The 72,089-nt window shown below is 42.1% G+C and overlaps 1 protein-coding gene across 3 annotated transcripts; it reads left to right on the top strand.

The window, feature by feature from the left end:
• Positions 1-15,093: 15,093 nt before the first annotated feature.
• On the top strand, positions 15,094-71,188 carry c18h10orf90 (chromosome 18 C10orf90 homolog). Of its 3 annotated transcripts, XM_034193902.1 has the most exons (11): positions 15,095-15,850; positions 22,220-22,286; positions 31,491-31,582; positions 37,953-39,195; positions 48,310-48,447; positions 50,339-50,457; positions 50,642-50,819; positions 56,227-56,290; positions 58,340-58,430; positions 70,285-70,368; positions 70,636-71,188. In XM_034193902.1, exons 1-10 carry the CDS (start codon positions 15,263-15,265, stop codon positions 70,321-70,323), a joined length of 2,619 nt encoding a protein of 872 aa, XP_034049793.1. In that variant the 5' UTR covers positions 15,095-15,262; the 3' UTR covers positions 70,324-70,368; positions 70,636-71,188. The 3 variants fall into 3 exon arrangements, 2 of the variants coding, with proteins under 2 accessions (XP_034049793.1, XP_034049792.1); XM_034193901.1 differs by having other exon boundaries at positions 70,285-71,188; XR_004566486.1 differs by lacking the exons at positions 70,285-70,368; positions 70,636-71,188 and having other exon boundaries at positions 15,094-15,850; positions 50,642-50,724; positions 58,340-58,384.
• Positions 71,189-72,089: the final 901 nt, after the last annotated feature.

Below are 72,089 nucleotides of genomic sequence, written 5' to 3'. Positions count from 1 at the left end.
GGTTGCACATGAGCACCACTCACAGGTGCTTTCCATGATGTTAATGAGGGTGAGAGACTCTTCAGCCAGCACCTTCTTCACAGACAAAACAGCCCTCATGCCACCTGGAGAGCAAAGAAAAGAAAAAAACACCAAAACATCCAGCCACACCCCCCCCAACACACAACAGTACCCCCCCATCAACGGGAAAGCCTCCCGGCGACTCGAACAGACCAGGCCCGAGAACAGCACCTCCCTCTGGGGTCCATGTCAGGAAGCAGGACGGCAAGAACGGCACCGCAGCTGGAAGGCCGGCTGGAATCAACAAAAGCCCCAAAACAGTCCCAGAACAATCCACTCACACAAAAAAAAACATAAAACCCACCCAAAACCTCCCAGGGGACCGTCCCATCAAACCCGGGAGGAAAAGAAAAAACTCCCAAACACAAAAACCCACACAGTACCCACAAACACAGTACAAACGTAAATGCATAAAGAAAAATAACAAACAACCCCCCCCAGAATGACCTGCAGAGCCCAACCCCCCCTCAGAAGGCCTTCATTGCCAGTTCCAGGAGGAACAGCCAAACCGTAATCCCACAAAGGTCACCAGGTCTACATGAGTAAAACGGTGCCCCCCAGGGGACCGTATCTCAACCCCATGAGGTACCATCCCCACAACACCCCCGGACCCCATGCCGATCACATTTGCCGGTCGAGTCCCAGCCAATTCCCCCCCAGAGGACCATCCCATCAACCCTGGAGGCGAACCCGGAAGGAAACAAAATAAAACCAAAAAACCAACCCCCGAGGACAACCAAAAACAACCCCGGGGGATATAAAATGACCATAAACCCGTTACCCTCCCCGCACCCCGGAAGACCCCAGGTCCCTCCCAGAGGCCCCTCCGGCGGCTCTATTTTGGGCGAAACGGCTCCAAAATATTAGCCGGAGAAGGAACAGGTAAAACTAGCCCACTCCACCCCAAGGCGCAGCGAGAACCGAAATACGTCCGGTGCCCCAACTCGACATACTCCAGCCACTCGGGAGGGGTGGGAACTACCGAAATGGCAAACGGCAACAGATCGGCCCACCCCTCCGACTGAGGCATGTCTGCCGCTGCACCACACCCCGGCAACACCCATGACAATCGGTACAAAGGCTCACCGAGGGCTGGAGTGGAACCGGGCCCTAACCAAACTAAAAAGAACGCCTCTAACACACCCCCCCCCCCCAGGGTGCAGGGAGGTCTTCTGAGAATGCCCAGCGTGACCAACCTTGCACCACCCCACAACCCACAAGACAACGGTCTAAGGGCAAGGTGAGTTGGGTTAGGAATGTAGAGAATAAAAAGCAACAAAACAAAACGACCCAACAACCCAAACAGAAAATACCTAAAAAACACATACAAAATTGCAAGTAGTGAGCCCAGGCGGGCTTCTAACCGCCTATCACTCCACCAGATACGCCCCTACCTCCCCAAACAAGTATAACCCCTGATTAAAGAAAACAAAAACATTTACTTGTGCTAGAATTGTTTTTTTTTTTTTTTTTATGTGGGTTCTTTTGCCTGTCCCAGAACACTTGGAGTTACGTCACCGTTATTTCTCTTGACGCTTACGTGTCGGGGCAATACAGAATCTCGACTCGTCCGAGCTGCATGGGCTCGTCAATAGGAGGAAGCCTTAGGTCCCGTCGGAGGAGCCTCAGGGGGTGAAGAAGAGGCGGCCCAGCTTTGTGTCGGGGAAAGCCCCGAGACAAAAAAAAAAAAAACGCTCTGATGGTCGTCCTCTCTCGCGTCCACGCTTCTTCATCCCGATCATCTAGACGAATCACCAACGATATTAGCTCGTCTAAATCGTTTGGCTCCACACGGACCGTGACAGCTCGTCTATTTAATGACTCATTAACCCGGTCTACAAACACGCCCGCATGCTGCTGCATTCCAACTAATTGAGCCAGAAAAAATCCGTAAGGTCCACGGATATTTCGCCAGCCGCACCTCCTTCCGCCTCCCCTGCCTGAGATCAGCAACCGTTGTACGCAACGGTATCGTTTCAACCGGATGGGTCAAAAAACCGTCGGAACACTCCGGGAGAAATCCCTAAAGGACCCTACACAATGGCGAGTTGTTACTGACTCCACACGCGTGGACCCAAGCTAAGGCGTCACCTTGGGAGACAAATTATGTCACATACGAAACACGGCTTCCCATCAGAAGAGGAAGGAAGCCGGTCGCTGAGCAAAACAACCAGAGAACATTGCATCAGAAACGAAGCACAAAAGCTTCGACGTACTCCCGCATAAGGCATCGGATGACAAATGGAGCTGTTCAAACACCGAATCTCTGGGTGACGGAGTTATCTGCCCTGGTATCGATGATGCCGCAGCTGGCGCTGCAGGAGCGGAACGGCTTGAGCTGCAAGCTCCGTAACACGGGCGTCTGTTTGTTTAATTTGATTTGCGAGATGCTGTAATTGCTCCCATATTTTCTCCAAGTGTTCTTGAATCTTTTCGGCAAAAGGAACCGCCTCTGCCGCTGGGTCCATTATGGAATGGCCGGGAACTACTGTTATGTGTCGACGCGGGTTGAGGAGCGGACCTGCGTCAGACAGGACCCAGCGCTAAAAATAACCAGAGAGCGGTTCCAAACAGAAACTATTTATTATTCACCTGTGCTTAAAAGTGTAAAAACATAAAAACAACGTCCCTCTGGTGGAGTGATTCGTGGCTCGCTCTCCAGCGCCCGCAAGGATTAAAGCCGGCGCTCCTGGACTTCCTCCCCCGCCAAACACCCCCCAGGTGGACACGACAAACGATTCTCTGTGAAGCAAAGAGAAGGTGAGGTAAGCAACAGATACAACTATATCTTCCAATAAACACACACTATCAGCAACACACTCAGGTCAGTGTCCTTTTTTTACTTATGCAAATGAGCAGCTTCTCACAACAAGTGGAGGATCACTTATCTTCACGCCACAGCAGTGAGAAGCAAACTGCACAATTCTCTTCACAATTCAGTATACTGTGCAACAAAACACCAAGCCACTATCAACAACTACTCAAACACTCAATTACCTTTCGTGTGTGCTGACAGCATGTGTCCTCACCCCTCCCCGCTTCACGGGCTCGATGTGTCAAACGCAGGCGCGGTCCTCAGCGTCTCACAAACGAACGTCACAAGGTCGAGTTCCCGGCAGTTCTGCTTGAATCACACATGACTTTAAATGCAGAACGCCATCCAATTATCTGCTTCAGCTGCAAGTCGTCCAGGTTGCACGTGAGCACCACTCACAGGTGCTTTCCATGATGTTAATGAGGGTGAAGACTCTTCAGCCAGCACCTTCTTCACAGACAAAACAGCCCTCATGCCACCTGGAGAGCAAAGAAAAGAAAAGAACACCAAAACATCCAGCCACGCCCCCCCCCCCCAACACACAACAAATGGTTTTATGATTTCAGTAATTATTCGCTTTTTTAAGGACATATGTACCTCATTAATGATCCATTGACTTTTTACTTTACATGTACTAACTATGTTAATAATTTCCCTTTCATCTACTGGGCTGAGAAACATTGTGTGCGGATTTCTGGCGATTAGTTGCTGATTTTTCCCATATATTGTGTGGGATTTCAGCTGCCAGATCTGGCCCAACATTAGCAAAAAATTTATTGAAACTATTCACTACTTGGCTCATGTTATACGTATTCATCTTTGTTGTCATAAGTAAAGTATGTTGGATAGTTATTTGATTAGGTTTATTTGCTATAATACTATTCAGTATTTTCCATGTTTCCTTTATATTGTTTTATTATTGTTTAGTATTTTCCAAAGTATGATTTTTTTACAGTTCTGCATAGTAGTTGTTAGTTTATTTTTATAGTCCTTATATTTAACCTCTGCCTCCCTTGATTTACTTTTAATGAATTCTCTGTATAGCCTATTTTTCTTTTTACATGCCTTTTGAAGGCCTTTTGTTATCCATGGGTTAGCTTTATAGTTATTAGTTTTTATTATACTGTGTAATTGGACCAATTTTTGTTATATATATTGAGAAATATGTTTTCAAATCGGAACATGCTAAATTCACATCTTGCCTATTGTAAATGGGATTCCAATCCTGTAAAAGTAAATCATTTTTAAGGCAGTGATAGCTTCTTCAGATTGCAGGCGCTTGCAATATTGTTTTTTTCTCAGTACTTTTTATTAAACTTCAAATCAGTTACTATAAAAAATTGTTAAAATGGTCACTAATATCATTAATTAATAAGCAACTTAGTGTTTTGGTATCGATATCATTTATAAATATTATTCAATGAGAGTAGCTGAATGTGAAGTGATTCTTGAAGGCCTAGTAATTTTTGGATATAGATTTAGACTGTACATAGTGTTAATGAAATCCTCAGTTACTATTTGCTGCTACGGGTTTAAGAGATTAATGTTTATATCTCCAGAAACAAATACTCGCTTATTACCCATCTGTGAAAACAATTTCTCTGTCCAATTTTGAAATTCTTCAATTTTAGAGCCAGAAGCTCTATATACAATAGCTCTATATATAGAGCTCTATATATACTCGTATGCAGCTAATAATTAGATTTTTGCCTTTTCCATACCTATTTCAATTGTGATGGATTCCAAAAGATTTTCCACAGCCACAGTCATTTCATCTTTAATTTTGTAGTTAATCCTTTTGTCAACATACAAAGCCACTCCTCCTCCTCTATTTCGTCTGTTCAGATGATTAAATTCATTCTGTCATCACCCTCTGCAGCCATGTTTCCGTTATGGCAATTATACTGAATGGTTGACAAAATTGTTTTAAATAGTCTTTGATACCCCAAGATTTTTGTACAGATTCCTGCTATTAAAGTGATTATTGACAATTTCCCATCATTTGAAATGCAGTTATTGTATTGTTCCTCTGTGTATACTGACAGTTACTATCTATGAAGGAATAGAAATGATTGTCCGGATCTAGCTCATATATTCCAGATCCTGTATATGATGCTCAGTATACTTAAAAGGTTGTAATTCCACATTCTCATAACCATGTATGATCTCAGTTATACTATTACTGTTCAGAAGCAGTTTAATGTTTAGACACACATGCTGCAGTGCATTATGGGTAAAGTTTCACGACAGGAGAAATGCATTGTGACGCTCTGATCAGGGTGCACTTTAACTGCTGCACACAGACAACAGCTTTAAACTCTTTGTATCATGTGCCAAAAACTCTAAATATATTCTCTGGGTTTATAGATGTTATTGTGTTTGTTTTATGTAAACATGCCAGAAGTTCACTTTTCCCTCCATTCTGGGGGGAAAGTGAAGTTTGTTCTTTAACATCCTGCTTATTGTCCTTTAATTACAACACTGTTTGTCGTCTTTGTTCCAGAGTAATATACATAAGGTGTCTGAAATTCGGTTTGCTTAATGTACTGCAGCATGTGTGTCCTTCCATATTAGTGCATTACTTTAAAACTAAAACAGATAGCTGATATTTTCACTTTATAAAACTCCAGACGTGACATTAATTTAAATAACTTGTCCGGAATTAGTTTGGTTAAAATTTTAACCATAAGTTAAAACTGTATGCCACTTGATGACTTGCGTGATATGCCCGCGAGTCAGTATGGTATGCTGACGAAACACATAATGTCTCCAACAAGCACAACCTGCTTATTTGATCCTATACCAACTAAACTGTTTAAGGGCCTGTGGCCCATTGTTGGGCCAACTGTGCTGGAAATTATTAAGCCGTCATTAACTTCTGGATCTGTTCCTAAATGCTTCAAATCTGCAGTGATTACACCATTACTTAAGAAATCTAATCCTGACCCTAGTGTATTGAAAAATTATAGGCCGATATCAAATCTATACTTTTGCTCTAAAATTCTGGAAAAAAAAATGGTTTCACGACAGCTTGTGGACTATCTTACTGAGAATAATCTTTTTGAGCCTCTGCAGTCTCCCTTTAGAAAATGTCACTCCACAGAGACGGCTCTCACTAAAGTGGTGAATGACCTTCTGCTTGCAATGGACTTGTACACCACTATGGTTCTGGTGCTATTAGATCTCAGTGTTGTGTTTGATACCATGGATCATCATATTTTACTTGATAGGCTGGAGAATCATTTGGGATTATTTGAAGTGCCCTTGCGTGGTTGACGTCATACCTGTCCAGTCGTTCTCACGGTGTTTTGTACATTAACACTACCTCAAACTTCAGTGACATGAATCCGCCTTGGGCCCCCTGCTTTTCTCCCTTTATATATCACCCCTTGGGCATATACTGTGGCATTATGGGATTGCCTTTCACTGCTATGCTGATGATATTCAATTGCACATGCCGATAATTGCTGGTAATCTCATCACCATAAAATCCTTAGAAGACTGCCTTGCATCAGTGAGAAGTTGGATATCTAGTAACTTCCTACTTTTAAACCCTGATAAGACTGAAATGATGGTTCTTGGTCCAGTGAGACATCGGCATCAATTTGACCAGCTAGTGCTTAGCCTAGGCTCGTGTGTCATACATCATACTGACAAAGTGAGGAACCTTGGGGTAATTTTTGATCATACGTTGTCCTTTGACATCCACATTAGAGATATTATGAGGACTGCTTTCCTTCATCTGCATAATATAGCGAAGATTCATCGTATCCTGTCTATGGCTGATGCTGAGACCCTGATTCATGCATTTGTCTCTTCTAGATTGGATTATTGCAATTTTGTGTTTTCTGGTTTACTGCAGTCCAGCATTAGGGCTCTCCAATTGGTTCAAAATGCTACTGCCAGACATTTGACACAAAGCAGAAAGTTTGACAACATTACACCCATTTTGGTATCCCTTCACTAGCTTCCTGTCTCTGTGAGATCGGATTTTAAGGTTCTGTTGCTAACCTATAAAATTGTTCATGGACTCTCACCTCCCTACCTAGCTGATCTAATTAAACCCTACGTACCGGCCCAGGCTTCGCAGGATGCAGGACTATTTTGTGTCCCTAGGGTGAATAAAAACTCTGTGAGTCACAGAGCTTTCTCTTACTGTGCCCCTGTTCTGTGGAATGATCGCCCTGCGTCAAAAAAGCCGTCAGTTTCTGTGGAGACTTTCAAGTCCAGACTTAAGACGCACTTATTTTCCCTTTCGTATGGCTAGCATATTGGCAGATTATGTTACTATGCTTTTTACTTTTTTACTCTTTTACAGTGTTTTTTTTTTATCTTTTAATTCATTTTTTGTTTTTTGAATTGTTTTGTGTGACGTGCCTTGAGGCGACTCTGTTGTGGTTTGGTGCTATATAAAATTAATAAATTGAAATTGAATTGATCTGCATGTTGAATTGGTACATGATTTGCACCAGATGCTCTTCCCCACGCAACTTCACATTATATGGAGAAATGTGGCAGGGGTGGGGGTTTGAACCGGGAATGTTCTGCATTGAAACCAAGTGCACTAACCACCTAGCCACCACTCCTGCTTGCTGTGTAAACAGTGAACAGTTGTAAATAAAAAAAAAAACAATACTGTAACATTGTTACTCACCATTTGCATCAACTTTCCCTTTTCTCTTTTGCAGTTGGCCAGAGATTCTCATCGACATCACAGTGGATATTTTTTTCTTTGCCAGGCAAATAGGATCTACAAGCCCTGGCAAAAATTATGGAATCACTGGCCTCGGAGGATGTTCTGTTGTGTGGGCCGCCGAAGAGGAGGTACTGCTGGCTCACCACCACCGGATGGCGCCCTGCTTGGAGTGCGGGCTTCAAGCACAAGAGGGCGCCAGAACCACTGGGAGTGACAGCCGTCAATCATCCTCAACACCAGCTGTCACTCATCATCTCATCATCACCATCACCATAAAAGCCGGGCGGCGACTCCACCTCCTCGCCGAGAAATCTCTTACGATACAAGGTAATCTCTCTGCTGACTTATACGTCGAATAATAATCTGATCTGTTTTGCATCTGTTTTTTCCTGGTGGTATTCCTTGACTGGATTTTCGGAGCTGCACGTGTGTATGATTGGAGGTGGAGGCTCTCCCTCCACAAGAATCAGTAATCAAGGTTGCTGGGTGTGAGGATTCACACTCACTACCTTCTGTTTTTTCTGCCAGCAGTACCAGGGCCGACAACGGAGGACAGAGACCACCTGGGGACTCGGGGCTTGGCGGCTTCGGTGTTCTTCAGGCCGTTGGTGGTAGAAGCGGTGTGGGTCCCGGCTCTTCGTTCATCTGAGGTCTCCTATCTTCGAGCCTGCCCGCAATCCTCTTGTGTGTGATTGGCAGTACCTTTGTTTATTTTACGTTGTGTTCTTGTGCAACATTAAATTGTTACTACTTCCCTTATCCATTGTCCGTTCATTAGCGCCCCCTGTTGTGGGTCCGTGTTACGACACCTTCCCAACATGTTCATTCAGTTGTTTAATTTTGTAGAAAAAAAGCAGATCACAGACATGACACAAAACTAAAGTCATTTCAAATGGCAACTTTCTGGCTTTAAGAAACACTATAAGAAATCAAGAAAAAAAGATTGTGGCAGTCAGTAACGGTTACTTTTTTAGACCAAGCAGAGGAAAAAAATATGGAATCACTCAATTCTGAGGAATAAATTATGGAATCACCCTGTAAATTTTCATCCCCCAAATTAACACCTGCATCACATCAGATCTGCTCGTTAGTCTGCATCTAAAAAGGAGTGAACACACCTTGGAGAGCTGTTGCACCAAGTGGACTGACATGAATCATGGCTCCAACACGAGAGATGTCAATTGAAACAAAGGAGAGGATTATCAAACTCTTAAAAGAGAGTAAATCATCACGTAATGTTGCAAAAGATGTTGGTTGTTCACAGTCAGCTGTGTCTAAACTCTGGACCAAATACAAACAACATGGGAAGGTTGTTAAAGGCAAACACACTGGTAGACCAAGGAAGACATCAAAGCATCAAGACAGAAAACTTAAAGCAATATGTCTCAAAAAATCGAAAAATGTACAACAAAACAATGAGGAACGAATGGGAGGAAACTGGAGTCAACGTCTGTGACCGAACTGTAAGAAACCACCTAAAGGAAATGGGATTTACATACAGAAAAGCTAAACGAAAGGCATCATTAACACCTAAACAGAAAAAAACAAGGTTACAATGGGCTAAGGAAAAGCAATTGTGGACTGTGGATGACTGGATGAAAGTCATATTCAGTGATGAATCTCGAATCTGCATTGGGCAAGGTGATGATGCTGGAACTTTTGTTTGGTGCCGTTCCAGTGAGATTTATAAAGATGACTGCCTGAAGAGAACATGTAAATTTCCACAGTCATTGATGATATGGGGCCTGCATGTCAGGTAAAGGCACTGGGGAGATGGCTGTCATTACATCATCAATAAATGCACAAGTTTACGTTGATATTTTGGACAATTGAAAGGATGTTTGGGGATGATGAAATCATTTTTCAAGATGATAATGCATCTTGCCATAGAGCAAAAACTGCAAAAACATTCCTTGCAAAAAGACACATAGGGTCAATGTCATGGCATAGGGTCAATGTCAATGAGCAGATCTGATTTGATGCAAGTGTTAATTTGGAGGATGAAAATTTACAGGGTGATTCCATAATTTTTTCCTCAGAATTGAGTGATTCCATATTTTTTTTTTCCCTCTGCTTGGTCTAAAAAAGTAACCGTTACTGACTGCCACAATCTTTTTTTCTTGATTTCTTATAGTGTTTCTTAAAGCCAGAAAGTTGCCATTTGAAATGACTTTAGTTTTGTGTCATGTCTGTGATCTGCTTTTTTTCTACAAAATTAAACAACTGAATGAACATCCTCTGAGGCCGGTGATTCCATAATTTTTGCCAGGGGTTGTATTTGCATGCACTATACAGTGGTCCAATGGTGAGACACTGTAAGACACGGGCTGTATTACAGGACTGTAAATCGTTACCCACTATACAGCAATTTGATCATTTACTGTAGTTTACGTAATGCATAGTCCATGCCAAAGACTGGTTGTCATTGCTGAATGTTCTGATGATCGAGGCCACTGCTGATCTTCTTAACTGGATCGTGGCAGCGGCCTCATTCATCTTCATGCCCCGATTGATGATATGATCCACAGTTATTGCTCTGATTTCATTTGACACCCATTGCTGTGACTGTCACTGTCTTGGTCCATGACCCTGTCCTCTACCATCCAACTCCTCTGACGAGGCTCACGGCCACCTCTATGAAGGGGTCCTTGTCCTCTACCAAATCTCTCAACTTCTGAAATTATGCGCATTCACTATGATTGAAATTCCAATATGGTCTGGGTCTACTTCTTGAAGTGGACCAATTACAGTTTTGCACAGAATAAATCTACCAGACAAAGACCTGTGATATTCTCATATGAGCTCATTTGGGTGTTACCCAGACTCTGAAGTGGGGGTGGGGGTGGGGGGTGGAGTGGGGGGTGAGGGGCGGTTGACAGGTTAAAGTTTGTTTAATGTCACATCCATTGAATTCACACATTTTCATTTTCACATACAGGTCCTCAGGTGGAGTATGCTCAAGAGGTCCACTGGGATTCTAGCTAGGGATTAAACTAAAGGGGTTCGGATTTCCGGTTACAATTCGGATTAGCGACGAGGGCTACAGTTAGGGTTCATGTTTGAGTTGAGGGGTTGGAATTAGAGATTGGGTGTTGTGTGGGCCGCTGAAGAGGAGGTACTGCTGGCCCACCACCACAAGATGGCGCCCTGCTTGAAGTGCGAGCTTCAAGCATGAGAGGGCGTCGGAGCGACCGGGAGTGACAGCTGTCACTCATCATCAGCACCAGCTGTCACTCATCCACTACTCATCACCATCACCATAAAGGCCGGACTGCAACTCCACCTCCCCGCTGAGAAATCAGCTACCATAAAGGTAATTCTCTGCTGAATCTAAACCGAACAATAGTCTGATCTCTTTTGCAGTCGTTTTCCTGTGATGGTTCCCTTGTCTGCTGTATTGGCGTTTGGTGTGGATTGCGACGGCTTCGCCTCACACCCCAACCAGATAAGTGGTTTCACAGGAGCTGCACGAGTGTGTTATTGGAGGTGGAGGTTCTCCCTCCTTACGGAACACAGACTGAGGGATTACTGAGTGTGCGAACACACACTCATCTGTACTGTTTCTGTTTTCTCTGCCAGCAGTACCAGGTCTGACAGCTGGAGACGGTGGCCACCTGGGGACCCAGGGCTTGGCGGCTCAGGTGTTCTTCAGATCCGTTGGTGGTGGAAGCCGTGTGGGATCCGGCTTGTTTCTGAACGGACATCTCCTATCCTCGAGCCTGCCCACACGTCACTCAATGTATAATTGACTGTTTTTCCAAACCTGTTTTGTCTGTATTCCGTTGTGCATGTCATAACATTAAATTGTTACTGTTTTGGCTTATCCATTGTCCGTTCATTTACGCCCCCTGTTGTGGGTCCGTGTTCCTACACTTTCACAACATTGGGATTAGATGTTAGGGTGAGCATAAAGGATGGAGATTTAGGTTTAAGGTCAAAAAGGATTTGGGGTCAAAATTTGGATTAGGGATTATGGTGAAGGTGAGAGTTAGTGTTAAGGGTTAGAATTGGGGTTTGAGTTTGGTTTTTCTACTGAAATCCAGTTGATTCTCTAACTACTGGGCATTCTGAAAATAATTATGTCATTCGTCTGGGTAAAGTTGTGACAAGCTTAACGTGGCAGGTTTGTTTTTTTTTTTTGTGAAAGAGACTGTAGTTGCAGCTTTAATTTCCATCTAAAAAATATTTCGAACCTTAGGAAGACTGTCGCCGAGTCAAAGATGGAATTGCTTGTGCATGCCTCGATGTCATCCCTCACTGAGTACCATAATTCACCGCTTGTATCTCTCAACAAATCTGTCCCGGTCCGCCGTCACACCATACAATATGTCAGCCTTTGAACCTGCATGTAACGCCTCCCTGGCTTCAGGCTGAAGAGCTGTTTATGGACACGCCCCCTCAGTACATCAGTCACCTTCTGCAACCTTTATCCCATTGGATGGGTTTTTAGATCTTCACAACAGTCTTCTTGCATTTTAACTCTCAAGAATGAAGTTTCGGTGTTGGTGCATTTCCTAGTTGTTGTTGAGGAATATTCTCGCCTAAGGGATGTATCAGACTTTGAGGAACCAGCCTGTTTCAGCAAGCCTTTGGGAAGTCCTGCTCTTAGGATTTTTATTATAGTTTTATTTGTTATTCTGTGTTTACTGAAGTAGCTCCCTATATTTTCCAGTGAATGGCATTTTATTTATGTATTATTGTTATGCTTATGATGTCGTAGTTCTTCTCTTTCTACTATACAGCACTTTGTGGCCTTTGCCCGTCAAAGGTGCTCACTCACTCACTCACTCATCTTCAATTACTTTCTCCAATTACGGGTCATGGGGAGGCTGGAGCCTGTCCCAGCAGTCTGTCAAAGGTGCTATAAAATAAAATTTACTATCTTTAAACAGAACCAGGACTCCGTAGATGACAGACATGATTAAATGGATCTGTACAAACTCATCAACTCTTGTGCTCCTGATCACACGTCATTTTAAGACCAACATGTCAGTTTGATGACGTAAGGTTTCGAAGTTGTATTCTGTGGCTAAGGATGACAGTATACCATTTTTTCATGTCCAGTATCAAACTGATACTGGAACCTTCAGCATCTGCCAAGTCAGTACAAATCAGACACCATTCTGTTTTAACAATCTGGGAATAAATGCATTTGTCTGGATGTACTTTGCTAACCTAGCCATCTAACAACAACAATAAAAAAAAAATCTATGAATTCTGCTCCCCTAATGGAAAGCATATAACATGACTTATTTGTGTAGTTGAAGACTCAGAAAAGATGGGATTTTATTTTTTTTGTGTTGAAATCTAGGCATTTTGGCCAATATTGGACTGATCCTGATATAAAGTATCGGATCGACTCATCCCTACTTGTGCCGTGTGCAAAGCAACCATAGTACCCACCAAGTATAACTTTAACATAAACTTGGTGCTTCCAGAAAATGTTCTGTTGATGCTACGTTTTGTCAGCTCAACATTATGGGAACCACGGAAAGTATTTCAAAGTTCAAAGAAACAAGGAATTTTGGAACATCTTTAAAATCTTGCCTCAGTTTAAAAAAACAAAACAAACAAAAAAAACAGTATTTTTGTATAATCTGTATATTTGTTTTGTCAAGTGTGTCGGTAGCTAACCCTAACCCTAACCCAAGCAGAGGGTCGCCCCTTTGAGTCTGGTCTGCTTAAGATTTCTTCCTCAAATCATCAGAGGGAGTTTTTCCTTACCACTGTCGCCTGTGTGCTTACTCTAGGGGTTAGTAAGGTTAGATGTTACTTGTGTGAAGCACCTTGAGGCAGCTTTGTTGTGATTTGGCGCTATATAAATGAAATAAATTAAATGAAATTAATAGAATATGCCGGTTCATCATTCTCCTGTACCTGATAAGGTTTTTAAGGTGAGGCCATAGTTTAAAACTTTAATCTTCTGGGTCTTCTAGGATGCATAGCCACTGAAATGGGAATGCTGCATTCATGTTCCCAGAACTCCAGAGTTTAGTGTTTTCTCTGGCTTCATATAACACTGAAAAACACTAGCAAAACTTTAGGACTGCAGTAATATATAACTGAATCATGCAAGAACACTTGCAATACATAAGTCCAAAGTTAGCAGTTTCACTGACGTTTTCAGAAGTTGTCACCTCCACAGATCAAATATGCAGTTTGTTATGGATTTTGGTGTGCTGAATTCAAATATGACAATTAAAACTGCTGACTGGTTACTGTTTCCAAGATATTTAAGCTTTTATATTTGATGCAATGTATATTGTGTGGAGACACTGTTTAAAGACTAAATTATACACACACACATTAAATTTTAGAGCAAAAATAAATAAATAAAATAAAATTTACAGGACTATGGCCTGATGGGGGCTATAAGTAGCCATCTTGGATTATGACGTCGTACGGCTGAACTGACCCTGAGTCAGCTTGTATCTCTTTAGAATTCAAATCTATATACATTGAACCTTTGTGCCAAATGGCACGTTAGTATCACATTTTGTACAACTGTTAAACTGATTTATAAAATTAGTTCCCTTTGAAACTCTTTTATCTGCCGCCATTCCATGGTCAAGTGTCATATATACTGAGCCAATAGCAGCATATCTTGAACTCTAGACCCAATGAACAATTTCAAGCACCATTTCCATCGATCCAGGATTAATAAAGTTGGACTACGTTTATGTTTTAAGCATTCTGGATGTAAACCAATGAAATATAAACGGGAATCTTGCTTGTAGCCAAAAGCAATTCAGTCTGTCTTGTAAATAAGCCTTTGCTCATGCTTCTGACACGTCATGTGGGTCACACTTACTTATCTGAGAGGACAGTGGACCATGTTAGAGACTGTCTTGTTTGTGTCACATGGCTCAGATCGAGGCCTAAGGGTAGAAACGCCTCATCAGCCACCGACCACGAGATCAGAGGGAAGAACAGAAACAGGGGAAATTCAACAAAGAGGATTTGTGAATCAGCAAATAACACCAATAATCTGCTCATTAGTGACGCTCTGCGATTTGCAAGGACTTTTGAATTTCACAAAGTTGGATTTGCCATTTTTAGTCACTGTGCTTGAACTTGAATAAGCTTGACATATGTATATTTAGACCATTTTATATTTGGAATGATATTGTTGAATGTCAATGGCGTTCTTTGTTAAAAGTGGACTGATAGCATCAAATCTAAAAGTGTTTAGATTTCTTCTGCCAGCCCATCCACCCCGCTGATTGTCCCTCCCCGTCTTGTGCTCACTAACGCTTTTGTTTCGCCAGAGCATCCCTCACATCACTGCATGCCTGACTGGAGACAGTACCCACTGGCACCTCGTTGATATCAAGACATAATGTTTGAATCTCAAGCTCAGGCCTAAAGAGAGTTGGAGGTAAGAAATAAAGGCAGGATTTCATCACTAAAAGCTTTATTTCCGGAAAGTATCGCACAGGAATAAAATTGGGAGTCTGTTTTGTTATTGTTGTTGTATTTGTAATTAGACCTGTCATTCTTCACAGGTTTCTGAGGCCTTTTTCTCCTAACAGATGATGAACATCAATAACGTAGCAGATCCGTACCCCTGGCACATCTCAGGCTAAGAAGTCAAGTTTCAGGAAAGCATTCTCTTTCAAAGAGTTGCTGTACCGGGCTTTTATTGTGGGCTGAGGCTGAAACCCGAGAGTGGTTACTTGAGCGCCACAGGGATGACTCTCCGACAGCCAGCTGTCCACTTACGAAGGGCTCAGAGCTGGAGGAGATCAGGAGATGACTCCTGCTGGGAGAGACTCATATCAAAGGACGAGGACTTGACTTGTGCTGTTCGCCTACCGCATATATCTCGGCCCCTGAGCACCACTGAAGGGGGCCGGTTGGATGACTGGGTGCAGGAGCTACATCAGATGCAGAGCAACCATTTGAGAAGCCCGGTTCCTGGTCAGGTTCAACCTTTGAGTGATCGGACAGCATCCATGCCATCCCTTGACAAAGACCAGCTCGGAACTTGGAGACAATGCAAGTCTCAATGTTTCAGCAGGGGGTCAACCCCATGCGGGACTCTCAACCTGTGTGAGGGTACAGTGGGGAGCCAAGAGTCTCTCCAGGTGGGAATAACTGCTCCTGCCCAACGCAGAGGGAGTTGGGAAAGAGTTCATATCATGCAGACACCACAGAAGGAGCAGACTAAACTCAGCTATCTGGATCCCGTCAAAGTAGGGTGGCTGCCTGTCCAAAGTGTATTAATGATGGCGGCAGATGATTGCAACCAAAGTCATTTGTCTCAATCTTGTCACCAGGTAAGATACAAAACACATGATACAGATACTCTAGGAATCACTTGGGCAGTTGTTTAATTTGTGACTAATCCATTTTTTAATAAAATTAGTTCAGAAGAAATGACTGAATGGAACGGCCAAATCCTACTTTAGAACTGTTGCTACATTCGTGGTACAATGATGATTGAAGAAATATGACCAGCTATTTTTTTATATATATATATTGGTTTAATATCAACACTGCATCAATTTGCAGCGTTACCTTCAGTCAGGCTGGTTACCATGAATGGTGCAACTGATTCCAGAACTACCGAAAAGCCATTTCAGTGAAGGTCAAGGACATTGGGGTGATGTGTCAGATTGCTGTAGCTATTACTGTCTTCATAACCTCAAGGTACTATTACCTAGTAAATATAAAACAAGTTATTTCAGGCCTAAATTGTGCTTGTAGCACATGAATATCTCTATGTATAATCTGAGACTCGTAGGATCTTGAGGATGTCAAACAAGCAATGGGATTCCGATTCCAGTGGGCACTGTGGGAATCAAACCCAGGTCTACATCCACTCCTTATTCCACTGATCCACCTGATCTTGATATAATTTGCCATATTTTGAACATATGGTAAATTTATAAAAGTCCTGTGGCAACTGCCCTGTTCAGCTTCATTTAGGAATATTTTAAAAAAGGATATTTTTTGCAAATGAAGCAATCGTCGAAAGTGAGTCAAGCCCTCAGAGGTTGAAACATTAAGAATATTCAATTATTACTAAGTCATGAAAGAAAATTTTATTTTTTTCCTCAGAGAAAATTGGTACGGTTTCACCCATTTGAGTATTTGTACATATTGCTGGCACAGCTGTGGAAGGCCATGAGTAAGTACTGTGTGATGGAGATGATGGTGTATCGTGCCAGGGAGGCTCACACACACACACACACACACACACACACACACACACCACACACACACACACACACACACACACACACACACACACACACACACACACACACACACACACACACACACACACACACACACACACACACACACACAGAGTGCAACAGAGAGCCATTTGTAGTCAAGTCTCAGTTACCCAGGGCTCCAGCATCCTTTGAAAACAGCTTACTCTGCAGGACCCTCACACATTCTAGAAAGGTTTATGGCTTATTTGGAGCTGTGGTAGTAGAGATGGAGGTCCATGCCCTGAGAGGATGCAAGTCAGTGTGCAGAGCAAATTCAACGGCAGTATACCCAGTGAACTGATAATATGACTTCAAAATCAATAGGCTGCTGAGCTGTACCTGAGATTTCACTGCACTCACACAGCACACGTGATTTTATTACTGCTTTTTAATACAGCTGCTAGAAGATCTACAATATATGGTTGGCTTTATAACCATTTATGGTTCAGAAAGTCAGTCTCTTGCTTGTCTGTGGATATAACAACTCAGAAAGTTAAGGATGGAATTTGATTGCCAGGTTTGTTGAGATAAACATAGGCACCAGGATGAAGGCATTGGCTCGATACACCATCGCTTCCAGGTAAAACTCATTTTATGAGTATTTTGGCGGAACACCAATCCAAGAGCATGATCTGGATGTGGAGTCAATCATTTCGAGGCATTGCACCATGCGTCAATGTTTTTATGACTGCATGCCTACCAAAAGAGCAAGTTACAAAGAAGTAGAAGAAAGTCCTATCCGGGCCTATTGATGCCCGTGGTTATATTGATTCCACAGCAGGAAGCCGAAAAGAATCTATATATGACTATCCCTGGACAGGATTCCACTCCGATGCAGGCCACTTCCCCTGTCAAGGCCCGTACCCATTTATACCCTGTAAAACTCAATGAGTTAGTTGAACTCAAACCACTTGAGGAAACCGACTGCCTTAAAGCATTTGAGTTTGCCATCTTAAATAAAATAATTTTCAAAAATGTCATTGTTAAAGTTTTAGTCACTTAATTTTATAGTTAATTAAACTTATGTAAATCTTGTTTATGTTTTTCAATAAAAAAGTGACAAAGTTCTTCCTAAAAAAATTTTGGATTAGATTTTTTGATTCATTCTTTGGTTTACTTGTTGACTCTGTGTTGTTGTTATGACTCCGCCCATTCACTCCCCTTGGGACATAAACTCACAATCTCCAGCATGGAAGTCGGACTCTCTAAACCAGAAGGCTAAAACCCAGGGCTCTGCCCTTGTGACCAGAGAATTCTTTTGAGCTGTTGAGAGTGAGGTTTACTAACTACATATGCACAGCAACACCTGCTGGCCTCCGTTACATAAACTCAATTAAAATGAGTGAATGGAATGCACTGGAAATACATCACCAACACTTAAATGCCCCAAAACTTTAAATGCATTTAAAGGAACTGAGTTGTTATGACAAGAATTCATTTTTGAGTTAGTTTAATTAATGGAAATGAGTGACTATAACTTTTTTCAAAGTTTGAGTTACATTAACTTAATTATTGTATTAAAATGGAGCGTTCGGTTTAACAGTGTAGTTGCGTGGATTGTGAAATGCAGATGAATTGTCTTGTCTAAGACAAGTAGTGTGGCCAGGAATAAAACCCTGATCTACTACATACTGGCAGCCCATCTTCGTTTCCCACTGAGCTGTCTGCTCTGTGCGACATTAAATTAGATTAAATAACATTCGATTACAAGATTACATAGATAGAACTTTATTAATTCCTTAGGAAGACTCCCTCATGGAAACTGAGGTTCCAGCAGCATTGTATAGCAGCACACAGGGTCAGAAGCATACAGAGTATAAAAAGTGAAAGTAAAAAAAAAAAGAGTTTGTAAATACGATATAAGTATAAATACATAATATAAATGCAAGATATACTGATCAATACTGGTTTACTGGCTACTACTGTTCCTCTCATTCCCGACCTCTGTCTTCCTGTTACAGATGAAGTGCTTCAGGGTTGCACAGTTTTGCATTAGTTTATGCTGTCAGCTACAGCAAGAAGGTCCTGGGTTTGAACCCATCCTACCTGAATGGTTAGAATTTTCTTTACAAAGTAGGGGTCACCATAACTTAGTCTTCTCCCTCACTCATCTCCTTCTTACATGGTCATTCGGTTGTAGGGAAATGTATATTCCACACTGTTTTGCAGTGAAATGAAAACGTCCTTGTGTCTAGCCTCCGACTTGTCTAAAGAAAAATGGCTGTAAAAATAGTGATTTTGTTTTTTAAAATGGAGGGAATTCTTGGATGTTTTTGGTAAACCCGTAGAATTAAAGCTGATTGTGTACATTATAAACACATATTGTTTCATTTCATCGCCATTGTGTTTCTGTCCCAGCTGACTGTATGTGAAGCTATCAAAAAAAAAAAAACCTTGTTTGGGATGAGCTTTGTTTCATCAGAAAGAGTGGTTTCTATGACTGTGGTTTCAAGTTAACTATCCACCTACCATACTTTCCGGATTTTGCATCATCTGACTTCCACCTGTTTGCGAATAGATGCCAAAATCAATCAATTCACCCATCCTCTACACCCGATTTTTTTTTCTGTTGAGGGTTTGCAGAGGACATATGAGTATAATCTGATCCCAAATATGGTACACTACTCAACAGCCCATCACAGGGTTGTCATATGGTCAAATGGTTTGAGAGAGGGGTGAAGGAGGCATTCTATGTGAAACAGTTGAAACCCAGCCTTAACCGGGGAGGGGGTCTGAGACACGTCTGGGGTCTGTTTACAATGAGGTACTCAGATCAAAGCAGTTTCAGTCTTTTGTTCATGGTAATGAGTCATTCACGTCATCAGGAGAGGCGTCAGTCCCATCGTTAGGAGGGACAACTACCATGTCATTAGGAGGGTGCTAACAAGAGCACAATAGGTGCTAATTAAAGCACTTGTTTAGTCACTAGCCTACAGCAGTCTACCTCTCGGTAGGAGAGGTCTGGTTAGGTTTAAAACTCCAGCTTTTGTGGCTTCTTTTTGTTCTTCTCTACAAGGGTCAGACAGAAGTCAGACTACCAAAGCAAGAACTTTAGCTGAGGAAGCTTCTGCGATTTGAAGCGAAACATCCTCGCGTCAAGCAACCCAGTCCAGTCGAAGATTCAAGCTTCTCTACTATGGAAACCACCTGGACAACTGAGAGCCTACACAGAAACATATTGCCAAACACGTATTCATACTCACATTCACACGTGTGGGCAATTTAGAGCCCCTAATTCCTTGAGCTTTTATGTCTTTGGATGACAGGAGGAAGCCAGAGTACCAAGCAGGTATGTTAACTCTACACATGAATTTAAAACAACAACAACAACAACAACAACAACAAAACAAACAAAAACAGGCTGAGTTTGAACCAAGCCCCAAATCTGCCAAATCTTGGAGTTCCTTGAGTGGCTGCTTGAAGCTGGCTCCAAGTGTGAGTCACTCTCCAGTGAGCCACATGTTAAAATCCTGAACTTCTCAGCAGAAATAAACATGTTTACAGTTTGGCACAAAAACGGTTTTGGTCTGTATAGCAGTTTCTCAGTTCATGACAGCTGCATGGTATGTGGATCTATCCATCCATTTTCTATACCCACTTACTCCAATTAAGGGTTGGTCACGGGGGGCTGGAGCCTATCCCAGCAGTCATAGGGCATGAGGCGGGGTACACCGTGGATAGGATGGCAGTCTATCGCAAGGCCACACATAGACAGACAAACACATTCACCCAATTTATTACAACTATCTGAGATAATATGGCTTGGCTTGGTTCATTTTAGTCTAATGGATGAACTAAGAAGGCTGTGCTTCAGTATTTCTGATCAGTGAAAATTAAAATATTTTAAGTTGTATATTAGCAGTGCTAACCCTGCGACAGACTGGAGTCCTGTCCAGGGTGTACCCCACCTCACACCTGATGAGGTGGTGAGATAGGCTCCAGCCCCCCTGTAACCCTTAATTGGAGTAAGCGGGTGTAGAAAATGGATGGATATTAAAGTGTTAGTGCTAATTTGCAGGTATTGCAAATTTGGTGACTTTATCGCCACTGTTACTGTAACTCTGGTTACTGAGGGAATATGCTGGTCATAGTTTTCAATAGCGGCACCCCAAGCCACCTGTTCCGAAAACCACCACCCATAAAATACCTGAAGCAAGGTTGGCACTGTTAGCTTTAGCTTTAGCTTATTTGGTAACAATGAGTTCAGGGGCATGTTTGGACTGGTGGCAATCCGTTGATGGCGAGGAAGATGGCCTCTTAGTCAATACCCGGGTGATGATGGTACCTGGAGATGACTGAACAGGCCCAATCTTGAAGGGCACTGTTTCTGATATACGCTGTGCATGATTGCTTGAAGTTGTGCTTTAGGAGGTCCCTGTGGCATTTTTTTCTGCTATCCTTTGGATTGTTTTCCTCCACTCAGCTGGGACTAGAAGATCTGCAGATTTGGGAGTTATCTACCATAACAACGTAAAAAACCCACCAAAGCTGGTTCTTGATGATGACACACTCAATGCTCTGGAACTTGGCTTCAGCCAGGACGCTGACATTGTTACAGTTGTCTTTCCACCTTATACTCCACAGGCAACATTAGTGGAATTGCTCAAGGCACTCCTGGTGGTAGGTGGTCAGGTCTCAGATACATACAGCAGGGTTGGCATAATGATGGTTTCGTAGACAAGGATTTTCATCTCTCGTCAAAGATCTATGTTGTTAAAAACGTGGGTTTGATGCCAGGTGAAGGAAGTTCCTGCACGCTTGAGTAAGCATTAGATCTCTTTGTCGATGACAGTGGTTGATAACACATGGCTGCCTAGGCCTGGAAAGTGGGTCACATTCTCTGGGACCTGTCTGTGCAGTGTTACAGCAGGAAGCTTTGGGTTGACCATGTTAGGTGGAGGCTGGCACAGGAATTGTATCTTCTTTAGGTTGACGTGAAGGCCATGCTTGGTGTAGACATCATCAAGGGTTTCATGAATTTTCTCAAGACCTTCTTCCTAAAAGGATGATACGCTGTTGACATACTGGAAGTCCAGGAGTGAGGTGGTGGTGATTTTATTTGGTTCTCAGGTTCATTTGTCATGCCCATGTTATGCCATCTTGCCAATGCTCCACCTCTTTACCCATTTATGGTTTGGCCAGTTAGGAGGAGAAAGACAATGCCAAGATAGTGACATTTGGAATTGCCCACTTTGAACTTCAAATCTTTTCTTCAGAAAACCTACAGGTAATGTTATTGCCAAAGGGAATTGGATGGGGAGAGGGGGTTCCAGTATCTATACAGTCTATAACTTCAACCCATGGCCTTTTCGCTATAAGATATTAAACACCACAATACTGTGTTGCCCTGAAAACATCATTAAAAATGTTTTAATCTTCTGATGCTAATCTTTATTATCTCTTTTAATTGGAATTCTTTTGCAGGTGAAACTGAAACAGCCCATCACTCCAACATTTACGAAGAACCCAGCAACAACCAACAAGTTCCAGGGTCTGTACTTTGATGCAATTGATTGTGTCAGTATTATGTTCTTTTCTTTTGTAACTGCAGGGCACTGATCTGGGCCCCTCTCCTATTTCCAAAAAACTGGAGAATGGTGCACATCGCATCACTCAGAGCTAAGATCAATTCATGACATTGTAATTCAAAGAAATGAAGAAAATGTAACAACTACAACAGCGTAATACCTTAAACACACAAAGGCTGCATTTCAGTGGACCTTTACTGGTTGATTAGTGCTAAAACAAATATGACCACAGGGTTCGCCAAAGGATGAACAAGAGCTTATTTCAGGGCTGACTTGCTGCACTTTTACCTGCATCTAATCAGCTCATAGCAGTACTATTTATTGTGACAGGACTGAAAGGATAGTGGCTGAATGGCTCTTACTAAAAAAAGGGACAGGCAAAAGAGGAGCGGGACAGTGAGGAGAGATGCAGAAGGAGCTCTGTTAATCTTTGATCATGGCAGGGTTACACTCTCAAGGTTTGATCTTTCAACCTTGTCCTAGTTTGTCCTTGTATTATCTTGGAAATGCTCAGGCTGCTTACAGAAATTAAAGCGATCCGTCCTTTGCAAACATATGATAGAACGTACAGGTGCCCTGTTAGTTTAGGGCTGCATGTTCTGACTGTGGTGACAAGAAAACTGAACTCATACTTAGCGTGCATTAGACATTAAAGGTGCAAAGGCGCTCAAAGTCTAATGCAAGCATCATTCCTTGTTTCCACCTGATGCCGTTGTGGTTTTTACCCCCAGCACCCACACGTGCAAACTGCAAGTACTACAAGTACTGCACTCCTCTGTGTGTGTGCCCAAGGGTGCATTGGTTTGAAACTGAGGTTTTGTCAGGCGTAGTACTTGGCCATTAATATTAGAAAACAATTGCACCATAGACCAGCAAAACCCTGGTCTAAAGCCGAGCACAGTGTATTTGTTGTATTTAAAGGGTGCAACATTCAGTTGTGCCTTACAAAAGCAGGTTCATGATGCACCCTGGTTGTGCACACAATGAAACTGAATTGAAAATATCTATTATTAATAATAAAAGCATTCATTTTATTTATATAGCATGTTTTAGTTGTACATTTTGTACATTTTGACTTTAAATTGTACAATTCAAAGGCATTTAGCGTTTACAGTTAACTAAAACCAAACACGTCCCCAAGATTTTTGCATGACAGAGATGATTTGCTTTTATGAGCATGCAAATCTGAGTGTCATAAGTATAACAGTGAAAATTAATTGCATAGCTTTGCAGCATCTGTCCAAGAGGTGCAATGTGAAGTGGAAACAACAAAGGGCCCAAAACACAACCCTGTGGTACAACATATTTCACCACAGAATTGGTATCACTGTGCAAAGCACATTATGATCTGTCAGACAAGTACAATGCCCACCACGTATATGTACCTACTGTACATCAAAAGAAAAGAAAACAAAACAAAAAACATACATGCTAGTGCACTTACAGAACCCCTTTTTTTTCCAAAAACAGTGAGATCCTACTTCATTACCTCCGCCAAGGAGGTTATGTTTTCGGTCGAGTTTGTTTGATTGTTTGTCTGTCTTTTTGTCAGCAGGATAACTCAAAACGTTTTGAACGGATTTTGGTGAGATTTTGTGGAGTGGTTGGAAATGACAAGAGGAACAAGCGATTAAATTTTAGTGGTGATCCGGATCACGATCCGGATCCAGGAATGTTTTAAAGGATTCTTCCCCATTGCGGGATAGGGGAATTTTGACATTCTAGTTTATAACTCCACAAAAACAAGGCAGAAAGGCTTGAAAAAAATTAGGGTGTAACATAGTCAAATGTTCTATGAAACAACAAAGTTTGGTGATGATCGGATCCAGATTCCGGATCTGGTGATCCAGAATATGCAAAAATATAGGGAAAATAGAAAATGTGTCAGTGTGAGGTGACAAATGAAGCTAGAGATGCACAACTAACACCAAATTGTAGCTGAATCTGTAATTATTCAGTAAGGTGTCATCAGATTTGATGTAGCTTCAAATGTTATGGCGCTAGATCCAGAAGAAAACCGCCATTACCGAAAAATTGTTTTTATACAATAACTTTTGAACTAATAAAGACATAAAAGTGATTCCAAGTTCTAGTGGTATGTTTTCATGGTCAAGGATGTCAAATATAAAGGAAAGAAAAGTGTATGTATCATAGTTTTGGTTGTAACACTAAATTGTTGAATAGATCACTGTGCCAAGGAGGGAATCTCTTTAGGGTCAGTGACCCTATGGCCTTGTTAGTAAACGATATCAAATACAACACACTGCAAAGAGGAAATCCCTCATGACAAACTATGCAGGGCTGGGGAGCACAATGAATTTATTAGATGAAGGACTATCATTTGGCATTATTATATTTTAGTGGCAATGAATATCACTATCCAGATTACTTCACTTAGCAAAAGCAAAGTGATGAGTCAGCAGAATACTCAGCAGTGGTTAAGTTCTGGTTCAGTGCACATCACTGAACAAAGTACACAAGGTGCAAAACCCACTCCCAGGTGTTGATGAATCACGCCTAGTATCCAGAATACCCAGAGGCTGACATCAGCACCTTACTGTCGCATATATTCTGCTTCGGTGCACTTCACTGAATATATAGAAGGTGCACTTCATTATGTAGCACATGCAACACTTAAAAAAATAGTTCTATTTCAGAATTTACTGTTATTTATTTAGAGAAGTGTTTCATAAATGTTAAGAAATTCATATATTTGCAGTTTAGTTGAATAATAAATTGAATTTTGTCTCTTATTTGTTTTTGTCTATAAGCACATGCAATATCAATATCAGTGCTCAGATGACAGTAGCTTCTGGGAAAGGTGCAAGTTGCAATAAACTGTGATGCCAAGCGCTAAGGATACATGCTATCCAGTCACAGCTGATGAAACTTGTTTTACTACTGAGCAAACACCATTGTTACACTTTTTTAGGTTCAATGATTCCACTGCGTGTAGATGTTATGGTGTCAGTGACCCCATGGCCTTGGTGGAGGTTTGCACTCTCTGAGTGCTTCTAGTTAACATTTTATCATGTACCAACACCAGAGGGCGCAAATTCTCTAGAACATTTCAAACTGTTTGTTTTTAAAGAGTTGGTGGTATATTGATGCCCCATTTACACCAACACAAAATGTCTTCCTTTTGACACAGTCTGAAACAATTTTTCGATACATGGATGTTGCAAAAGTTTTGATCCGTGTTTCAAGTTGAACAAAAGGAAGTGTCTGTCTGGTGTGCTTAATTCCAGTGTCTTATTAAAAAAAAAGCTCAAGACATCCTCATGGATTATATTTCATAAAGTATGAGCAGTGTCCGAGGTGGGTATTGGGCTCCACCAGGGCTGCTCCTTGTCACCAATCCTGTTCATGATGTTTATGGACGGGATTTTATGGTGCAGTCAGGGACTTGAGGTTATCCAATTTGGTGACCTCAGAGAAGATGTGGTTCTGTTGGCTTCATCAGGCAGTGACCTCCAATGTGCACTGAGCAGGTTTGAGGCTGTAAGCGACTGGGATGAGAATCACCACCTCCAAATCTGAGACCATGGTCTCAATCCATAGATTATCCATCTATGGATTGGTCGATAGATGGATTGGTGTCTGATGTTTTATGAGCATTGTCTGGACCATCATGGTGAAGAAGGAGCTGAGCCAGAAGGCGAGATTCTTGATTTACCGGTTAATTTCCGGTCCTATCCTTTTCTGTGGACATGAACTTTGGTTAATGACTGAAAGAAAAAGGTCACTACAAGCAGCTGAAATGAGATTTGTCTGTTGGGTATCTGGACTTACACTCCGGGACAGGGTGAGAAGCTCGACTATCTGGGAGGGACTCTGAGTAGAGCTGCTGTTTCTTTGCACTGAAAGTAGCCAGCTGAGGTGGTTTGGACATCTGTGAGTATACCACCTGGTCCTCTCCCTCAGGAGGTCTTCCAGGCATGTCCAACTGGGAGGAGGCCCCGGAGAAGACAGAGGACATGCTGGACGTTGTGTGGGAGATAAATCCCCCTGCCAGCTGGGCCTTTATCTCCCACCTGGCTTGGGAAAACCTCAGGATCTCCCAGGAAGAGTTAAAGGACTTGGCTGAGGGTCGGGAAGTGTGGGTTGAGCTGCTTGTCTACTCCCACTGCCACCACCACGACGTGGACCCTGATAAGCGGCAGTTCATGAATGAATATCACCCATGCAAATACAAGAAAAAATGTCCAATATTCAAACTAATTGTGAGTTCAACCACAGGTGTTTGCAATTTTGCATAATTCATCCAGCATCCACTAACATCCAGCAGGATGTTCGCACATCTACGGTTGTTTTTTTTTCTCCATTGAGCTGGTGGATCAAACTTAACCAGATGCAGTAGGATTCGTCCAATTGATGTGTTCTTTTTAATTTGGTGTCACAAGATGATAGCATTTATTGTTTCTGAGATAATGTCTATCCAAGCTGGCTGGGATGTACTAACCTACTCACTCATTTACATTTACTTGTGGAATTTTGTATTGCGATAAACATTATTGCACCTTTATATCCTTATTTTCCCTCTATACTCTAAGTTTATTAATGTCATTGATGTCTGACTGAAAGCATATAACAATGTGGGATTCTCACGGTTCTCCATTAAACTTCACATCCCTAGTTACGTATGATTGATACATTTTATCAACATCGAGTGAGGTTTCATAAAATACAGCAAAATGTGAAAAAATTATTGGTCCATCCCATGGTCATGGCACGATCCAGAATCTACATTTAGATTTCAAGCAAGAACAAAATTGATCAAGTTCTAAGAGGAAAGTGGTGGCCTGAAGGGCAGAGAAGCAGGCTGGTGACCAGAGGGCTATAGGTCTGATCCCCTAAAAGACATGTTATAGAACAGCACATGTTGATATATGGTCCTCTTGAGGAAGGTCCTTAATCTCCCATTTGCCTTGTATGGCCTGTAAGTAATCATTATAAAGTGCTTTGAGCATCTGCTCTCACACTGGAAGTTTGCTATAAAATGCAAAGTGTTTACGATTAACAGAACTGATCATTCCAACTAAAGTCAAACAAACTCCAGCAATCACATTGCTTGTTTGACAGAGGTAATAATATAATATAATATCGATACCAACGCTGGTATTGATATTGGACGTTCCTCATGTAAAAAGACTGATACCCAAGTTTTTTTCTGTCCCGCACGCACTGACTGGCAGATTCATCAAAGTCTACTCTCTGTCTGTAAGAGCAGCGCTGCGCTGTGTCACACAACACGGAGCAGCGCACCCTTGTATTGTGGTTTGTTAGCCCTCTACCTCAGGAGATTTTGTTTTAAGTTGTGTTGAGTGATTTTTTTTTTTTAAACAAAAATGTTGACTGTGATAATAAAGTATTTTGTTGTCACGTACAATGTTTGGCGAAATTCTATCCTAGGTCTTTTGGATCCTTTGGATCTATGAAGCTTAAATATGAAAAAGTATCGCTATCGGTATTGATATCGGGCCTGTATTTACTTGGTATCGGATCAATACCAAAATTCTCAGTATCGCCCACCTCTAGTAATAATACTAATGTGCACATGAATGAGTGCATCAATGACTGAAATGTCAAATATAACACAATGCTAAAATACCCTCAGCCTTATGAGCATTTTGTTCTTTATAATCTGTAGTTGTTTAATTAATTATTAAGATCCTATTCACCCTATTGATGTATCCCATAATCCCTTGTTCACCAGAGAGTCGCTGCAGTCAGAACAACAGAGAGAATCCACATGATGACAACTGTAAATGAATATTATACCACAAAAATTTAATTTTTTATGCTTTTCATCACGTTAATAAGAGACTGCATGCATGAAACCCTGACAACTTGCTAAAACAATTATAACTAATAATGCGTGTCTGCTACGTTTAATCTGCGTGGAATTTAATAAACGCAAACCGAATTACAGACATATTATATATATTAGTCTGGAACAAAGAGGACAAACAGTGTTGTAAAGAACAATAATCAAGACGTTAAAGAGCAAACTTCACTTTCCCCCAGAACGACATGATCAGGAAGCGAGCGGAGCTCACAGCAGCTCCCATTAAAAATAACGGAGAGACAGTCTGTGATTTTCGCATGTTTACATAAAACAAACACAATAACAACGTCTAAAAACCCAGAGAATATATTCACGAGAGTTTTAGGCACAATATAAAAATAGTTTTATGCTGTGATGTTAATGCTGTTGTCCGTGTGCAGCGGTTAAAGTGCAGCCTGATCAGAGTGTCTCAATGCAGTTCTCAATGTTACTGAGATCTCGCAGCGCGGCAACCTCTCCAAAGTTTTGCGGGATTTGAAACCTTAATAGGGCGAATTGTCTTATGTACAATTTGTACATGTTCAAATCAAATCATCATTTGTTAATGTTGTACAAATCAAGGAATACTTGTCAATCACCCTCTGTGCATTTGCAGTTATTAATGGCACAAATTTAACTCCATAGGAAATTAGCTTTGACTTAGCAAAAGTTAGCGTGCAAGCTAATGTCCACAAAATGTCTCCAGAGGTGTTATCAGGTTACAAAAACAGCATTTTCAGTTTTAGAAGTGTTTATTTCTCACTAGCTTTTACATAATATACCAGAAACAAAGCTGTTAGCAAGTAGCTACACCAACGTCACCATGCTTTGCTAAATGTCTTATAAATAAGTTCACAGGTGGTGTTAGGTTCCAAAAACAGCATTTTCAGTTTTAGAAGTGTTTATTTCCCACTAGCTTTTACAAAATATATGAGGAACATGTATATAAAACACACAAAACCAAGTGGTTTTGAAGAGACCAGCGACTGATGTCATGGAGCAGCTCTACTCTGACTGGCTGTCATCCGCATCACTCAAAAACAAAACAGATCAGATTGAAACATGACTTTTTTAACCTCTTAAAATACATCGTTAACCATCTTTGAAGTTGTCCTTTTGAAAAATTTAAAAATGCTATACCACATTGTTTGTCTGATCAGAAAGATTCCTAAAAGGTATAGTTTGAACCATCTGTGACTGAATTCTATAGAGTCATGGGGTAAAAAAAAGCAATTCATTAGCAAATAATTAAATTAATTAAATTAAATTAATTACATTAATTAAAATTAAGAATGGTGACAAAGGTCAATTTCAGTTTGTACACTGAATAAAAGTTAAAGCTACTCTAATTTTGGTGAAAGGTGGTGCAAATTATTGGTTGAGCTAATAGGCTCAATCGTTTATCACCCTAACCTGCTGCAACATCTTCATGGTCAGTTGGTACAAATCTGCTTCTACCTTCTTCTTTAGTGCCAAAGAAATTGAAATGACAAAAAATAAAATAAAAAATGCTGAATGAATTCTTATAAACCCAGTGCACTGAGAGCTAACTCAAGAATAAGAAACACAATATCGAGCAAGTTCTTCATCCTTTTTCACATCCCTTTTTTGTTCTTTTTTTGCCACTTGTTTTTTGCAGCACACTCATGCAGAAATAGTTTTTTATCAGCACTGCTGTCTCTTAACAGACTCTTACTGTACTTTTCCTGTCCATAAAACTAACACAAACAGACGAACGCTAATGAACAAATGATCATAAAATTCCACCTTTGTGTTTGGAAGGTCTGTATCCTTGGAAACAATTATTTGTGTCCTTTCACACTTATAATTATGCAAATAAAACTGAACAAGAGGAGGAATAAAGTGGGAGGGTGGGGACTTTAGAAGCTGGTTGCCATATGGCCTTGGTTCTTCATTTTCTCGTGGGATCGTGCAGAAAATCCTGTTATGTGAGCTCCGGCTTGTAGGAAGACAGACTTCTAGTGGAGGTAAGGGGAGAATGATCTTCAAGTTAAGGGACATAGTGCAGCAGATAACTGAAACAATTGCTCAAATGGTGAAACAAGCACCAAATTTGGCACAAGTACTCCTTAGACATTACTCTTTTCAAAAAAACAAAACAAAAAAAAAAACGACTTGCCACTTGAATTTTCAATAGGCAGCCAGGTAGGGGTCAATTGAGGAATTACACATGGGTCAAAATTAAAAATGCTCCAATCATATTGAAAACTATACGACATTATTTGTCTGATCATACAGAGTCCAAAAAGGTATAGTTTGGACTATGTACAACTGAATGTTCTGGAGTTAGGGGTAAAAACAGCAAGAATGGTGACAAAGGTCAATTTCAGTTTGTTCAGGGGTCAAAAGTTAAAGTTACTCCAATTTTGGTAAAAAGTGGTGCAAATTATTGGTTGAGCTAATAGGATTAATAAATGGAATAGTTTTGACTGTGTTGAATGCTTGGTCTCCAAAGTAAAGGTCAAACAATGTCGACATCCATTGGATTCTACAACATGTGACATATGTTACCCCATAACATGATAACTAAGGAGAACACAAGGTGTAAACTATTTCTTTTTGAAGCCCTATTAACTCAACCAATAACTGGAGTAACTTTAACTTTTGACCCCTGTACAAACTGAAATTGACCTTTGTCACCATTTTTGCTGTTTTTACCCCATAACTCCAGAACATTCAGTCACAGATTGTCCAAACTATACCTTTTTGGAATCTTTATGATCAGTCAAATAACGTGGTATTGTTTTCAATTTGATTTGAGCATTTTTAATTTTTGACCCCTGTGTAATTCCTCAATTGACCCCTACCTGGCTGCCTATTGAACATTCAAGTTTTCAGTCTTTTTTTTATCAAAAGAGTATAAGGAGTATTTCTGCCAAATTTGGTGGTTGCATCACTATTTGAACAATTCCACTGTCAATATTCTGTTATCTGCTGCACAAACAAGGTGATTTTAGGATGTGGTGAGTGTCCTCTCTTATTAGGAGATGCATCATTGCTTAAAACTGAACTTTTTTGTTGTAAGTGATAGAATCATTACTGTCTGACGTGTTTCTCCTTTAAAGCGAAAACTCCACAATATTCAGGGGTTATCCCAAAGTGAGAGCCTGTAACTATGGTAACAGCAGCAGGTGGAAATGCAGCCAGTCAGGGAGGCAACAGAGATACAGTAGTGCGGAGCCGTGGCTCCGGGTGGTGCCGGGTTCACATCACTTATTGACTGTACAAACACCAGAGAACAGTCACAATGAGTGACACACAAGTGCATGTGCATGTGTTTATGACAACACTGGATCATTTGTTTTGCCTTGACACACAGATGTGGAGGTGGAGAGAAGCCATACCAGTCCGAGTGCTCTGGGCGTGAGGTCGTGGCAGGGACCTGATCGAGGCTCTCCCATTATTAAACAGGTAACAGAATACAAGTCTTTCGCTGTTTCACATGAGCTGATCCACAACGGTTAAAAGGTTTTCCTCTGTCAAGATTTCATACAAGTCTTGACATATCCTTTTTTTCTGTTTGCCTGTTGCTTTAAATGGAAAATAGCTGCTGCTGGGGGTACAAGCAGTAATAATGTTGATGCTCAATTTACAATTTTGTCACTGATAATATTACTGCGTTACATTTATAATGGCAATATTCAAATTTCTCACAAGATATCTGTTGCTGTAACAGTAATATGTGGCAATAATACTGGCACCTCTGTTGGGGAAAGTGTAATGCACGGACCCACAACAGGGGGCGCAAATGAACGGTCAATAGATAATCCAATAAATACAATTTATTGTGGCAAATGTGCACAACAGGTCGAATACTGCTTTTAGACAGTCAATTACAAAATACAATAGGTGATGTGTGGGCAGGCCCGAGGGTAGGAGACGCCTATCCAGAGAAGAGCCGGGGCCCACAAGGTTCCGCCGCCAACGAAGACCCGCAGTACACTGAAGCTGCCAAGTCCCGAGTCCCCAGGTGGCCTCTGCTTCAGCTGTCAGATCCGTTACTGCTGGCAGGAACAAAAACAGGTTAATGGTGGGTGTGTGGACACCCAGTAAGCAGTCAGCAACTCACAATTTTTATCCACTTGGAGGGAACACCTCCACCTCCAACTCTGGAACAAGTTTAACGGCAGAGCCTGAACTACTACTTATCGTAAGTGGAACGAGGAGTGAAGAACGTCACTCCTCACCCGTCCACAAACCCAGCTCCAGCTGCGAGTAGAGTTCCAGGTACTCCTGCAAAAGGTTCAGAACAAACAAGGTATGTGCGTTCGGCACAGAAAAACGGCTGAGAGAATTACCTGAGTGGTAACCTGATATCTCGGCAGAGATGTGGTGTCTCCTCCAGGCTTTTATAGTGATGATGATGGTGATTGCTGACAGCTGTCAGTCCTGGCTAATGGGTAGTAACTGCGCCCTCTGGTGCCTGAAACCCGACTACAGGCAGAGCGCCCTCTGGCGTAGGCCAGCAGTACCTCCTCTTCGGGCGGCCCACACAACAGGACCCCCCCCCCCCCCCCCCCTCGCCCGACCAGGCTTGTCGGGGTGCCGCTGGTAGAACTCGGCCAGGAGGGCCGGATCCAGGATGAAGCTCCTTTTCACGCAGGAGCGTTCTTCAGGTCCATAACCTTCCCAGTCCACCAGATACTGGAGACCCCGACCCCTCCGGCGAACATCCAAGAGCCTGCGGACTGTCCACGCAGGCTCACCGTCAATGATGCGGGCAGGAGGCGGCGCCGGTCCGGGGGTGCAGAGGTCCGAGGTGTGGTAAAAATCAATAAGCCCATCTAAATCCCGCGGCTCATCTCTACCCACCAGGTGCTCCTTCAGGGCCGAAGACAGTCCATTTACGAAGGCGGCGTGGAGCGCTACCGTATTCCAGCCGGCCCTCGCGGCCACGACACGGAAGTCGACTGCATACTCTGCAGCGCTCCGTCGCCCCTGTTGAATGGACAGCAGCAGCGTGGAAGCAGATTTGCCTCGATTAGGGTGATCAAACACTTGTCTGAATTCCCGTACGAACCCAGTGTAAGTAAGGCCAGCAGTACCTCCTCTTCGGGCGGCCCACACAACAACCTCATTTTCATTTATTTATGTTAATTTCTTCCCCACACATTCCCGAATTATAGATGCTGTAAACATTTTTTGGTAAAAACTAAGCAATTGAATAGAACAGGGGTAGGCAACCTGTTCCAGAAAGAGCCATGAGGGTGCAGGTTTTCTTTGCAGCCACTGACTCCACCAGGTGATTTCACTGATTAACTGATTCCATCTGCTCAAAGTGATATTAATCAGTAAAATCACCTGGTGGAGTCAGTGGCTGCAAAGAAAACCTGCACCCTCATGGCTCTTTCTGGAACAGGTTGCCTACCCCTGGAATAGAACCTACTTTTGGTTGAGAAAATAGACTTTTGTTCAAGGTTTACAGTATCAGTATTACTACAGCATAGCAACGTTCCTTTAGAGAAGATTGCATTTGTGACATACACATAAAGGTATAGCAAAAGCAGACGGTCACTCCATTGAGTCTGGTTTGCTTTAGGTTTCTTCCTGTTCTCAAAGAAGTCCTAAAGGACACTTTCCTTACCACTTCCACAATGTGCTTGCACCTGAGGTGGATACAGTTTAAGCATCACTTGTGTATAATGAATGCCTTGGGGCACCTTTTGTTATGACTTGGCACTTCATCCATTCATTCATTCATTCATTGTCTACATCCGCTTCCTCCAGTCAAAGGTCACGGGGGTGCTGGAGCCTATTCCAGCAGTCATGGGGTGAGAGGTGGGGTACACCCTGGACAGGACGCCAGTCTATCACAGGGTCATATATAGATGGACAAACATATTCACACAGACACCATTTCAATTTCAATTTATTTTCATTTATATAGCGCCAAATCACAACAAAGTTGCCTCAAGGCGCTTCACACAAGTAAGGTCTAACCTTACCAACCCCCAGAGCAAGCACACAGGCAGCAGTGGTAAGGAAAAACTCCATCTGATGGTTTGAGGAAGAAACCTCAAGCAGACCAGATTCAAAGGGGCGACCTTCTGCTTGGGCCATACTACCGACACAGTTGACAGAACAATTCACAAAAGGAATATACAGGAAATGTTGCCAGTGCGTACTTATGGTCAATGTAAGAGCCTCCAATTCACCTAACCTGCATGTCTTTGGATGTGGGAGTAAGCCAGAGCCCCTTCTAGCAGTGATTTTCAAACTGTGAGGTGAGCTCCCACCTTGGGGGTACCAGAGTTCTTCAGGGAGGGCACAACTGATGGGTATCAAGAACCATCAAGAAATGATTCAATCCACCGACATAAATAGCCTTTTTGTTTAGGACCCCTTCACACATAGTACAAATAAGTACAACCCAGGGCGACTCACGGTGGAACAGCTCATATGAGTGAACCACGAAAACATCGAGCCAACGGGCAGGTGTGCACAATGCCGCTGCGACGGTTCATGCACATGGGAACACAGTGCGAGCAGCTGCGCGATGTGTAACCACATCGCGCCCACATAGTGCGAATTTGGTTGAATTGCGCATGAAGTGTGCATAAAGCAGGAATTGTATGCAATATGTTTAAAATTGCAGCTACCTCTAATGCCTCGTACACCTGTTGCTACAACTATTTGTCCACACCAGTGGCTGAAAGACAGTGTGCGTTGTGAGAGCCCTCGAACCCTCTTGCGGCAGGTGTCGGTCAAATTCCAGGTGACACACACAAACATCTAACACTGCTTGCTTGGCACTTATAAAATGTGTAGCCATTTGCGCTGTTAACATGACAACAGTCAGCAGACAATCACTGTCGAGCTGGGTGTGAAATTTGTCTAAGTGCCCCACAAGCGTGGCTTTGCAAACAGACACAGTGACACATTGGTTTCTGACTGGCAATGAGAGCTTTTGTAAAGTGCAGATTCGAATCCTGTAACCACATCGCACAGCTGCTGTGAAAAAAAAATTAAAAATACATGCCACCCACAGGATTCGAATCTGCACTTTACAAAAGCTCTCATTGCCAGTCAGAAACCACTGAGCTACCATCGCTGTCCTATAAATGGTGCAGGAAAATGTCTGATATCAAGAAGGACATGGACAGATTAAAAAAAATTTTAAATGACACACTGTATAAAACACAGCATTTTATTGAATACCTCTTATCAAGCAGACAATACAAATATGATCCGTCTGTTACTCTGTAGATGACCCATGGTCACAGACATACAGTCACGAAATGACATGAATGAGAAGCAGGGCACTCTTATCATGTCCACATCTGCTAGCGGCGTGTGCAGCCGGCCCCACGCAGGTGTCCTGCCCAATACGCATGTCTTGTGGACGGCGCGCCGCAGGACAGACACTGTGTCATGTGGAACAGAGCTCACGTGGGTGGCGTGACATTCAGATCACCTGCTGCGTGTTATGATCTGATGATCCAGATCACCTGGGGTAGCCTGTCGCTGTGCACGGTGTGCGCGCACTCACTGCAGCCCATTGCAACAGCAATGGCAGCACGATAGCTTAGTGGTTAGCACTGTTGCCTCACAGCGAGAAGGTCATGGGTTCAATTCCTGCCTGTGGCCTTCCTGTGTGGAGTTTGCATGTTCTCCCCGTGTTTGCGTGGGTTTCCTTCAGGTTCTCCGGTTTCCTCCCACATCCATTGACATACAGGTTAGGTGGATTGGAATCTTTAAATTGTCCGTAGGTGTGCGTGTGGGTGTGACTGTGTTTATTTATCTGTTTGTGGCCCTGTGACAGACTGGCGTCCTGTCCTGGGTGTACCCCACCTCGCACTCTATGACTGCTGGGATAGGCTCGCGACCCTTAATTGGACTAAGCGGTTGAAGATGAGTATGTGTGAGTGTGTGTGTATGTCCACATGATGACAGCAAGCAGATACACGCGTCACAGTGGGCAGTTGTTAGTTCATGTTCGTCTAAACATGGCACATGTTCTCCAGCCGTGATGTCCAGAACCACAGATCTCTGCAGCCACTCCTGTCAGCGGACACACCCCCTGGCAGTTCACCACACACACCAATGTGTCACTGTGTCTGTTTGCAAAGCCACGCTTGTGGGGCACTTAGACAAATTTCACACCCAGCTCGACAGTGATTGTCTGCTGACTGTTGTCATGTTAACAGCGCAAATGGCTACACATTTTATAAGTGCCAAGCAAGCAGTGTTAGATGTTTGTGTGTGTCACCTGGAATTTGACCGACACCTGCCGCAAGAGGGTTCGAGGGCTCTCACAACGCACACTGTCTTTCAGCCACTGGTGTGGACAAATAGTTGTAGCAACAGGTGTACAAGGCATTAGAGGTAGCTGCAATTTTAAACATATTGCATACAATTCCTGCTTTATGCACACTTCATGCGCAATTCAACCAAATTCGCACTATGTGTGAAGGGGCCCTTAACGATTCCCTTATTGGTCCTTCTGAGCGGCCATTATTTTTGAGGGTGTTTTATCAGAAAATGATCATTTCTTTACGTTGATTGCAGACCCTGTGGGTCTGTAATCAATCCCTTATGCAGCGGCTGTTTTTGAAGCTTGAAGCAACGAAGCAGTGCTCCGACCCACTGCCTCGTTGGGTCATTGCTTTGCTGCTTTTCAGAAGCGGCATGTCAATCATGAGTCACTTTTGTGCGGATTAAAGTCACTAACTGGGACTCTTGTCTTGTTGCGGGCAAGAAATGAGAATCGTCATCTGTTCCGTTTGAACAGCTCCAAATGCTGCGCCACTCACTACCAAGTCAAGTTAGAGTCCAGCCAGAATTAATAATTTTAAAGCAAATCAGCATTTTAAATCAAATGACACCTCTTTCCAAATGGGGAAGGGGGGGGAGCAGCTATTCGTTTGTTCTTGGGGGGGGGGGCTCACTCAACAGCCAAGTGGCCAAGTGGGGGTTAATGAAGAATTACAGGGGTCAAAATTTACAAATACTTCAATACTCCAACCATATTGAAAAGTATAAAACATTTTTTGTCTGATCACAAAGATTCCAAAAAGGTATTTTTGGAAGACTGAATGTTATTATGTTATGGGGTAAAAACAGCAAAATGGTGACAAAGGTCAATTTCAGTTTGTACAGAGGGCCAAAGTTACTACAATTTTAGTGAAAAGTGATGCAAATTATTGGTTATCTGTATCAGTACCCACCCACCAACAAGCCAACACAGCCCAAAAGGAATGAAAAGTATTATACTTGTACATATGATAAAAAAAAATGGATTGATTGAAAACTGCAGGTGAAGCAGCAATAAAATACATTTACTTTTTTGTCTTTGGTATATTGTTTTTTATGCAAAATCTGAAAATATTTTCTAAAATAAGCACAGAATCCTTTACTGTTTTTGGCTTTGGTTCCATTTCTGTTGAGGGTTGTGTGTTGTTATTCCGGTTGTGACAAGTCACGGTTTTGTGACACCTGTTTCTTGCTGCTGTGGCGTTCAGTGTGTCATCTTACCACAGCACAAACACGACTAGCCTGTACAAAAAAACAAAAAAACAAAACAAAACACTGGTTCAACATAACATTAGCGGTATTTTATACTGTCAATATCACCGCAGTATTGTGTGTAAACTGAGCTAAGGCTCTGTTTTGTGAAGGGGGCTCCTTAAAACAGTGTCTCAAATTGGCAAGATGAATGTTCAACATCTGCTTTATGGTAATGACAAACTGTTTAGTGAGGGACATTAGCAATAACAGGATGATAGGATTGCTCTGCATAATTAAGCATTTTTATATCGTTGAATGTCATTTATCCACATAGGTACCAGAAAAACAAAGCGCCACTGCCAAGAATGGGAACAGACCAATCAGCTTGCAGGCTCTGAGAAGAGGCTGGAATATCAACAGGTTCTCCGCACTCCCTGGAGACAGTCAGTCCAATGATCTTCCCACAGGGACCAGCTCCAACCTCAGTGAGAACGCTCCTCTTGGGAAAACAACGGGCTTTGAGTCCAACAACTTCCCCATGCATCAAACCACTTCTGCTGAATCCTCCAGTGCACATATTCTTTTGCAAAGAACAACTGGTATTCAGCCTCTGAGGGCAACAGTCAACTCACAACCCATTTCACAGACAACCTCTTCTGTGACTATGATTGTTCCTCAGAACAAAGCTGGCTTTTCCTCCATCACAATCTCCTCCAGGAAAGTCACCAGATCAACCAGTCTGCCAGACTTTGAAAGCCCCATCTGTAGCAACTCCACTCCGATGAGGAAATCCCCTTCTCCACCCCGATCCCCCCAGTCCATGGACCCAAACTCCAGGCAGATCTCAGCACAAAAGAAGGCCACCATAGTCAAAGTAACAGAGCAAAAGATGACACGCAGCACCAGCTCAAAGGTGAAAGACACAGTACAACCAACTAGCCATGCTTTGGACACGGGAGTCCACAGAAGAAACGCAGCAATTATCAAAGTAACAGAGCACAGGAAGCACTACAGTTCACCAAAAACAGGTTCTAACAGTGGACACCCAGAGCATCAAGAAAGCTACACTAAGGGAGCTTACCCTTCAGACAATACCCCACCTTCACATAACCATCTTGCTCCAGAGAGGACAAACCCTGTTTCACCCTTACCTAAAGATCCAGAAAAGAACGGTGGAACATTACACCGGTCAATGCTGAACCTTTTTGTCAGCAATCCACCAGCTGTAGCAACACGGTCTCCCCCTGAATTTTCTTCAAAGGCCGTTGGACAGAGACTGGACAGGCCACTCAGGCCACTGAGCTGCAACGCCAATGTGTTTGGACGCACTGAGCAAAGTGTAGAGAAAGTGTCTCAGGCATCTGTCAGGAAATGGAGCTTTGAGCTTCCACCAGAGACCAATGTCAATTCTGTGAACCCTGAGAATAGTTTCATCAGCTCTGAGTCAGCGGTGGAAGAAGCAGGTCAGCCAAAGGCAGAGACTCTCAAGCCGAATGAAAACAAAAAAGAAAGATTGCTGCTGTCAGAGGAGGCGGTGAAGAGGGCATCTACCTCTCTTACCCTCATCAAGTCCCCCGGTAGGTTTGCCTGTCCTAGTCTGACGGTCTTCTTGTCAGCACATAGACTCCCTGTATCTCTGATCTCTATTTTCAAAACAAGTGTCTAAATATACTCTTTCTTTGTGCTGTACGTGTATGTATGACTTGGATGTACTATAGGCAGATCTGGGGCCAAACTATCAGGTTTGATGTTTGATATCTGATATTTCATCGACATGCATCATGTTTAGATGATTGTTTATATGATGGTGCAAATGCAATTTCCAGATCTTTTCAGCATCAAAGGGCAGAGGTTCTGTCAACACCTAGCAGGAGTTGTCTCTTTTACCTTCTTTCATTTTCTCCACGCATTCCCCTGCATGTGTAATCTACTGTATTTCTTGTCACAACTGTCATTGGCATCACAGGAAACGAAGGGGAATTACAGGCTGCTAAAATAAAGTATCACATGTTAGAATCAGTGTTGGACAGTGCAGATATCATAAAGTTGCTCCCCTCAGGTTGGGATTATGGCTAAGGTTCTAAGCATGCAGGTTTTTTGGTTAAAGTTCATGCAAGTCTTCAGGGCATAAACCAAAGTGGATTGCAATGTTCTCACAAGAAAAGCACCAAATATTCAATTGCAGATTAAGGAGAAAGGAAAAAAGTACATGGACAGGAAGGTAGTCCACCACATTGTAATTTCCCAGCCAAGTACACATTTGCAGCTGGGGGGACTGGGACATCACAGATGAAATGTCTTGTCTGAGTACACAAAGTTGTGTGATTAGGAATCAAACCGAGGTTAAAACATTGGTAGCCCAACTCCTTATCCCACTGAGCTACCATCTCTACACATATTAATCCCTTAACGCCTATTGTCGCATATACGAGGTCTGTCAATAAAGTATAGGTCCTTTTTATTTTTTTCAAAAACTATATGGATTTCATTCATATGTTTTTACGTCAGACATGCTTGAACCCTCGTGCGCATGCGTGAGTTTTTGCACGCCTGCCGGTGACGTCATTCGCCTGTGAGCACTCCTTGTGGGAGGAGTCGTCCAGCCCCTCGTCAGAATTCCTTTGTCTGAGAAGTTGCTGAGAGACTGGCGCTTTGTTTGATCAAAATTTTTTCTAAACCTGTGAGGCACATAAGTGGACACTGTTCGAAAAATTAAGCTGGTTTTCGGTGAAAATTTTAACGGCTGATGAGAGATTTTGAGGTGATACTGTCGCTTTAAGGACTTCCCACGGTGCGGGACGTCGCGCAGCGCTCTCAGGCGCCGTCGTCAGCCTGTTTCAAGCTGAAAACCTCCACATTTCAGGCTCTATTGATCCAGGACATCGTGAGAGAACAGAGAAGTTTCAGAAGAAGTCGGTTTCAGCATTTTATCCGGATATTCCACTGTTAAAGGAGATTTTTTTAATGCAATACGTGCCGCAACGCAGCGCCACAGGAAAAACACCTCTGTTGGAAGCCTTAAGGACAAGTTGGAACATGCCCAGCTGTTAAACAATTTTTCATATACTCACTCCACTGAAAGCCATCAAAAGCCGCCTGGATTTTACAAATGGTTATCAACACGGAGATGTTTTTCCTGTGCCGCCGCACCGCGCCGGCTGCGTCCCGATGCGCGGACCCGTCCGCACGTCTTTCATTAAAAAAAATCTCCTTTAACAGTGGAATATCCGGATAAAATGCTGAAACCGACTTCTTCTGAAACTTCTCTGTTCTCTCACGACGTCCTGGATCAATAGAGCCTGAAATGTGGAGGTTTTCAGCTTGAAACAGGCTGACGACGGCGCCTGGGAGTGCTGCACGACGTCTCGCTCCGTGGGAAGTCCTTAAAGCGACAGTATCACCTCAAAATCTCTCATCAGCCGTTAAAATTTTCACCGAAAACCATCTTAATTTTTCGAACCATGTCCACTTCGATGTGCCTCACAGGTTTAGAAAAAAATTTTGATCAAACAAAGCGCCAGTCTCTCAGCAACTTCTCAGACAAAGGAATTCCGACGAGGGGCTGGACGACTCCTCCCACAAGGAGTGCTCACAGGCGAATGACGTCACCGACAGGCGTGGAAAAACTCACGCATGCGAACGAGGGTTCAAGCATGTCTGACGTAAAAACATATGAATGAAATCCATATACTTTTTGGAAAAAATAAAAAGGACCTATACTTTATTGACAGCCCTTGTATGTTACAATATTTGACTCAAATATGCAACATACCAAACTGACCAGTATGCCTGTTGTTGCAAATTTGCAACATACCATTATTATTATTATAACATTATAACATAAATTATTACCAAAATACCAAATTACTATTTATTTTTTGTGCAAAAGTGTAATTAATAATCTCAACATTATTTACCGTCTACTTAAAGGCAAAAACACACACAAAACATTTTTTATATACAGCTATATAAATTCAGGCGTTAAGGGGTTAAGGAGGACCAATGGGAACTCAATCCAGGCCGTGCAACATCATACTACCTCTGAAGGAACTGCATTTATATACAGCTTTCTTCGCACACACACTGATGCCAGGGTGCTGCCATGCAAGGCACTCAATTGCAACTTGGCAACTTGGGAATTGTCCAAGGGTCTTTAGTGATTTTACAACAATTTCAATTTCAATTTATTTTCATTTATATAGCGCCAAATCACAACAGAGTTGCCTCAAAGCGCTTCACACAGGTAAGGTCTAACCTTACCAACCCCCAGAGCAACAGTGGTAAGGAAAAACTCCCTCTGAGGAAGAAACCTCAAGCAGACCAGACTGAAAGGGGTGACCCTCTGCTTGGGCCATGCTACAAACTTAAATTACAGAACAATTCACAGACCAATATACAAGAAATGCTATTGACGCACAGGACAGGAGGATCGCCAACACAAATACAACTCCCATCTCTGCATGGAGCTGCACCTTAAACAGAGAGAAAAAAACAGAACCAGGCATCAGAAAGACAAAAAATACTGTATAATTAGCCAGCATTAAACAAGAAAAACAGAGAAATACTAAGGTGTTCGCCGGCCACTAGCCCTAAACTTCGCTAAAAGACCCAGAATTTAGGTAAAGTTGAGGTCGCAGCCCGCTCCAATTACTAATAAATTAATTAAAAGAGTAAAAAGCGTAAGACAAAACTGTACCAGTATGCTAGCCATATGAAAGGGAAAATAAGTGCATCTTAAGTCTGGACTTGAAAATCTCCAGAGAATCTGACTTTTATTGACACAGGGAGATCATTCCACAGAACAGGGGCATAATAAGAAAAAAGCTCTGTGACCCGCAGACTTCTTATTCACATGTAGTCCTGCACCCTGAGAACGTAAAGCCCGGGCCGGTACGTAAGGCTTAATTAGGTCAGCTAGATAGGGAGGTGCCATCCATGAATAATTTTATAGGTTAGTAGCATGAACCTGAAGGGGATTTGAACCAAGGATCCTCTGTTTACAAAACCACTTCTTTAACCACCTCCCTAGTCTGCATTTGCGTTTTAGACTTGGAGACAGCCTTTAACCGTGCCGGTCGAGTGTTTGTGGTTATTGCTGAAATATGATGTGTTAGTTCCCTCGTTATGGACTATTTATTCCTTATATGTCTGTAGTGACAGCTGTGTCCACATTTTCAGCAGAAAGCCAAACACATTCTCAGTAGGTGTTGGAATCTGTCAGGCTTGTGCTTTGGCACTGAGTCAGTTTATAATTTCATTCATTATCTCTTTTTTGCATGTGTAATTTACTGTATTTCTAGTTGAAACTGTCACTGGAATCACAGGGAAAGAAGGGAGGTCAGGCTGCTAAATGTGGGGAAAGCAAAGTATCAGGTTTGGAATATGCAGTCAAAATATAAACGCAACACTTTTGGTTTTGCTCCCATTTTGTATGAGATGAACTCAAAGATCTAAAACTTTTTCCACATACACAATATCACCATTTCCCTCAAATATTGTTCACAAACCAGTCTAAATCTGTGATAGTGAGCACTTCTCCTTTGCTGAGATAATCCATCCCACCTCACAGGTGTGCCATATCAAGATGCTGATTAGACACCATGATTAGTGCACAGGTGTGCCTTAGACTGTCCACAATAAAAGGCCACTCTGAAAGGTGCAGTTTTGTTTTATTGGGGGGGGGATACCAGTCAGTATCTGGTGTGACCACCATTTGCCTCATGCAGTGCAACACATCTCCTTCGTATAGAGTTGATCGGGTTGTCAGTTGTGGCCTGTGGAATGTTGGTCCACTCCTCTTCAATGGCTGTGCGAAGTTGCTGGATATTGGCAGGAACTGGTACACACTGTCGTATACGCCGGTCCAGAGCATCCCAAACATGCTCAATGGGTGACATGTCCGGTGAGTATGCCGGCCATGCAAGAACTGGGACATTTTCAGCTTCCAAGAATTGTGTACAGATCCTTGCAACATGGGGCCGTGCATTATCCTGCTGCAACATGAGGTGATGTTCTTGGATGTATGGCACAACAATGGGCCTCAGGATCTCGTCACGGTATCTCTGTCCATTCAAAATGCCATCAATAAAATGCACCTGTTCTTCATCCATAACAGACGCCTGCCCATACCATAACCCCCCCGCCACCATGGGCCACTCGATCCACAACATTGACATCAGAAAACCGCTCACCCACACGACTCCACACGCGCTGTCTGCCATCTGCCCTGAACAGTGTGAACCGGGATTCATCCGTGAAGAGAAAACCTCTCCAACGTGCCAAACGCCAGCGAATGTGAGCATTTGCCCACTGAAGTCAGTTACGACGACGAACTGGAGTCAGGTCGAGACCCCGATGAGGACGACGAGCATGCAGATGAGCTTCCCTGAGACGGTTTCTGACAGTTTGTGCAGAAATTCTTTGGTTATGCAAACCGATTGTTTCAGCAGCTGTCCGAGTGGCTGGTCTCAGACGATCTTGGAGGTGAACATGCTGGATGTGGAGGTCCTGGGCTGGTGTGGCTACACGTGGTCTGCGGTTGTGAGGCTGGTTGGATGTACTGCCAAATTCTCTGAAACGCCTTTGGAGACGGCTTATGGTAGAGAAATGAACATTCAATACACGAGCAAAAGCTCTGGTTGACATTCCTGCTGTCAGCATGCCAACTGCACGCTCCCTCAAATCTTGCAACATCTGTGGCATTGTGCTGTGTGATAAAACTGCACCTTTCAGAGTGGCCTTTTATTGTGGGCAGTCTAAGACACACCTGTGCACTAATCATGGTGTCTAATCAGCATCTTGATATGGCACACCTGTGAGGTGGGATGGATTATCTCAGCAAAGGAGAAGTGCTCACTATCACAGATTTAGACTGGTTTGTGAACAATATTTGAGGGAAATGGTGATATTGTGTATGTGGAAAAAGTTTTAGATCTTTGAGTTCATCTCATACAAAATGGGAGCAAAACCAAAAGTGTTGCGTTTATATTTTTGTTGAGTGTATCATAAAACTACTCTCCTCAAGTTTGCGTGATGATTAAGGGTCTTGGCATATAAGTTTTAAGGGTAAGGTTAGGAAACGTCTTCAGGACATAAACCAAATCTCAGCTCTTGAGACCATCTGGAATGGAACATCTCACAAAAGCAACACTACTTTTTGCAGATGATATACACTCACCGGCCACTTTATTGGGTACACCTTGCTTGTACTGGATTGGACCCCTTTTACCTTTAGAACTGCCTTAATTCTTTGTGACATAGATTCAACAAGGTGTTGGAAACATTCTTCAGAGATATTGGTCCTTATTGACTTGATAGCATCACACAGTCGCCTATTCAACCAGTCTGGATTCATTCTCCTCTGACCTCTGACATCAAAAAGGCATTTTTGTCCACACAATTGACGCTCACTGGATATCTTCTCTTTTTCCATCCATTTTCTGTAAACCCTAGTGATGGTTGTGCGTGAAAATTCCAGCATATTAGCAGTTTCTTAAACACTCAAACCAGCCCATCTGGCACCAACAACCATGCCATGTTCAAAGTCGCTAAAATCCTCTTTCTTGCCCATTCTGATGCTCAGTTTGAACTTCAGCAAGTTGTCTTCACCACATCTAGATGCCTAAATGTATTGAGTTGCTGCCATGTGATTGGCTGATTAGCTATTTGTGATAACAAGCAATTGTACAGGTGTACCGAATAAAATAGTCAATAAGCGTAGTTTTTTATAACTTCATCAGAACTTTAAACACATCCCCTGCTCATGCACCATTTACATATATCCAGTTATGAAGCAGTTGGGATGAGAACAAGCATTGCTGAATTTGAAGCTATAAAACCACGCCAGAAAATAGTGGGATGCTTCCTTGTTGGTTTGGAACAAGTTACTTTTCCAAGACATGGAGATCAAATATACAAACTGAAGCAGCATCAGCAGTATTGCAAACGTACAGTAATTCTGAATTGTTGTGGAGAAGAAGTTGCTCAATCACTCACTAATCTTCAACTGCTTACTCCAATTAAGAGTCACGGGGGGCTGGAGCCTATCCCAGCAGTCATAGGGCATGAGGCGGGGCACACCCTGGACAGGACACCAGTCTGTCTCCGGGCCACATAAAGACAAACAAACACAGCTAAAACCCGCACGCACACCTACGGACACTTGAAAGTTTCCAATCCACCTAATCTGCATCTCTTTGGATGTGAGAAGAAGCCGGAGAGAACTCACGCAAACATGGGGAGAACATGCAAACTCCACACAGAAAGGCCACAGGGGGGAATTGATCCCATGATCTTCTTGCTGTGAGGCAACAGTGCTAACCACAAAGCCACCGCGCTGCACTGTTACTCAATCAAATGAGCAAAAATGTTGTGTGTGGGCCGCCAGAAGAGGAGGTACTGCTGGCCCACCACCAGAGGGCGCCCTGCCTGAAGTGCGGGCTTCAGGCACGAGAGGGCGCTGCCGCCACGGACACAGCCGGGAGTGACAGCTGTCACTCATTATTTCCTGACAGCTGTCACTCATTCTTCATCATCTCACTCCATAAAACCCAGACGTCATCTCCACCTCATCGCCGAGATATCGTACTTCTATGGAGGTAACTTTCTCTGCCTGTATTGATTGATTCCAAGAGCTATTGTGTTGCAGCTGTCTAACCAGAGGACCAGCGTGGGTCGCGACTGTTTCGTCCTACTTCCCGTCAGATAAGTGGTTACACAGACGCTGCACGAGTGTGTATTAGAGGTGGAGGTGGCATTCCCACCATTGTTGTTACAGGGTGTACACACACCCACACTTGACTGTCTTTGCTCTTCGCCAGCAGTACCAGATCCGACAGTCGGGGACGGTGATCACCCCCCGCCTCCCAAAAAAGGAAAAAAAAAAAGACTGTGTAGTTCCTCAGTCCAGCGAAAAATCACATCATAAATTTGTCCAGCTTTTCAGCTTTTCATCCTAACAGTTCTTCATTCCCCTTACCAAAAAGTAGTACATGCAAGTATGTTTCAAGTATACTTCCAGTTTACTTTTTATATACTTATCACTACAATTTTTTGGTGAGGGTCCTCCAGACGGCTTACAGCGGAGTGGATTTCTTTTGTGTGTGTGTGTGTGTGTGTGTGTGTGTGTCAGAAAAACAAACTCTGCTATGTTTAGCTAAACGCCGCCCCCAGCAGTGTGAGTGCACGTGGTGGTCGGGGCGTGCAATAGCAAATTTCATATAGCACCAAAATTGTATGCTAAAAAAGAATTATTGCACAGTCAATAAAACACAATGACAAATGGTATGAATAATGTCACGTGACATACAACCCACCAATCAAATGACAACCCAGCTAGCACGGAATGTAACTACAACATTGCTCCATAAGTAACGTTGTGTCCATGTGGTAGCTGCATGGACACAACGTTACTTCTGGAGCAATGAGATTGCAACTTCCCAGCAATGTTGTGCTGGCTGGGAAGGATCCACTCAGCCACTGGCTGAGGCCATGGCTGAGGACAACCCTCGACAAAGACCAAGACGTTCTGGCATCCATTTGGACTATTTCACTGAAGGGAGCCAGTTAAGGTGGTTCAAGCATCTGATGAGTATCCCCCTTGGCCACCTCCTTTTGTGGGTCTTTGGGATAACATCTGAGTACATTTTGAGAATCCAAAGGATGAAACCAACTAGATGTGCCTGGGAGAAAGGACGTCTTAGCTGCCTAATTTAACCTGCTGCCCCCACAACCTAGTCATACAAATGTAGTCCACTAAAAATTGATACATTTTCCATTACCTTTCTTCATTTAACCACATCACCAGTGTGTTATTGCTTGCTAAAACATGCGTCCAATTTGCTGCAGATGTAAAAATTAAACATTTACTACAAGTTTTCTGTGTAGTTCTCATTTGCTGTCATTTGTGAGACATGTATCTTGAAAAAGGAGTTGTGTTTTAGCTTTAGACAATTTAGCAAGCCAGTGTTTGTTAGCATTATAGTTAGCTAACTTGGAACGGGGTCTAGCCTGGTAAACCAGACAAATTCACTTTGCAAATACTATTTGCAATTGTCAAACTGAGGATTACTGAACCTGCACAGTAAAGCCCTACAAATTCTGTCCTGTTAAAATACTTTTATGAACCACATTCAGGATGTAGTGAGTTAGCATAACCGGTACTTTGAGGAATGAATGCTGAATGCTGAATTGTTTTTTTGTTGCTACATTTTTTTAAATCTAAAATTAAATTGTTTCTTTTCTCGAACCAATGTTTTTGACAAGGTTCATCACAAATGAATTATTACCTTCTGAGACATTGTGTTAACAAACAAACCATCAAACAGAAGCAGGTGAAAGATTTAGCTTCTTAGGTAGCTAATTATTTAAATAGCCTTGAAAAGTCACTGTTCAAGTTGAATTAGTCACATGAGGAGGGCAGTTTATCGTGGAAGGGAGTTCAATTCCTCATTCAAGATTTATTTTCTCTGTGTGAAATTATTAATTATTCTTTAATCACATTCATTAAGAGTGTAATCAATTAATTACTGATGTGGCGCTTCAGGCAGCATAATTTAAATTCAGTGTTTCATGTTGTCAACCACCAAGAAAAGTAGGAAATTATGAAACTGTGCTGCAGCACACAGAAGAGAAATGGAAGCTGAAGTGTCATCCCAGCCGTCACTCATGCCAAAGCCATCTTGTTGTTTCAGATCCCGGCTCAAATCAGTCCCCAGAGGATATCCTCGCCCTCAATGCTGCTGCAATCATAGAAAATATCAAACTGCAAAGGCAGCGCAGGAAGAAGAAAAGTGAGAAGGACTCGCCTGCTTCACCCCAGGGAAATACTGGTATTATTACTGCTTTCTTCCTTTGTATGTAAACATAATTTCTCACCTGATAAAACATTGATCTTTCATCCAATTAGCTGAAAATGTTGCAAGCTCAACATTTTGTTTTTAGAGCAGAATTTGGGATTTAATCAGTATGGATACAGTGGAATTCAGTGCCTTATACATATTGCACTTGATTTTAACGAAACCAAATCAACTTATAGGTTATAGGTTAGACAGCAGGGTCTCATGCTTTTTATATTTATTTATTTATTGTGATACCGTCACTAAATGCATCACATTTTCATGCAGGAATCAAGTCTAGTTCACTATGTTTAACCCTACCCCTACCCCCAAGCATAACCTTAACCCGTGACCTTAACTATGACACCCCCCCCCCCCCCCCCATCTCACACCCAAACTTTGAGATATCATCACAAATTTATTTCACTATACCATCATGAAATTATTTTGTGATACCATGACGGAAATGTCATTTTTGTGGGAGTATCATGAAATTATTTTGTGATGGTATAGATAGATCATAGGTGTCAAACCAATTCCAGATAGGGCCAAGGGTGTGTAGGTTTTCTTTGGAACCACCCACTCCACCAAGTGATTTCATTGATGAACTCATCCCATCTGCTCAAAGTGATGTTGAAATCACCTGGTGGAGTTGGTGGACACAAAGCAAATCTGCACTCTCTTGGCCCTTTCTGGAATCGGTTTGACACCTATTGTATAGATTAAATCACTTTTCATGATACTATCACAAACTGGGGTGAGATCACGTTGTCCTTAGATGACCCAAAAACACAATCAGGATGTTCCCAAAAACAAAAAATAAGAAGATGTTCATGGTGGCATTCAATATGTTTTCATTAAACCACATAACAACATATAAACGACTTAATTTTCAAAAGTATTCCATCGGAATAACATTTTAAGTCACAACAAATCCATGTGCACCTTAAATTTTAAAGAGTTTTAAATTCAAAATGGCTCGTTAACATGCACTTACAATCACCATAGTGACAAACAACATAATTAATAATAAATAATAATCTTCACATTGTATTTTGAAGAATATTTTAAACGCCATCTTGAATACCTGGCTTAGGTGGCCATGTTGGACGCCATTTTGAATTTTTAAACTCATAAATGAAATAATTTAGGCACAAAATCATTTGTTGTGACCTAAGATAGTTTTCTCATGAAACAGTGTTGGAAATTATACCTTTTATATGTTGTTATAATGCTTTTTAATGAAGGAAAAAAATATTTTGGCAGCCATTTTAGATGGGCATTGAATACAAGGAGTTGAAAAAAGAGTAGAATGAACATAAAGCTCGTTTCTGTGATATTTTCATCCGTCATCTTGTATAATCCATTGATGTGGTGTTTTGGGGTGAAAAATCATGTTGGATGTCTATTATTGTAAATACATGTTTCTTTAAATAACTCTATATAAGGGATTTTTTTTTTTTCTTGTGCATTGAAATTGAATATTTATTGCTATGATTGCTTCAAACTTTCAAGTGACTCTGTTGTTGTCCAGACAGTCTCTGTGGCATTGATTCTGAATCATTCAGTAGTAGTAGAGTGGATGACTTGCTGTCAATTCCTTAAACAAGATGGAGACCCAAAGTACTTGTTACTGGCTGGTTCAGCCAATGACAATGTCCACTGTAGTTCTTTTTCTTTTCTGTGTTTGAATCTGTCTTGAGGTGAGTTTTTATTTTTGGGAACATCCTGAGTTAGTTTTGATGTGGTTCTCTGAAGTGGGTGGGGATGGGATGGGTGCAGAGTGGGTGGTCCCTAGCTCCTCTACAGATGTGCAGCCAAGGAGGCCGGGTATAAATGGAAATAAATAAATAAATAAAATAACAGCTTTTCTCTGCTTTGGTAGAAAAATCTACAAAGACAAATCCTCATCAGAAATCAATCGAACACCAAGAGCGGCCTCGCTCTGACTTTGGCCCATTGAGACCCGACCCTGAAAATCTGGCTGAAAATATTTCTCTACAGGTAAGTTCAAAGCACAAGTTAATAACCAACACAAAACTGGGCATAATGCTGCTAAAATATATAATATCTATCATGTATTGCTGTGAAAATAATGAATTGTACTGCCACAGAATCCCAGAACTTGGGTTCTCCATTTGGGAGACTGGAGTAGAAAGTGATTTGTGGGTATTCTGAGTTTTGGCAGGAAGCATTACGGAGGTCCAGACCGGACTTCATCATCCGCTCCCAGGGCAGAGTGAGAAAGCTAGAGAGGAGAGCGCAGGAGAGGCGAGTGCTGATGGACTCCACTGAGCCACACAAACAGACAGATGCTGATCTGAGGCTGAGCAAAGTCCACAGCACCAAGTCGAAAATCCTGAACGGTACGCCAAACATACTCATCCACTCTACTGTCCGTTGTCTCTGTGCACCTGCAGTGGTGTTTTGTCAAATTCACAACAAAAACAGAAAAAGTAACACTCAGGTAGACAATTTACTTACTTTTCTTTTTTATTCTGGACATTGTCAGAGTTTACTCAAACCATAAGTAAGAAAACATTGGTTTGTATAAGCATTTGTGGCCTATAAGATTGCGACACATCTGGTGGAATAATCAGATGGATTCATAAAATAGCTGGATGAAGGTGTTTGGCAACACTGTTTCAGGAAAACAAAGGTCCAAATTTTAGATTCCTGGTATTTCAAGTCTTACTACAGTATTATAGTTTGAGATTTGTACTCTAACCAGTGACCTACGGTGACAACTGGAGGTATTTGGGAAGAGGGGACCCCTGGAATGGCATTACGTCAAAAGAACAGTGTTTTTAGCAAGCAGGGGTGCCGAAAAGGAGAGAATGAGGATGATTCTAGGGGCCCATGATTGACAGGGGCAAAGAGAGGCAATTAATAATACTACCTAATACCTAATACAATTATAAAACTGGCAAAATAATATGGGGGGGGAGTAAGATTTCTTTTCATGGGCCCAAAATCTCTGGCGGTGCCCCCGTTAGGTGTACTACTTGGATTGTGAGAGAACACCAACTATGACATCTTGGCCTACTTTCAAGAGGTGGAGATGAACAGGTGGATGGTCTTTCGGGGTGGTTGCCAGTGAGGAACCAAGGTAGTTCCAAGTTGGAATGGACATGTTATTTTCAAACCAACGTAGTTGGGATTTTCACACCCAGCAACCACGCTATCGAAGTCGCAGGTTTGGTAGTCAATTGTGTGACCACACGCAACTCAGTCTTAAAATGCAGCCTGGTCAAGCACAGTGTTGGCACATTCCGATCTTGAGGCAGCAGAATTCATCCATACCATAGACCACCAAAAACCTGGTCTAAAGTGGAGCACAGAGCTTTTCTTCTATTTGTATGGTGCAGTTCTCAGATACAGTTGTATGTAAAAGTTTAGGCACCCCTGATAATTTTCATGATTTTCCTTTATAAATCAGTGGTTGTCTAGATCAGAAATTTCAGTTAAATCTATCATATAGCAGATGAATACACTGATATTTGAGAAGTGAAATGAGGTTTATAGAATTTACAGAAAGTGTGCAATAATTCTTTAAATAAAATTAGGCAGGTGCATAAATATGGGCACCCCAACAGAAAAAATACATCAATATTTAATAGATCCTCCTTTTGCAGAAATAACAGCCTCTAAACGCTTCCTACAGCTTCCAGTCTGGTTGAAGGTATTTTGGACCATTCTTCTTTACAAAACATCTCCAGTTCAGTCAGGTTTGTTGGTTTCTGAACATGGACAACCCGCTTAAAATCACACCACAGATTTTCAATAATATTCAGGTCTGGGGACTGAGATGGCCATTCCAGAACATTGTACTTGTTCCTCTGCATGAATGCCTTAGTAGATTCTGAGCAGTGTTTAGGGTTGTTGTCTTGTTGAAAGATCTGGCCCGGTGCAACTTCTACTTTGTCACTGATTCATGAACATTGTTCTCAAGAATCTGCTGATATTGACTGTAATCCATGTGACCCTCAACTTTAATAAGATTCCCAGTACCTGCACTGGCCTCACAGCCACACAGCATGATGGAACCACCTCCAAATTTTACTGTCGGTAGCAAGTGTTTTTCTTGGAATGCTGTGTTCTTTTTCAGCCATGCATACCGCCCCTTGTTATGTCCAAATAACTCAACTTCAGTTTCATCAGTCCACAGCACTTTATTCCAAAATGAAGCTGGCTTGTCCAAATGTGCTTTAGTATACCTCATGTGACTCTGTTTGTGGTGTGTATGCAGAAAAAGCTTCCTCTACATTACAGCATCTCCTTGTGCAAAGTGCGCTGTATAGTTGAACGATGCACAAAGACACTATCTGCAGCAAGATCATGTTTTAGGTCTTTGGAGCAGGTCTGTGGGTTGACTATGACTGTTCTCACCATCCTTCTACTCTAGATGGTCACATCAAGATAGGGCCCACACTGTTTCAAAATTAAAAACAGTGCCTTGCAAATATGTAGCACTTAGGAGCACTGTTTAATATTTTGAATGTTTAACTTGTATGTTTATTTATAAACTGTCATGCGTCAAACTAATTTCAGTCTAAATCTGTGATAGTGAGCACTTCTCCTTTGCTGAGATAATCCATCCCACCTCACAGGTGTGCCATATCAAGATGCTGATTAGACACCATGATTAGTGCACAGGTGTGCCTTAGACTGTCCACAATAAAAGGCCACTCTGAAAGGTGCAGTTTTATCACACAGCACAATGCCACAGATGTCGCAAGATTTGAGGGAGCGTGCAGTTGGCATGCTGACAGCAGGAATGTCAACCAGAGCTGTTGCTTGTGTATTGAATGTTCATTTCTCTACCATAAGCCGTCTCCAAAGGCGTTTCAGAGAATTTGGCAGTACATCCAACCAGCCTCACAACCGCAGACCACGTGTAACCACACCAGCCCAGGACCTCCACATCCAGCATGTTCACCTCCAAGATCGTCTGAGACCAGCCACTCGGACAGCTGCTGAAACAATCGGTTTGCATAACCAAAGAATTTCTGCACAAACTGTCAGAAACCGTCTGAGGGAAGCTCATCTGCATGCTCGTCGTCCTCATCGGGGTCTCGACCTGACTCCAGTTCGTCGTCGTAACTGACTTGAGTGGGCAAATGCTCACATTCACTGGCGTTTGGCACGTTGGAGAGGTGTTCTCTTCACGGATGAATCCCGGTTCACACTGTTCAGGGCAGATGGCAGACAGCGTGTGTGGCGTCGTGTGGGTGAGCGGTTTTCTGATGTCAATGTTGTGGATCGAGTGGCCCATGGTGGCAGTGGGGTTATGGTATGGGCAGGCGTCTGTTATGGACGAAGAACACAGGTGCATTTTATTGATGGCATTTTGAATGGACAGAGATACCGTGACAAGATCCTGAGGCCCATTGTTGTGCCATACATCCAAGAACATCACCTCATGTTGCAGCAGGATAATGCATGGCCCCATGTTGCAAGGATCTGTACACAATTCTTGGAAGCTGAAAATGTCCCAGTTCTTGCATGGCCGGCATACTCACCGGACATGTCACCCATTGTGTTGGGAAAGTGTAGGAACACGGACCCACAACAGGGGGCGCAAATGAACGGACAATGGAGGAAGTCAAATAACAATGCTTTACTGTTGTGAAACGCGCACAACAAACACAACTGTTTACAATGTCCAAGAATAAGCCGAATTCCAACGGTGTTGTGTGGGCAGGCTCGAAGATAGGAGACGTCTGTCCAAGTCGAACCGGAACCACCCGATTTCCTCCGCCACCGAACCCCGGGAATACTGGAGCCGCCAAGTCCCGAACTCCCAGGTGGCCACTGCCTCCGCTCGTCGGATCCGGTACTGCTGGCGAGGAACAGAAACAGTCAGATGTGGGTGCGTCTGCACCCAGCAGCACGTAGGGTGGAAACACCACCTCCACCTCTCGTCAGAAAAATACTGTAGTGTAGGAATGTGAGTACTTATCCAATAAAGTCCAATACAGTCTCCAGCTGTCCTACACACAAGCAACAAAGTATTATTGTCAGACGATAACACAATTGGCTGAGTACATTACCTCCTTGGTAGAGCGATATCTCGGCAAAGAGGTGGAGATGACGTCTTGCTGATATACTGATGCTGATCAGATGAGTGGTGACAGCTGTCATAGGTGATGAGCGTCAGCTGTCACCCTGGCTACTCCTGTTAGGCGGCAGCGCCCTCTGGTGCCTGGAGCCCGCACTCCAGGCAGGGTGCCCTCTGGTGGTGGTGGGCCAGCAGTACCTCCTCTTCTGGCGGCCCACACAACAGATTGAGCATGTTTGGGATGCTCTGGACTGGCGTATACGACAGTGTGTACCAGTTCCTGCCAATATCCAGCAACTTCACACAGCCATTAAAGAGGAGTGGACCAACATTCCACAGGCCACAATTGACAACCTGATCAACTCTGTACGAAGGAGATGTGTTGCACTGCATGAGGCAAATGGTGGTCACACCAGATACTGACTGGTATCCCCCCCCCAATAAAACAAAACTGCACCTTTCAGAGTGGCCTTTTATTGTGGACAGTCTAAGGCACACCTGTGCACTAATCATGGTGTCTAATCAGCATCTTGATATGGCACACCTGTGAGGTGGGATGGATTATCTCATCAAAGGAGAAGTGCTCACTATCACAGATTTAGACTGGTTTGTGAACAATATTTGAGGGAAATGGTGATATTGTGTATGTGGAAAAAGTATGAGTTCATCTCATACAAAATGGGAGCAAAACCAAAAGTGTTGCGTTTATATTTTTGTTGAGTGTATAATATCTTTGGTTTTGAAGTCTTGGATAATAGAGCTGCAAAGATTAATCAATTAATCAAATAATTATTAAATTCAACACCAACTATTTTGATAGTCAATTAACAGAGTGCAAATTCTGTGATTTCATCTGCTTTTATGTGATTATGTATGTTTTTAAATTACTGCTTTCTTTCCTCCTCTCTTGACAGTAAACAAACAGAAGTTTGGTTTGTGGACAAAATGAGACACTTGAGGACATCATCTTTTGCTTTGGGAAACATATATAATAATGATGATGATAATGATAATAATAATAATAAGAAGAAGAAAGAACATATTATTACATAATAATATATTACTATAATATATTACAATAATTATATGTAATAATAATGGTGATTATTATTATTATTATTATTATGATTATTATTATTATTACCATCATTATTTTCCTTCCATATATTTTTTGCAGTTTATATAATTTATATATTGATTTTTTTTATTTTGAACTTAATAGGACAATACAATGAATTAGAAGTGATTGCTTTGACATGTGGAAAATTTAGGTCATATTTTTTCACACCTCTTACAGACTATGAAATTCATAGGTGAACTTTAATTACGATGAATAAATAATGACAGTAACTGCTAATTAAATCTACACTCTGCAGTTTCAGAAAGATTGCAGGGCTGTAATTAACTAGAAACATGACGAACAAAGTTTTGTATGATGAGATTTCCTTTATTGTGAAAAGCTTCACCTGACAACAAACAACAGGTTTCAAAGAACCAACAGGGGTTTTACGGTTCTTGCTGCCCTCTACTGGCTATAGTAAGAAGTTACAGCACTAATAAGTGAAGGTTCCAGTGATTTCACTTAAAAAAGAAAATTTAAGCATTGGTTTATTTGATAATTTTCTTGGAGCTTTACGTGTGCTCCACAGTCAACAGACTTTCAATCCTTTGCATTAACTGATACTGAACTTGCACACATTAATCTTTTCCAGATAACTTGAGGAAACTCACATTTGAAGCCAGCACTGGGAAAGAGACGCAGCTTATAACAAAGCGGTGAGTTCCATCTCCCTCTTCTTTGAGAAGCACTGATCCTGATCATCTGGATCTGTTTCCCATAAGAAAGCACATCCTGGATCAGTCGCACCTCCTCTGCTGCTCCTGAGGATTTTCTACCTTGGCCACTTTGTTTTTCTTCCTGGCAGATCCACTTATTGATGAGGAGGAGGTGTTATACTGAGGTGTTGGATCTGGCGACATGTGGAGTAAACAGTGTTGTATATAGAGCAGTGCAGCGGTGAATAATGTCTAAGTGAATGATCTTGCCTGATGCCTCCATGCATTTCAAATTTCTGGGCCTTGGGTAATTTTGGAAACAGTGTTTTAGATTCACAGGATCTTTAAAAAGTTTTTGAAAACTTTATTTCTTCCTACACACTGTGGACGCTGTGCAGTATGACTTCTTCGCAATGAATTCTGGCATCCATCAGAGATGTGTACAGGTGCTGCATAGAGTCATGGAGCCCATTCAATTTTGGGAATAACCTTGTTGTGTCTGATGATTTGCGGAGTTAATGCTGGATTTTATGGTCGCAAACTGAGGTCTAAAAAGGAGTTTTACCGTAATCCAGCATTAACGTCCACAAATCATCAGACACAAGGGGGTTATTCCCTAAATTTAATGGGCTCCATGACTCTACGCAGCACCTGTACACATCCCTGATGGATGCCAGAATTCATTGCGAAGACGTCATACTGCACAGCACCCACAGTGCGTAGTAAGAGATAAAGTTTTCAAGAAAGTTCCAAACTAATTCCATCGTTTGGATGGTTCATTTTGTTTATTTGGTTTATACTGGCCACTTTCCGAATTGTTGTGAAAGGGTGTGGTGGACTCGTCAAAGCTTACCGTAGCAACAGCGTCTTCATGCCAAACTGGAAATTCTGTGAGCAGACCCACAGATTTCTCCATCTCGTCAGCTACACTGATTTATTCTATATCAGAATCCACATAAATATTTTCGTATGGTAGCTTAAATCCACGCATTTCGGCATCGTCATTGCTGTACTAGTTTGTCTCGCTCTCAGCTGACAGTGCCATTATTGACATCTGCGTAGCAATACGGTCATGGTGCAGAATAATACATCAAATGTGAAACGGTTGAATATTTTGCCACTGTCAACGTGATATTTTATGGTCTGAAATCTTACATGATGATCCAATCAGATTTGCAGAACAAATGTAATTGGATTAGAATTTGACCTTGGTGGTGACGAAATTTCTCTTGACCTTGACTTTGCGGATAATGCTGCGATCTTTATGGAATCAGTGGATACCCTGATTGCATTGTTTGAGAAGCTGAATGAGCTATCTGAGCCTCTTGGTTTGCCACGGTCCTGGATCCATAGTAAGCTCCAGGCTTCTTGTGATGGCCTGAAAGATGGTGTTTATGTGGACAGAGGTGTTTAGTGATCCTGATATCTCTGGGCAAGAACAAAACTCAAAGTGTTCAGGGTCTTGGTGCTTTCAGGCTTAAGGTATGGTTGTAATTCCATAACTGATGGTAATCATTGGATGTCTCTGGTATGGGTTTGGAAAATCCTTGTGTACCTCTGGAATGACTTTGTGTCAGATGAACAGTTATGGAGACTCAGATGAGGTGTACACTGCTTCAGTTGTCAGGGATTGTCAGCTATGACACTGTGGCCAAGTAGCAAGACTGTCTGCACGATCTAGGTGGCTACTTTTTGGGAGATGGTAAATGGACTGTACCGTATTCCCATTTTTCACCCCTTCACGCACACACTTGCACATGCACACCGGGAGAAACTTGGGTATTAAGGACCTTGCAGAAGTGCCTTTAATAGAGTCTGCAGTGTAGGCCATCATCTATCAGTGATAGACGACGATGGACTGCTGGTCTACGTGGGTGGTTTCTTTTAGGCTTAAATCTTGCTTTGAGTGGGAAAAATCAGCGCAGGTGGGACTTCGAGGATGTTTAACATGAAATCCCGACTACACGTTACTATAAAAGGTCAATTAAAACAATTCTGCTCAATATGATTAGTGAAAAAAAATCAACAACATGACTTTATTTAATACAGCACGATTCCAGAGGTGAAGAAGAAAAAAGAGGAAGAGAAGAAGAGGGAAGTCCATACAACCAACAGACAGCGAGTTCAGCTTTTCGGAAAGGTAATTTTTAACATTTCTATTTTCTAAAGTGAATATTATTTGTAGAATCCTGCTCCGCTGTTCGTTTCTTCCACAAAACGCACTTGTTTTGATCTCGCCGAGGTTGAAAAAAATGCACTGAATTAAAATACTGAACTGCAAAATCCCTGAAAATAAAACCCCAGGGTTAGTAATAAATAATATAAATAAGTAAAAAATAAATAAATAAATAAAATAAGTGGAAAATGGTGAGCCACGGCACTAACAAGTGCTTACATGAGACACTGAACAGAACATTAATTGTGTATGTGACCCACAGGCAATTGAGCAAGTAATAACACACCTTTTCTCCTACAGGCTCAATTAAACCTGGCAAAGGGTGAAACATTTTGCGTTAATGGAGACCACTAACGGGCTTGTTCTTGTTTTGTGGTGTGAGGATGGAGATTTAAATTTGAACTTTGTTATAGTTAATTAAAAACACTGACAGTGAATCTGACACAGGAGCATGAAGTTTGGATAATTATCCAAAAACCTTCAGTTTTGTGATATTAATGTCAATCGCAATCACACAATGGTTCAAGGGATGTTATATTGTCCACCACATTGAAGGTCTTCTGTCCCTGGAGTTTTTGTAGAACTAATATGGGTACTAGAGGTCATCACCTATGCCTTACATGTTTTGAAAATTAATTCTTCATAAATCACTGATTCCAAAAAGCATGGCTGTGTCTCAGTTCAGGGGCTGCATCCTTCGGAGGCTGCATTTGTCATAGTGGTGCAACAATGCTGAAGGCTCCCTGGAATGCAGCCTTATTTCCCCCAGAAACGAAGGATACGAGGTCTGTTAGAAAACTATCCGACCTTTTTAGTTTTTGCAAAAACCATATGGATTTGAATCATGTGCACTTGCATCAGCCAAGCTTGAACCTTCGTGCGCATGTGTGAGTTTTTTCACACCTGTCGGTTGCGTCATTCACCTGTGAGCACGCTTTGAGTGAGCAATGGTCCAGCCCTCTCGTTGGATTTTTATTGTGAGGAAAATGTCTGAACGATTTGGAGCTTTACTGCATCAAATCTTTCCAGAAATTGTGAGAGACAGCCAGGTGGAAACCATTCGGAAGATTCACACGGCTTTCAGGGATGATTCTATGGGGATCACACAGATTAGGGAGTGTTACAACCGGTTTAAAGACGGCGCACAATGGCGGAGGGCGCGCCGCGCTCCGAGCGGCGATCGACAGGCTGAAACGACCACATCATTTCCAAACTGAACGCTGTGTTGATCCGGGACATCGTCTGACTACTACAGAAATGGCAGAAGAGGTGGACATAGCACTTTTTCGGCACATTCCACTGTTACAGGAGTTTTTGTCATGGAAAGAGGAGCGGAGGAATTCGCCACGGAGCCGCTAATGGCGCGGGACAAAAGCACCTCCATGTTGGTCTCACAGGACATGTTGTAACATGCCCAGCTCTTGCACCATTCGAAAGATTCAGACGGCTTTCGGTGGCTTTTCAGTCGTGTGACTATCCGAGAAATTGTGGACGAGCTGGACATGCCACAACATGTCCTGTGAGGCTTCATCACGGCGTTGCTTTTGTCCCGCGTCATTAGCGGCTCCGTCCCAACGCGCAAATTCCTCCGCACGTCTTTAAAAAAGGTCGGATAGTTTTCTAACAGACCTCGTACAACAGGCATTTCCTTTACAGCCCAAAAAATCCCATCAGTCAACAGTTGGTAAATTAAAAAAAACAAAAGCACAATGTCAAGCAATGTCAAACATAATGTACAATTTATAAATAAATAATGCTTATCAGTAAAGTATAAATAGTATTGAAAAATGATTACTAAATTGTAGGTTATGCTTGTTACCCTAGCTTGTCACATGCCACTGACGTGGTACCTAGGTGACATGGGGGTTGGGATAAGCTAGACCATCTCATTTCAGAATGGTTGGTTTCACCTCCACTGTCTCGGAAGGCTAGATTTTCCTAGAAAGCAGCCTTCGAAGGATGCAGCCCCTGACTGAGACACAGTTTCTTGGCTTTTTTCCAGTTTTGCCCAAAGTTGAACCAATTTCTCCTTGAATAACATGCAACCCTTCCTATAGATGAAGATGTCCTCTGACTCACCCCTCTCCCCTCCCCCAGACAGGACACCAGTCCATTGTAGGTCCATTTACTTGAGCGAGGTCTGGAAGACGGGAGATTAGGCCAACCGGTGACAGTATCCTGAGAGCAAGCAGCAGAAGCGTTATCAGCAAACACAAGCAGAGGATCAGAGCACAGGGGAGAGAATAACTAATATGCAGGAAGCACACTGAGTACAGTGAATGAACCAGGATCATAATACATGGAAAATACTTTCAAACCGACTAACCAGAGACTGGAATCGAACACCAGAAATGCTACCCATGAGTCCATGACTAATATTGCAGCATGTTCCAAACAGAAAAACTCTTGACCAAGTGTTTCTTGGTTACAGTACAATCTCTTTCTGCTGCCATTTGAGTGCACCACCAACACACCTGAAGCATGACCAGACCTCCTTTTAAGTACAGGTCAAAATCTTCCCAGTACTTCAAAATTGAATTTGAAGTCCCAGTACTTCAAATTGTACGATACACTGTGTGACTCGGATGATAGTCACCGACTTAAAATGATAGCTTTGGTACAAGGTCTCTCTGGAGAAATACCACTTCATTGTTTTGGCTAATTACTACATCACTTATCATTTATTCTTCATTAGTAGTAGTATTAATACTACTACTAGCAGAGGTACCCATACTGGCCCAGGTGAAGAGTGGTTACCAAATTTTAAACTTTTTAAAAATAAATAAAATAATTAATCTCATCATCGGAATCAGTTCATCAGTGTTGTGGTTTTAGGCTGTGATTACTTCTCATTTTATTGTTCCATGTTCTGTATTGTATTAACTTTGAATGCTCAAGGCCATGATTCCACACAATCTGATACCATAGGTGGCAGTGTGCCCCTCGAAAGCTGGTTTGCGATTCACCAATAAACATAAAGAAGAAGTTTTGTTTTTATGTATTTATAGGTTTTAAGTTTATTTTTAAACTGTGACTGATGTGACCAAGACTAGAGTATTTCATAGCGATGGTAACTCCTAATGTTAGCATAACTAAATGGCTCCTTTGTGATTATTTTATTACAAATATTTGTAATAAAATAAACACATTGTGCATAGGTTTAGGTCATTCTATTGTAGATTTAATACAGCAAGTTATTGTTTATAAGGCTGTGTTATTTATTTCTCCCCAAGTGTAATTTACAGGTGTTTAAAATCGATTTTAAAATTTCTGATTCACTGTGCCCCGGACACTAATTCACTGAGCAGAGTGAATCAGTGTCCGGGGCACAGTGAATCAACTTAGAATATAATGACAAAACACATGATTATAAAGATTTCTTCAAAATTATTAAATACGAGGTCTGTGAGAAAAGAATCCGACCTTTTTATTTTATGCAAAAAATATATGGATTTGATTAATATATTTTTACGTCAGCCAAGCTTGAACCCTCGTGCGTATGCGTGAGCTTTTCCACGCCTGTCGGTTGCATCATTCGCCTGTGGGCCGTCTTTGAGTGAGCACTGGTCCACCCCTCTCGTCGTTGTTTCATTGTGAGGAAATGGCGGAATGATTTGGGCTTTTTCTCCATCAGAATTTTTTCAGAAACTGTTAGAGACAGGCAGCTGGAAACCATTCGAAAAATTTATCTGGCTTTCGGTGAAAATTTTACGGGCTTCACAGAGAATAAGGAGTGTTACTACAGCTTTAAGGACTGCCCACAATGGCGCACGGTGCGCCGTGCTCCGAGCCGCCATCGAGAGGCAGAAACCACCACATCATTTCTAAACGGATCACTGTGTGGAGCCGGAACCGTCGTGTGCAATTTCTCTGGTTATCACAAGAGCTGGACATCAGCCATTTTCTGACTTTTAACAAGAGATTTTGTCATGAAAAGCCGTGTGGAGGCTTCACGCGTCACGACCGATTCGCTGATGGAGCGAGACAAAGGAACACCTCCGTTTCGGAGTGTTAAAGGACAAGTTGGGACAAGCCCAGCTCTCCACAATTTCTCTTATACTCACTTGACTGGTAAGCACTGAAAGCCGAGATAGGCATGTCCCAACTTGTCCTCTGGCACTCCGAAACGGAGGTGTTCCTTTGTCTCGCTCCATCAGCGAATCGGTCGTGACGCGCGAAGCCTCCGCACAGCTTTCCATGACAAAATCTCTTGTTAAAAGTGAAATCTGCCGGAAAATGGCTGATGTCCAGCTCTTGTGATAACCAGAGAAATTTCACACGACGGTCCCAGCTCCACACAGCGATCTGTTTAGAAATGATGTGGTGGTTTCTGCCTCTCGATGGCGGCTCGGAGCGCGGTGCTCCGTGCGCCATTGTGGGCCGTCCTTAAAGCTGTAGTAACACTCCTTATTCTCTGTGAAGCCCGTAAAATTTTCACCGAAAGCCAGATAAATTTTTCGAATGGCTTCCAGCTGCCTGTCTCTAACAGTTTCTGAAAAAATTCTGATGGAAAAAAAAGCCCAAATCATTCCGCCATTTCCTCGCAATGAAACAACAATGAGAGGGGTGGACCAGTGCTCACTCAAAGACTGCCCACAGGTGAATGACGCAACCGACAGGCGTGGAAAAACTCACGCATGCGCACGAAGGTTCAAGCTTGGCTGACGTAAAAACATATGAATCCAATCCATATATTTTTTGCATGAAATAAAAAGGTCGGATTCTTTTCTCACAGACCTCGTATATGCTAATGCATATACAAACTATAATCCAGCAAACCAGCTATGTAATGTGTGAGTGTCTTATATAGTGATGTAAGTCCTTTAGAAACTATTATAAATACAACTGTCATAAATTCTGGTCAAACGTGAAAACAGTTGTTTATATACACATATTATAGAAATAATTCATGGAAAAATAAATGCATTAGCTTCAACAAGTAATATTTGTCATCCACTTGATACTAGGGCTTAGTAAATCACTTTCTAGACTGATTCACTGTGTCCCGATTCACTGTGCCCCAGGTGCATGTGACACACAAGTCATGTTATCAAGTAGCTGATAGTTTGGAGAAGACATAACAACTTCAATTTCAATTTATTTTTGTTTATATAGTGCCAAATCACAACAAAGTTGCCTCGAGGCGCTTCACACAAGTAAGGTCTAACCTTACTAACCCCCAGAGCAACAGTGGTAAGGAAAAACTCCCTCTGAGGAAGAAACCTCAACCAGACCACACTCAAGGGGATGACCCTCTGCTTGGGCCATGCTACAAACATAAATTACAGAACAATTCACAAAACGAATATACAGTAGTGTTCAGAATAATAATAGTGCTATGTGACTAAACAGATTAATCCAGGTTTTGAGTATATTTCTTATTGTTACATGGGAAACAAGGTACCAGTAGATTCAGTAGATTCTCACAAATCCACCAAGACCAAGCAGTAGAAAAGGGGGTGTTCACAATAATAGTAGCATCTGCTGTTGATGCTACAAATTCAAAACTGTTATGTTCAAACTGCTTTTTTAGCAATCCTGTGAATCACTAAACTAGTATTTAGTTGTATAACCACAGTTTTTCATGATTTCTTCACATCTGCAAGGCATTAATTTTGTTGGTTTGGAACCAAGATTTTGCTCGTTTACTAGTGTGTTTGGGGTCATTGTCTTGTTGAAACACCCATTTCAAGGGCATGTCCTCTTCAGCATAAGGCAACATGACCTCTTCAAGTATTTTGACATATCCAAACTGATCCATGATACCTGGTATGTGATATATAGGCCCAACACCATAGTAGGAGAAACATGCCCATATCATGATGCTTGCACCACCATGCTTCACTGTCTTCACTGTGAACTGTGGCTTGAATTCAGAGTTTGGGGGTCGTCTCACAAACTGTTTGCGGCCCTTGGACCCAAAAAGAACAGTTTTACTCTCATCAGTCCACAAAATATTCCTCCATTTCTCTTTAGGCCAGTTGATGTGTTCTTTGGCAAATTGTAACCTCTTCTGCACGTCTTTTATTTAACAGAGGGACTTTACGGGGGATTCTTGCAAATAAATTAGCTTCACACAGGCGTCTTCTAACTGTCACAGCACTTACAGGTAACTCCAGACTGTCTTTGATCATCCTGGAGCTGATCAATGGGTGAGCCTTTGCCATTCTGGTTATTCTTCTATCCATTTTGATGGTTGTTTTCTGTTTTCTTTCACGCGTCTCTGTTTTTTTATTTATTTTTGTCCATTTTAAAGCATTGGAGATCATTGTAGATGAACAGCCTATATTTTTTGCACCTGCGTATAAGTTTTCCCCTCTCCAATCAACTTTTTAATCAAACTACGCTGTTCTTCTGAACAATGTCTTGAACGTCCCATTTTCCTCAGGCTTTCAAAGAGAAAAGCATGTTCAACAGGTGCTGGCTTCATCCTAAAATAGGGGACACCTAATTCACACCTGTTTGTTCCACAACATTGCCGAACTCGCTGACTGAATGCCACACTACTATTATTGTGAACACCCCCTTTTCTACTTTTTTTTACTAATAGCTCAATTTCATAGCCTTAAGAGTGTGCCTTTTTAGTCACATAGCACTACTATTATTCTGATCAGTACTGTACAGGAAAAGCTGTTGGTGCACAGGACAGGAGGGTCTGCAGCACAAATACCACACCCATCTCTGGATGGAGCTGCACCTTAAACAGAGAGAAAAACAGAATCAAGCATCAGAAAGACAAGAAATACAGTATAATTTGTCAGCATTAAACAGGAAAAACAGGAAATACTAAGGTGATCGCCGGCCACTAGCCCTAAGCTTCACTAAAAGACCCAGAATATAGGTAAAGTTGAGGCTGCGGCACGCCTCGTTTTCTAAGAAAATGAATTAAAAGAGTGAAAAGCGTAGAGCTATACTATGCCAGTATGCTAGCCATACGAAAGGGAAAATAAGTGCGTCTTAAGTCTGGACTTGAAATAAGAATCTGACTGTTTTATTGACGCAGGGAGATCATTCCACAGAACAGGGGCACGATAAGAGAAAGCTTTGTGACCCGCAGACCTCTTATTCACCCTAGGGACACAAAGTAGTCCTGCACCCTTAGAACGCAAAGCCTGGGCCGGTACGTAAGGTTGAATTAGGTCAGCCAGGTAGGGAGATGTCAGTCCATGAACAATTTTATAGACTAGTAGCAGAACCTTAAAATGTGACCTCACTGGGACAGGAAGCCACTGAAGGGATGCCAAAATGGGTGTAATGTAGTCGAACTCTGCTTTGTGTCAAAAGTCTGGCAGCAGCATTTTGAACCAATTGGAGACCCCTAATGCTGGACTGCGGTAAACCAGAAAATACAACATTGCAGTAGTCTAATCTAGAAGAGATAAATGCATGGAACAGGGTCTCTGCATCAGCCATAGACAGGATGGGACGAATCTTCCCTATATTTCGCAAGTGGAAGAAAGCAGTCCTCATAATATTTCTGATGTGGATGCCAAAGGACAATGTAGGACAGGGGTGGGCAATCATGTGCAATGAAGGGCCGAGACACTGCAGGTTTTCCTTGTTACCAATCACCTCAGCAGGTGATTTAATTGACGATCAGGTGTTTATGTTCAGGGGAAAAGCTCATCAGCAACCCACCTGCTGAGGTGATTGGTTGCAAGGAAAACATGCAGTGTCTCGGCCCTCGCTGCCCATCCCTGATGTAGGATCAAAAATTTACCCCATGGTTCCTCACTTTGTCCGTGTGATGTATGATACATGGGCCAGGCTAAGCGTTAACTGGTCAAATTGATGCCGATGTCTTACTGGACCAAGAACCATCATTTCAGTCTTATCAGGGTTTAAAAGTATGAAGTTTCTCGGCATCCAGCTTCTCACTGATGCAAGGCAATCTTCTATTTTATCTGGATGAGATGACCAGCAGTTATCGGCATGTATAACTGAGTATCATAAGCATAGCAGTGAAAGGTAATCCCAGAATGCAGCAATACGTGCCCAAGGGGTGCTATATAAAGGGAAAAAAGCAGGGGGCCTGACAGACCCCTATGGAACCCCAAATTTCATGTCACTAAGGTTAGAGGTAACCTTAGTAAGCATAACACATGCTCATCATTTGGACTAATAACAATTTGTTGGGCCACCTTTCCTCTGTTGTGAAAAATTACCTTCCATACACAAAATTTACTTTTGATAGGAAAAAAATGACTTCACTTGCCACTTAGTTTTACCCTTAATGTATCCAAAAACAAAACACTAATTTATATGGGGGATATTTTTATGCAAAAAAAAAATGGCATAACCGCTGCAAATATATATGTAGTTTTGCAGATATAGCTACTGATTCACTGTGCCCCATGAGTCATCGTGCCGCTGTTTCCCCTACTGTGTTTTCAAGGAACCTTCAGTTGCTATGACAATTCAGGGCTTCTTGTTCTCAATTATTAAAAATCCATAACAGCATTAAAGCCCTGTCATAACATGACTAAAATTGCGGATCTACAACAATGAAAAATCCAAGTAATGGCCAATTCCAGGTATTTCTACAGTGGATTAATTTCAGATGTCAGGATAATGAGTGTAATAATCCACTAGATGTCAGTGTTTCCAAACATGTGCTTCTCTTGCTTCATTTCTGGAGGTTAGTGAGAAAAGATGAATACAGACCTTGTCACTTTTAACATGTGAAATATTTATTTTGTAATTAGTTTGATTCTGTATGTGCATATTTGTATGATCAGTGGTTAATGATCGCCCACTAAAGAATGGAGTCTGATGTGACTGGATGTTTTGGACTCTGTCTCTCATTACGGACAGAAAATGAAACGTCTCATTGTGTTGATGGGAACAAAAAGGGTGTTCAGTAAGACAGAGTGACGGTGCAGTGTTACCATTCAGACAGAATACATGCCCACACACAGCTGCTCCACCCACACCCATGCTGGATCACACAGAAAAGTGGGGGGGAGCATGTTCAGTTCAGCAGTTCCAAGGACAGGATCTTGAACCCGACTCGGTGTGGGTGAGGGGACAGCTCCTTTTTCTGTGTCATACTCATAGTCATAATAAATTTATGTTATCACATCCACCATATTCACCACATTACTGGACCTGCCAACTGCTTGGAGTCCTGAATGGACACCATCCAGGCAGGCGCTGGTCCATCTCTGACTCTGGAAAGTACCGTCTATCTGCAACAGCCAGGTGAAACATGGGCATCCGTTTGGCCTTTTCCAATTGTTGGGGTTTTCAACACTGAGACGCCTGTCACCTGTTTATCTGAGGGCACTCTGAATATAGTGCTTATAGTGAATATAGTGAAATAAGCATCATTATTGATGCACTAAACATCGAGGACAGAAAAAAAGAGTCTGACACTCTAGTAGTGCAGCAGAAAACTAAATGTTGACACAGGAATCCTATAAATGGTGGTACAACCACCAAAGTTTGCACAAGTACTCCTTAGACGTTACTCTTTTGAAAAAAACCAATTGGCCACTTGAATTGTCAACAGGCGGCCAGGTAGGGGTCAATTGAAGAATTACACAGGGGTCAAAATGGAAAGTTTCTCTAATCATATCAAAAACTACACCACATTTTGTGTCTGGTCATAAAGAGTCCAAAAAAGTATAGTTTGGACTATCTATAAGTAAATGTTCTGGAGTTATGGGGTAGAAACAGCAAGAATGGTGACAAAGGTCAATTTCAGTTTGTACAGGAGTCAAAAGATAAAGTAGCTCCAATTCTGGTAAAAAGTTATGCAAATCATTGGTTTAGTTAATTGGGTTTTAAGAAGAAATAGTTTGCAACTTGTGTCATGCTTAGTTATCACGTTACGGAGTAACATAAGTCACATGTCACAGAATCCAATGGACGTCCACATTTTTGACCTTTAATTTGGAGACCAAACATTCAACACAGTCAAAAATGTTCCTAATAATCCTATTAGCTCAAACAGTAATTTGCACCACTTTTTTTACAAAATTGGAGCAACTGTAACTTTTGGCCCCTGTACAAACTGAAATTGACCTTTGTCACCATTCTTGCTGTAATCACTCCATAACATTCAGTCACATAGTCCAAATGGTGTTGTATCACCATGTGAAGGATTGTTTCAGTTATCTGCCGCACTATAATAGCAACAGAACAGCTATAAAGTCTGCCAATATTTTCTTCATCTTGGGAACACAAGTCTAGCCTGGATCCTGTGTCCATATGACCCGTGGCGGCACATAAGGCTCAATAAGTTCTGTAAAATAAGTGTGCATTCATTCATTTTCTGCAACTTATCCGGGTCTGGATTGCAGAGATAGCAGACCAAGCAGATTGAATCCCAAGGCATTCCCAAGCCACCTGGAAAATATAATCTCTTCAGTGTGTCCTGGGTCTTCCCCGGAGCCCCCTCAACCCAGGCAGTGTGCCAAGGTGCGCACAGGTTGTGTCAAGGCATAGATCAGCGCAACTCAGGAAAGATCAGTTATCCAGCTAGCACGGAACATAACTGCAACATTGCTGGGAGGTTGCAATGTGGTTGTTCCAGAAGTAACGTTGTGTCCACTTTGCTAAAACATCAATACAACATTACTTATGGAGCAACCATATGGAGCAATGTTGTAGCTTCATTCCTTGCTGGTTGGGTAAACGTCCCATCTTTGAACATGTTCTCATTTGCGATGACCTTAGATGCTTTTCATTCAGCTCAGATAGGCCTGCTGCCAGCTTGAGGAGCCTTGGCATCCAATATTCACCCAGAGCACAGAAAAAATATCGAAAAGATATCAAGAATTGAGGAAGGATTGTAGACCAAGTTCATCAGAAGTTACATTGAGTTGTACCATGTTGTTCCTAGGCTGTCCCAAGCCAAGCACAGGTGGAGAGCTCACCGAGCTTGGGATAAAACAAGTTTTCCCAATTTTGCCAGGGAAGACCTTTTTGAGAAAATCAGATGAGGTGTGTCAAGTTGTAGATTGTCCTATTATGGAACCAATCCCAGCCATGGCTTGACCGAAGACCCCAGTGCAGAGAACGATAAAAGTGTGAGTAAAAAACTGGTTTATGGTCCCAGCAGAGATAACCAGCACCAAGCATTTTAGCTACCAAACAAATAACTGTCTTCCAGGCAGTACTTCAGTGCACTATATATCAGTCCAAATCAGCAGTAGTGTATCTCAGAGGCAGAACAAAAGGTTATCCAAAGCACATGCAATGGTCACTACACAGAGTGACAACACATCATGCAAACACTTCCTCTAAGTGCCAGGCAAAAACTCGGGGGGTCAAAAAAGGCAGCAGTGTTGGTCAACAGGTAATTCAAAACACTGTGGAGGCACTGGGGAATAAAATGCAAGAAAACTAGGTGGAACATAGACAATCTGGCAATTCAAGAGCATTTCTACTGTGCTTATAAAGAACCAAGAAAAATTACATGTACAAGTGTAAAGGCATGGGAACACAGAAGTCCAAAACCTGGATGTAAACTTACACTGAGTGAAAACAAAGCAAATGTCAGAAGAAGAGCAGAGCAGTTAGAGCGTTCAACTATGGTGCCGAATGGTTTGAATCTCGCACAGACCAATGACGGGAAAATTCTGTCAACCCAGCAACAAATGGGGATCTGACTCTCTGTAGAGTTGGGGAAGGTGAAGGGTGTGAAGGGAGAGGAGGTGGGCACCACTCTTCATATGTTGTGCCCTGGAAATGGTGGGATACTAACATCCACCGCCCCTACGGCCATCAGGCTATGGGACTACTGTACCTTACCTAAACTGATGTACCCAGTTAAGCAGTGAGTGCTGCCTGAGTATTTGTGTTCTTGTTGTAGAAACTGTTGGATCAGATTCTTCAAAGGAGCGACAGCTGAAGACCTAATGGATGGACAAGATACAACGCAACAACAAACAATCAAGTAAATGTGAATAATTCATACTCTATGTTCTGTAATAATTCATATTCTGTGTTTTGGATTTATGAATTTTGAATTCAGCATGAATATGAATGACCATGGATGCCCATTTTATTATTACAACTGTCCTTAAAATAGTCCCTTCATGTGTAGATGATGCACAGTGAGCATCACAGCTTCTTTACAGACAATGTATTTTGTGTTTCTTCTGCTTTTTTTCCACTGCAAGAACCTGTTTCAGATTAAAGATCCGATATTGCCTTTTCACAGGATCTGAAATAAGCTGTGAGACAGAATCATTCATTAAACCTCACAGGTCCTTCCAGGACATTTTGCAACTGCCGTCCTCATTACGTGGACGAGGACTGAAGCTGGCTCAGCTGCCACCATTCATTTCCAGCTATTAGCAGTAAGATGGAAGAATGTGACCTCTTGTCGTTGGAAATGCTCTGTTAACGGACTGTGGCGATTTGAATGGAGCTTTTGTCTCCATCTTTGTCTCATGATGGAAGGGGTCCGGCTGCAGCACATTTAGATTTCTGTATTTTGATCCAAAGTGAGTTTCACCAGACTGCTGCCATTTAAAGTGATGGAACTGAGATCAAAAGTGAGATGTCTGAATATTTATTCTTTATTTTCTTATTCTGATTTTACTCACTTGTCTTTAAGTCAGAACACTTTTGGGCCAACTGTTCCATCCATCTAATCATGTACTGGACAAGATGGGACATTTATGTATTTGCATATTTGACGAGATTTCTTTTGAATGAAAACATTTTGGAATTTTTAAATGAAGTAAAACAAATGAATTATTAACCTTTGACCAACGTGTTTGCCCTGTTTTTTTGGTTTGCTCTATTGTCAGCACAACATCACTGCTCTAGAGGAGATCTGCAGGGAGGAATGGGCCAAAATACCAGCTACAGTGTGTGCAAAACTGGTGAAGACTTACAGGAAACGTTTAACCTCTGTCATTGCCAACAAAGATTATGTTACAAAGTATTGAGTTGAATGTTTGTTATTGACCAAATACGTACTTATTTTCCACCATAATTACCTCCGCCAAGGAGGTAATGTTTTCGGTCGCGTTTGTTTGTTTGTCTGTCTGTGTGTTTGTCAGCAGAATAACTCAAAAAGTTTTGAAGGAATTTTGATGAAATGAGGAGTGCAAAGCTCCGCCAAGGCCATGGGGTCACTGATGCCACAACATCTACACGCCGTGGAATCATTGAACCTAAAAAAGTCTAACAATGATGTTTGCTCAGTAGTAAAAAAGTTTCATCTGCTGTGACTGGATAGCATGTATCCTTAGCGCTTGGCATCACAGTTTATTGCAACTTGCACCTTTTCCAGAAGCTACTGTCATCTGAGCACTGATATTGATATTGCATGTGCTTATAGACAAAAACAAATAGGAGACAAAATTCAATTTATTATTCAACTAAACTGCAAATATATGAATTTTTTAACATTTATGAAACACTTCTCTAAACAAGGCCATAGGGTCACTGACCCTAAAGAGATTCCCTCCTTGGCACAGTGATCTATTCAACAGTTCAGTGTTACAACCAAAACTATGATACATACACTTTTCTTTCCTTTATATTTGACATCCTTGACCATGAAAACATACCACTAGAACTTGGAATCACTTTTATGTCTTTATTAGTTCAAAAGTTATTGTATAAAAACGATTTTTCGGTAATGGCGGTTTTCTTCTGGAT

Source organism: Thalassophryne amazonica, chromosome 18 (assembly GCF_902500255.1).
Source record: "Thalassophryne amazonica chromosome 18, fThaAma1.1, whole genome shotgun sequence".
Lineage (NCBI taxonomy): Eukaryota > Metazoa > Chordata > Actinopteri > Batrachoidiformes > Batrachoididae > Thalassophryne > Thalassophryne amazonica.
This window is presented reverse-complemented; position numbering and strand designations above follow the sequence as displayed.

Bases quoted from the DNA above. Each gene is read 5' to 3' on its own strand.
- c18h10orf90 (XM_034193902.1), top strand. From the start codon at position 15,263: ATGACTCTCCGACAGCCAGCTGTCCACTTACGAAGGGCTCAGAGCTGG. The intron at 48,448-50,338 runs GTATTATTACTG...CTGCTTTGGTAG, and splicing joins TTCACCCCAGGGAAATACTG to AAAAATCTACAAAGACAAAT. The intron at 56,291-58,339 runs GTGAGTTCCATC...TATTTAATACAG, and splicing joins ACGCAGCTTATAACAAAGCG to CACGATTCCAGAGGTGAAGA.